The sequence below is a fragment of the Delphinapterus leucas genome, chromosome 1 (genome assembly GCF_059928025.1).
Source record: "Delphinapterus leucas isolate spDelLeu-1000000601 "Yukka" chromosome 1, BTC_Dleu_Yukka2, whole genome shotgun sequence".
Lineage (NCBI taxonomy): Eukaryota > Metazoa > Chordata > Mammalia > Artiodactyla > Monodontidae > Delphinapterus > Delphinapterus leucas.
Window position 1 is genome coordinate 169,998,349 of NC_143129.1, and position 70,644 is coordinate 170,068,992.

Sequence of the window (70,644 nt, forward strand, 5' to 3'; positions counted from 1 at the left end):
AACATTCTTTATTTTAAAGTCTATTTTATCTGATATGAGTATTGCTACTCCAGCTTTCTTTTGATATCCATTTGCATTGAATATCTTTTTCCATCCCCTCACTTTCAGTCTGTATGTGTCCCTAGGTCTGAAGTGGGTCTCTTGTAGACAGCATATATATGGGTCTTGTTTTTGTATCCATTCAGCAAGCCTGTGTCTTTTGTTTGGAACGTTTAATCCATTTACATTTAAGGTAATTATCAATATGTATATACCTATTACCATTTTCTTAATTGTTATGAGTTTATTTTGTAGGTCCTTTTCTTCTCTTGTGTTTCCCGCTTAGAGAAGTTCCTTTAGCATTTGTTGTAGAGCTGGTTTGGTGGTGCTGAATTCTCTTAGCTTTTTCTTGTCTGTAAAGCTTTTGATTTCTCCGTTGAAACTGAATGAGATCCTCGCCCGGTAGAGTAACCTTGGTTCTTCCCTCTCATCACTTTAAGTATATCATGCCACTCCCTTCTGGCTTGTAGAGTTTCTGCTGAGAAATCAGCTGTTAACCTTATGGGAGTTCCCTTGTATGTTATTTGTCATTTTTCCCTTGTTGCTTTCAATAACTTTTCTTTGTCTTTAATTTTTGTCAGTTTGATTACTGTGTGTCTCGGCGTGTTTCTCCTTGGGTTTATCCTGTGTGGGACTGTCTGCGCTTTCTGGACTTGGGTGACTATTTCCTTTCCCCTGTTAGGGAAGTTTTCGACTATAATGTCTTCAAATATTTTCTTGGGTTCTTTCTCTCTCTCTTCGCATTCTGGGACCCCTATAATGCAAATGTTGTTGCGTTTAATGTTGTCCCAGAGGTCTCTTAGGCTGTCTTCATTTCTTTTTATTCTTTTTTCTTTATTCTGTTCTGTGGCAGTGAATTCCACCATTCTGTCTTCCACTTATCTGTTCTTCTGCCTCAGTTATTCTGCTATTGATTCCTTGAAGTGTATTTTTCATTTCAGTTATTGTATTGTTCATCTCTGTTTGTTTGTTCTTTAATTCTTCTAGGTGTTTTTTAAAAATTTATTTATTTATTTTTGGCTGCATTGGGTCTTCGTTCTGTGCATGGGCTTTCTCTAGTTGTGGCAAGTGGGGGCTACTCTTCGTTGTGGCACACGGGCTTCAGTAGTTGTAGCACGTGGGCTCAGTAGTTATGGCTCGCGTGCTCTAGAGCGCAGGCTCAGTAGTTGTGGCACACGGGCTTAGTTGCTCCGCGGCATGTGGGATCTTCCCAGACCAGGGCTCGAACCCGTGTCCCCTGCACTGGCAGGCGGATTCTTAACCACTGTGCCACCAGGGAAGCCCCTAGATGTTTGTTCTTTCATTCTTCTAGATCTTTGTTAAACATTTCTTGCATCTTCTTGATCTTTGCCTCCATTCTTTTTCTGAGGTCCTGGATCATCTTCACTATCATTATTCTGAATTCTTTTTCTGGAAGGTTGCCTGTCTTCACTTCATTTAGTTGTTTTTCTGAGGTTTTATCTTGTTCCTTCATCTGGTACAAAGTCCTCTGCCTTTTCATTTTGTCTATCTTTCTGTGAATGTGGTTTCGTTCCACAGGCTGCAGAACTGTAGTTCTTCTTGCTTCTGCTGTCTGCTCTCTGGTGGATGAGGCTATCTAAGAGGCTTGTGCAGGCTTCCTGATGGGAGGGACTGGTGGTGGGTAGAGCTGGGTGTTGCTCTGTTGTCAGAGCTCAGTAAAACTTTAATCCGCTTGTCTGCTGTTGGGTGGGCCTGGGTTCCCTCCCCTGTTGGTTGTTTGGCCTGAGGCGACCTAGCACTGGAGTCTACCTGGCTCTTTGATGGGGCTAGTGGCAGACTCTGGGAGGGCTCACACCAAGCAGTACTTCCCAGATCTTTTGCTGCGAGTGTCCTTGTCCCCATGGTGAGCCACAGACACCCCCCGCCTCTGCAGGAGACCCTCCAACACTAGCAGGTCGGTCTGGTTCAGCCTCCTATGGGGTCACTGCTCCTTCCCCTGGGTCCCAATGCGCACACTACTTTGTGTGCGCTCTCCAAGAGTGGAATCTCTGTTTCCGCTAGTCCTGTCTAAGTCCTGCAATCAAATCCCGCTAGCCTTCGAAGTATGATGCTCTAGGAATTCCTCCTCCCATTGCCGGACCCCCAGGTTGGGAAGCCTGACGTGGGGCTCAGAACCTTCACTCCAGTGGGTGGACTTCTGTGGTATAATTGTTCTCCAGTTTGTGAGTCACCCACCCAGTGGTTATGGGATTTGATTTTATTGTGATTGCGCCCCTCCTACCGTCTCATTGCGGCTTCTCCTTTGTCTTTGGATGTGGGTATCTTTTTTGGTGAGTTCCGGTGTCTTCCTGTCGATGATTGTTCAGCAGTTAGTTGTGATTCTGGTGCTGTCGCAAGAGGGAGTGAGAGCACGTCTTTCTACTCCGCCATCTTGAACCAGTCTCCTAGTTAATCTTGTTTCGCCATTTCTAGACATTTCAGTTTTAAACACTATCTCTTGACTTTCTACTATGGAAGATAAAGTTTTGTCTTTCCCCATCACCTGCGCCACCATACACATACTCCCCACATCCTCAAATTGCGAACATAATTTTGGTTCGTTCAGTAGTCTTTGTTTACATTATTATATGTAAGCTATGATTACTTTTCCTTTCCTGTACAACTTTTTGTTTTTCCCAGAGTCAACAATTGTCCTGTTGTGTCACTTGCTTAGTTTCTGTGTATTCCACCCTCCACCAGTTATCTAAATCTCTTCTCAAGAGGTTCCTACATATCAGGTGTCTCAGATTGGTGTCTCTGGAAGCAGAGGTGGAGATAAGACAGGTTTACTAGGGATCAACACCTATGAGAGGAAGTGGGCGGAAGCAGGATTGGGCAGAGGCAGAGGAACTGCACTGAGGCCTGGAAAGCCTCCGCCCACCTGGCAGGAAGCCTTGGAGCAAGTATGGCCCATCCTATGAGTGTCCTGAGCCCTGCTGAAATGGCCAGGGCTTTATACCCTGCCTGGCTCAGTCTTGCCTATGGGCTGCCCCAGGAAGGATCTGATCTTCGGCGAGGTAGCTCTCTGCATCGGAGAGCGAACCTGAAGGAGCTGACAGCTGGAGGTGGTCTGCTGGTCGAACTCCCCACAGCTGGGCCACAAGCCCTTCCTTGAAGGGGACTCTGGGAGGCAGACTCCATGACTACCACATCATGTGTTCTGTCAATTCCATCTTTTTTTTTTTTTTTAGTGTGGACCATTTTAAAAGTTTTTATTGAATTTACAATATTGCTTCTGTTTTATGTTTTGGTTTTTTGGCCGTGAGGCATGTGGGATCTTAGCTCCCTCTGCACTGGAAGGCGAAGTCCCAACCACTGGACCACCAGGGAAGACCCTGTCAATTCCATCTTCTTGAAGAAACTTTTCTTCTGCTCCAGTCTGGAGCATTTGCCCTTTATATCTGGTGAACGGCTATTATTCTGGGCAGGGAAAGATCCAGACTTTGTAGGGTTTAAAGTTTATACAATCTGGGGGCCCTTTAAAAAAAGGAATACAAAGTTAGCTGTAATTTATTTGGATTGATAAATCAATAAATTCCTGGAGCTTGAGATCCCTTAGAGACTCAGGACCTTTTCTTCTGAGCTCTCATTGAGCAATCTAGCAACAGTGCTCGCTGATTGGTTTCTCCCACCTGCCTAGAGAACCCTCTACAACTCCCAGCACTCCCAGCGGCCCCCGGAATGTGCAGGAAGCAGAAGCTTAGCCTTCTAGGTGAGTCCGCCTCTGATCCTGGGGTCTTCATGAGCATCTGTCACCTCGCTCCTGTGTTGGATTTCCCTGGGACTGCTGCTTTCTTTACTCTCTCCTTTTGGTGGAGCACCTACTCCAACATTTTCTTGGGAAAGAGGGTGTGTGAGGTGACATTTTTGAGTCCTTGCAAGTCTGCGAATACCTTCATTCTACCTTCCCCTTAATAATGTGTTTCGGTACAGGATATATGAAGACTCTTAGAACGGTGCCTGGCACGTAAGAAGTTCTATAGGTGTTTTGCCATCATTATTATAAAAAACTCTCATTGGAGGGACTTCCCTGGTGGTCCAGTGGGTAAGACTCCGTGCTCCCAATGCAGGTGGCCTGGGTTTGATCCCTGATCAGGGAACTAGATCCTGCACGCATGTCACAACGAAGGATCCCACGTGCCACAACTAAGAGCCAGCACAGCCTAAATTTTAAAAAAGACAAAAAAACAACTGTCTTTGGAGATTATTTTCTTTTAGTGTTACTATTGAGAAGTCCAAAGCATCCTGATTCCTGGTGTTTGGGTGTAGTCCCTTTTCTACTTTGGAAGCTACAGGGTCTTCTCTTTGTGTCCCCCTCCACACCTCCCTGACCACCATGGTTCTGACGTCTCACGATAGTACCTCTGGGACAGGTCTGTTGCTACCCATGGCACTGAGCACTTGGAGGTGCCTTTCAACATGGAACCGTATGTCCTTCAGTTCTGGGAATTTTCTTCCATTTTTAATTGATGACTCCTCTCTGTTCTGCTTTCTCTTTCTGTAATATCTATTATTCAGATGTTGAGTGTCCCGGACCAGTACTCTAATTTTCTTTTTTTCCTCTCTGCTTTTCTATCTCTTTTTCTCTTTGTTTTACTTTCTGGAAGATTTCCTCAAATTTATCTTCCAACCCTTCCATTGAATTTTTAATTGCAAGGGCTTTTTATTGTTGATGTTTTTTTTTTCTTCTTCTTCTTTCTTTTTTTAGCTGTGCTGGGTCTTAGTCGCGGCACACGGGATCTTTCTTGCGGCGTGCGGGATTTTTAGCTGTGGCATGCAGGCTCTTAGTTGTGGCATGCGGGATCCAGTTCCCTGACCAGGGATTGAACCCAGGCCCCCTGCATTTGGAGCGTGGAGTCTTAACCTCTGGACCACCAGGGAAGTCCCTTGTTAGTTTCTTTTTAAAATAACATCCTGTTCTTGCATCCTGGATGCACTATGTTTTCTTATCTCTCTGAAGATGTGACCTTATGTCCTTCCCCTCAGCCTGGTCAGATTAGCTTTCAGAGAAATTTTTCTGATCCTCTTGCCCAGAGAGCAAAGCCATGGGTGCCAGCTTTCTGGGAGGAAACAGGTTGGGGGGTGTCTCAGCCATCACAGTGTATATGGTCACTTCATTGCCTGATTTGGGAAAGATACCTCCGACCTCCACTGTGCCTGCAGTTTCCCATCCCAGTGATTCTGTTTAATTCTTTTTAGAGAATAAACCTCCAGTTTCCTGCCAGGATTGGGGAAGGGACGTAGGGACCTAACAATTCTGATTCCGGAACATCTTCCAACCTCTTCTCCTTATTTAATACTCCCACCCCCATTTAAACAGGTACCTGAGCCTTTTGGGGGAGTCTGTGATCTAAATTGGGTTGGCTCTCCTTCCCCACGTCCAGGTTAGGCAGTAGTTTCCTTGGGTTTGCTGTGTAGTTAGTTACCACCCAACCATCTGTTTTCCAGCTTCCCTCATTCTCCTCATCTCAGTGGGTTTGTGCTTTTTTTAAAATTTTTATTTATTTACTTTTGGCTGCGTTGGGTCTTCATTGCTGCCCGCAGGCTTTCTCTGATTGCGGCGAGCGGGGACTACTCTTCGTTGTGGTGCACAGGCTTCTCATTGTGGTGGCTTCTCTTGTTGCGGAGCACAAGCTCTAGGCGCGTGGGCTTCAGTAGTTGTGGCACATGGGCTCAGTAGTTGTGGCTCGCGGGCTCTAGAGCGCCAGCTCAGTAGTTGTGGTGCACGGGCTTAGTTGCTCCGCGACATGTGGGGTCTTCCCGGACCAGGGCTCGAACACGTGTCCCCTCCATTGGGAGGCGGACTCTTAACCACTGTGCCACCAGGGAAGCCCTCTTTCTGTAGTTTTAGTGGAGTTTGGGGAGGGACTGAAATTAGACACATGTTCAATTTGCCATAATTTTCAGAGCTTCCATTTTTACCTAAACCAGTAAACAGATTAATAATTACAGACTGTGAGAGCTACAGAGGAAACAAACATGAGGCCAAGACAAGAACAATGGCAAGATGACTCAGACTTAAGAAATGCAGAGTTGTATCTTTAAAATATGCACCTTGCCTCAGTGTAGAGGGACTTCCCTGGCAGGCAAGTGGGTAAGACTCCGTGCTCCCACTGCAGGGGGCCCAGGTTCAAACACTGGTCAGGGGACTAGATCTCGCATGCATGCCGCAACTAAGACCCATCGCAGCCAAAATAAATAATTAAATAAATAAATAAATATTAAAAAGAAAACTAAGACATATCTTGCGTCTACTTTAAAAAAATAATAAAATATGCACCTTGCTTCAGTGTAGAGAAGACACGTGAGGAACATTCGTGGAGTCGGAGACAGTGAGGAAGCCACTGGAGATCAAGGTGAATGCTGGCTGGATTGGAAAGGTGATGGCTGTAGAGCTGGAAGCAACCATGTAGAACGTAGACAGACTGTAACCTGCAAAGGGCAGGCACCATGTCCATTTTGTTGCCTGCTGTATATAAACCCAGATATGCGTATTGTATATATATGCCCAGCTGTCTGGTTACCAGAGACATTTGATAAATGTTTGTGAGTGGACATGGGTGGGTGAAGAGGGGAGAGGAAATGAGAATGACCTTTCTCCCTCTAGTGTAGACCTCGGAGGCCAACTAAGTGCCGTGGAGTGTGCGGCCAAAGGGAGCCACAGAAGGTCTGGGAGTAAGGGAATGACCAGCAGGTGAGAGCAGGTCTTCACCTGCACACAGGACCTGTATCACATGACCCCTCACCCTCCAGCCTGTCCTCCATCCATCACACTCCACTCTGGCCCCTCCAGCAGTTTCCTCTGCCTGACATGTCTTCTCCCCAGCCTCAGCCCCTCACATGGCCCCTCCACACTCCCATACTGGCCTCAGGAGGCTACAGTCTGATTCTTTTTTTTTTTGTATTAATCATGCTTTTTTATTCTATTTTTTAAATAATTTTTATTGGAGTATAGTTAATTTACAATGTTGTGTTAATTTCAGGTGTACAGCAAAGTGAATCAGTTATACATATCTCCACTCTTTTTTAGATTCTTTTCCCATACAGGCCATTACAGAGTACTGAGTAGAGTTCCCTGTGCCATACAGTAGGTCCTTATTAGTTATCTATTTTATATACAGTAGTGTGTATATGTCCATCCCAATCTTTCAGTTTATCCCTCCCCCACCCACAGTCTGAGTCTTAAACCATATTCTTTTTCTGCAGGCCTCTTACAACAGTTTGCAATTGTGTGGCCATTGAGGGGCTTCTGGATTTAACGTCAGATTCCCCCATAGAATATGAGCGTTGTGAGGGATGGAACCTGGCTGTTTTATTTGCCATTGTATCCCTAGCACCTGGGACCAAGCCTAGCCTGCAGAAGGGGGCTTGATAAATTTTAAAAAATGATTTATTTTTATTGCGATATAATCAACATATAACCTTGTATTAGTTTTATTTGATTCAATATTTGTATATATTGGCAAATCATTATCACAATAAGTTTAGTTAACATCCATCAGCACACAGTTACAATGATTTTTTTTTCCCTGTGATGGACTTTTACCATCTACCCTCTTGGCAACTTTCAAATATATAATACAGTATTGTTACCTATAGTCATTTACTGTACCAATAATTGTTGAAGGAACCAAATGAAAGTAGGTGTCATCTCGCCGAGATGGTGGGATGGAGAAGAGTTTGAAGGGGAGACCACGGAGGAGGTATGGCAGTGACTTGGGAGGGAGAGGGCACAGCCAGAGCACAGGCAAGGGGCAGAAGTCCTGAGAGAGGAAGTGACAGGTCTCAGTACCTGCTGGGCTCCAGTTGAGTGAAACCAGCCCTGAGCCTTTGTTTGGTGCTGGGCCTGGGCCTGCCCCTGGGCTCTGCAGACTCAGGTGCATGTGAATGTCTGTAACTCCAGGTTTGGTGAGATAGGCTATGAACTATGCTGGTGAGGGCATCAGGGAAGGCTTCCTGGAGGAGGATGCCCTGGAGATGGACTTTGAAAGCTGAGGGAGACATGGCCAGGAGGAGGGAAGTGATTCAAAGGTCTCTAAGGTTCTGAGCCTGGCTAAATGTCTGCAGAGTGGGGCCACAGCCAGAGGCAGGGGACTTGGGCTTTAGATACACTGATCAGTGACCAGGATCTTGCAGGATGGCTAGGGACCTGTGAGGGGGCCCAGGGTGAGGGGCGGAGTACGGCATGCGTCTCAGGCTCACTCCTGCCTCTGCAGAGCCCTCACCCAGCCCTGCCATCCCACCACTGCACACCCTAGCCTGGGTTCTAGGCCACTGAGACCAGGCTGTGCTGGCTCCATGCCTCATCTCACTCCCTGCCTTCATGCAGCCTCTCCCCAGCCGAGCCTGCCCTCCTTTTCCACTCAGGAACCTCTTTTCCTCCCTTCAGCTCCCCCAGGAAGTCCTCTAGGATTTTTTGTGCTGGGTACTTTTACAGACCTCTCCTTTACCACCTTATGTTTGGTCGTGTACCCCATATTTTAAAGATGGGAAACTGAGGCTCACAGAGGCAAAGTGCCCACAGTCATGATGAGGGAATTAAATCTGGGTCTGCCGACTCAAGCCCACTCTCCTCACTGCACCCCAAAGGCTGAGCAGGCAGGCAGAGAGCCTGGGGGATCAAGGCTGCTTCTCTTAGCCAAAGCTCTCTTCTGGGTGCCCTGGGGTTGGTCATATTGTACTAACAGGAGAGGTGCAATAGAGCACAGTGGTTAGAAGCATAGATCTAAGAGTGCTTGGGTTCAAGTCAGCTCTGCTGCCTCCTCCTATACCTAAATTTTCACTTCTGCAAAATGGGATGATAATAGTACTTACCTTATAGGGTTATTGTGCGATTAAATGATGCACATAGAAAACATTGCTACTGTTATTATATATATATCTCACATCTTTATCCATTCATCTGTCGATGGACATCTAGGTTGTTTCCATGGTTTCCATGGTTGAAACCAGCCATGGTTTCTTGGCTGTTGTGAATAGTGCTGCTATGAACATAGGGGTGCATGTATCTTTTTGAATTATAGTTTTGTCTGGATATATGTCCAGGAGTGGGATTGCTGGATCAATCCAGCAACTCTGGCAACTCTATTTTCATTTTTTTGAGGAACCTCCATACTGTTTTCCAAAGTGGCAGCACCAACTTACATTCCCACCAACAGTGTACGAGGGTTCCCTTTTCTTCGCACCCTCTCCAGGATTTGTTGTTTGTAGATTTTTAATGATGGCCATTCTGACCAGTGGGAGGTGATAGCTCATTGTAGTTTTGATTTGCATTTCTCTGATAATTAGTGATGTTGAGCATTTTTCTGAACATGTCCCTCATTGTCTCATCTCTGGCCTTGCTTATGATCTCAGACCTGAAGCTTGTCTCTTTTCAACATCTTATATTTGCCCTCACCCACAGTTTACTTGTTCACATAACATTTATTGTTTCGGTCCTTTATACAGGACAGTAGAGGCCTGGTTGGATAAATTATAATACATTAATACTGTATAATACTGGATATCTATGATTGCACAGCAGTTTCAAAATTAACCTCAATGGACTCAGAATGCTTGAATTCAAATCCCAGCTCAACCATTCATTAACTTTGTGACTTTGGGGAAATTATTTAACTTTTCTGTGCCTCAGTTTCCTCATCTATAAAATGGGCTAACAATAGTATCTACCTGGTACAGTTATTGTAAATAATTTGCAATCTAGAATGGAAGCTCTGTAAGGGCAGGATTTTGGTCTGTTTTATTCATTGCTGTATCCTCAGTGCCTAGCCTAGTGCTGGCACAAAGAAGCTATTCAATAAATATCTGTTGAACAAATCTGTGGAATAATGAGGTAATGTATATAAAGGAGCACTGTCCAACTGAAATATAATACAACCCACATATATAATTTTAAGCTTTCTAGTAGCCATGTTAAAAAAGTAAAAAGAAACAGGTAGAATTAATTTTAATAATATATATTTGAACATAATACTGTATATCCAAAGTATAATTGTAACATGAAATCAATATAAAAATTATTAATGAGATATCTTCCATTCTTTTTCTCCTACTAAGTCTTCGAAATCTGGTATTTTACACCTATAGCACATCTGAGCTATACAACAATATCTCAAGCCATATAATAAAGTAAAACATAGTTCTACCAAAAAATAAAGTTGTATTTAGCAAACAAATATTTTTAAATTTAATTAAAATTAAATAAAAATTTAAACTTAGTTCCTCAGTAGCACCAGCCACATTTCAAGAGCTGAGTAGCCACATGTGGCTAGTGGCTATCAGGTTGGGACAGCAGAGATATAAAGTGCCCAGCACAAGCTAAGTTCTTAAGAAGTTCAGCCATTATTACTGGTGATCTGGAAGATGTCTGTGCTTTAGGTTGAGTGAAACCAGCCAGTCACTGACCACTGGGTACAACATGATTTCACTTGTGCAAACAAAAAAAAAAAACCCACCTCCAAACTATATATGTTAAGTATGTAACCCAGATGTATGCAGAAGCCTCCTTATGAGAGCTCCAATCCCAGTCCACGAGAGCAGCAGGAAAAAATGAAACGTACCACCACAGATGCCTGCTGAGGAGGGTGGGCCCAGGACAATGGAAGGCCTTTGTGTTGGCTCCACGAGGAGCTGGGGAGCTGAACTGCTTGGGTAAGGGAAGGAGGAGAATTTGAATTTCCCGAGTCAGGGAAGAATGGGCGAGGGGCAAGATGGTGGGATGTATGGGGCAAAGGACCAGGCAGGGGGTATTTCTTATCGGCAGGGGTGGCTGAAAGGACTTTGAACCCATCACAGAGATGATGCTTAAAATTGGTTGCTGCATGGGGTACAATGTGAACCCTTCAAGGAACCCCCGAACCCTTTGTGAATTCTAGTTGGCTGACCGACCAATGTCCTGGGTGCATGAGTTTCAGGGTAGAATCCAGAAAGGGGTTGAGCTCCTCATCTGGGTCAGAGAAAAGAGACGGCAAGGGTAGAACCAAGGGCTGGAGACGGAGGAGACAGGAGACTGGACACATTCGGGCCCACCTCTTTCCCCCCATGCCTTTCTTGGGGCTCAAGGGGTCCACACCAACATGGTCGTGGCTGCCTCTGGGAGGACAGTGGGTTTGGGGAGGTGACGGGGATTTTCACGGTTCCTCTATGTTTCTAATCCTTGAATTGTTTCAAAGAATATTTTTATAGTGAGCAGGCAATACATTTATGTTTAGAAGGCAAAGAAAACACTCCCCTCACACCTCCCTCCCAGCCCATTCAAGGAATACACGGGCTGTGTGGAAAATTTAGAACATATGGGCAAGCAGGTAAGAATAAGAAACAAAAGTCATTGTTGACTCCGCTGCCCAGCAGTGACCACTGTGTCCTCAACTGCTAAAACTCTCTGGGGAAGCATCCAGCCTCTGGCTGGTCCCCTGCCACGCAGGCCCTGTCAGGGCCCTACCATTTCCCCCAGCTCCAGAGCAGCCAAAGGTCAGAGTAGCCAAAAAGGTTCCTTTTGGGCCCAGGGACTGAGAGGGATCTGGGCCCCTGTGCTGGGAGTGGAAATGGGGTCCTTGCTTTGGCATGGTGCCTGCTGGGCTCAACTGGGGCTATGCCAGGAGCATGGGAGCAGTGCCCACCTGTGGCACCACGGACACTGCCTTCTCCCAGCACAGAGGTCAGGAGTTTGGACAACTTACTAACTGCTCTGGGCTTCAGTGTTCTTTTTTGTAAAATACTGTTGTGAGGGTTTGAGATAATGTATGTCGTACATTTAGCACAAAGTGATCTTAGTAAGAATAAAAACATTCCGGAAACTAGTCTTTGCTCAGCTAAACCTCCAGCCCTGGTAAAGGAAGTGAGAGGGGGTAAAGTTTTTTTCTGTTAAACATAGTGGGTAAGAGATGGGGTCCCAAGGGCCAGTTTTATCTGATAGCAGCAGAAGGAGACAGAGTTACTGGCGACCCCGTGTCGGGTGGTGGCACCAGCAGGGAAGCTGGATACATTCAGAGGTTCAGTGGTAGAAAAATGGTGGGTGGTGGGGTGGGAGTTGGCAGCTTTAAGGGCTGGGGCATATCATGCAGACTAGACCAGTGAAGGCAGGTGTAGATTCTGGTCTTCACTCTGCCATCAGTGTGGCCCAGGGAGAGCTCCCGGGGACTCAGAATTAGTGTGGAGATCTCTAATGCAGCCTTCTGGCTCAGACCACCCAAGTTCAAGTCAGATTTAGTCACTTGCCAATTATGCAATTTTGGGCAAGTTACTTAACTCTCCTGTGCCTCAATTCTCCCATCCGTAAAATGGGAACAATGATGTTACTAGGTTGTAAGAATTAAATAATTCAAATAAAGAGTTTAGGAGAGTATCAGGCTTATAGAGACCTCAGTAAGGATGCAGAGTTGTTGCTATTTCCTTTATGCATCATTAAGAGTGGAAGGTGATCCTTGGGGTTCTTTCTGATTCTTTCCAGTGTTTGACCCAGACTTCTTAGAAGGTGATTTAAGATCCGTCCCTCCTGTTCAGTTCTACCTGTGGCCCTGAAGAAGATAAAGTTTTTGAATAACTGAGAAAAACGTTCTCTACTCCCTGCATTTTTGTGGGAAAACGAAGAGCACGTTTCTGCTGTGGTCAGTCAATAATGCTTCAGCCTTCCCGTCTAGAGCTCAGTCCAGGCTGACAGTTTACATTCACATTTCCAAGCTCAACTCGTTCATTCACACTGCAGATTAAATGTTGTCTGAGCCAGCTTGCAGGACAGAGCCATGGTTTGGGATACAGGGGCTCTGGAGCCAGATGGGCCTGTGCTGGACTCCTGGCTCTGCCCCTATAGCACGTGTGACCTCGTAAGGCCACAACTTCTCTGAGACCCAGTTTCTTCACCTATAAAGTCGAGAAATTAATTCCCACTTCTCATTAATGTGAGGATAAAATGAAACAATATATGGAATCAGGGCTGTTTTCAGCTGCAAGTAACAGATTACCTGACAAAAATAAAGGCGTCTCATTATCTCACAGAAGTATCTGGAGTTTAGTAGCTCTAAAATGAGCTCACCAGCTCAGTGCTGTCCCAGGCTGTCTGCTCTGTCATCCCCTGTGTATTGGCAACATTTGGCTTTATGGTCACAAACTTGTTGCTGCAACTCCGAGATTCACATGGCCACAGGCCACCACCCAAGCAGGGAGGAAGCAGGGGGAAGACAGCAACAAGTTTTTCTCCTTTAGAAACTTTCTTCCTCAAACTTTAGTGGACACGAGAATCACCTGAAGAGATTTTTAAATCACAGAGTCCTGAGCCCCTTCTCCAGCAATCTGAGTCTGTGGGTCTGGGGTAGGACTCCAGACCTGCACTGCTCACAAGTGCACAGGTATTCTGAGGCACTGCCCCAGAGAGTGTTAATAGTGGCTTGGACTGGGGTTGTGTCTTACCCTGGCATTAACCTTCTTCCTTGAGAAAGAAAAGGCTGAGGAAAGGATTAAAGTGCTGATCCTTTACTTGGGAGATGCAAGCCCAGGGTGACGAGGGTGAGGAAAAGGAAAGATGCAGAGCCATGAAATGGGATGCATTACACACTGGCTACTGCTCCCAACAAGCTGCAGAGACACAGCAGGACATTCAGAGGGTGTATCTGCTTGGCACAAGAGCCTTTCCTGGAAGAGCTTAAAGGAGGAAACTTGGAGGCAGACAGAGGTGTTTACCAGCCCAGTTCCCTCCCCTTTCATCGCCTGTTCGCTATCTTTCAACTTCTGCCTCTGGGGAGCTAATGACTCCACAGTTCTGGACCAAATCAACCAGCCACTTGGCTGCCTTTTAGGAAGCCAGATCTCATGGCCCAGGAGTGGTCTTTCATCCAAGTCTGCAAGTGGAGGGCTGGCTTGGTGCAGGTGGGATCCAAATGAGAGCTGAAGAGGCAGCTGAGGAACCTCACAGAGTCTGCGTCCACTGTAGGTAGGATGATGTAAACTGGTTGGGTCCAAAACAGATTTTAAAAATTGAGCCAACAGAATTTTATCAATGGATTGATCATGAATGGACTGGGAGAGAGAAATTAAGGTTTTGGTGGATGATGGTGCCACTTACTTAGATGGGGAAAGCCTGAGGGAAAGATTCTGTTAGGAAAATTAATAAATTTTTGTTAGACTGGTGAAGTCTGTTAAGTGGTCTAAGTCTGGATCTGAGGGGAGAGGCTCTGTCTGGAGATAAGGATTTGCGCCACTGTCACGTACATGGTACTTAAAATCAGAGCACCGGTTGCGGACACCTAAGAAAAGAGGTTGGTTGAGAGGAAAAAGGAGATAGGGGAGAATTTTTGACTCTGGCAATATGTACACCACTGTGGCCTGTTTAACAGGTGGGGGAGAGGCAAAATCCTCCTTACTGGAGTGGGTTGAGGAGAGACTGCGGGGACAGAAAGTGGTGATGGAGAAAACAGACAACTTCCTTGAGTAGTTTTGCTGTGAAGCGGAGCAGAAAAATGGGGTGGTGGCTCAAGAGGGCCAAGGGAAGATGCTTTTGAGGTTTGGTGTGTTTGCCCACAGGAATGATCCAGTAGAGGAGAAATGGATAAGGAAAGAGAAAAAGGGGACACCTGCATGGGTTTAGTCTTAGAGGAGCTGAGAGGGATGGATCTGGATGACAAGTTGAAGGCTTGGACTTAGAGAAGAGAGGTCTACCCCCATAAGAGGAGGGGATGCAGGTGGTAGGGGAGGAGGTGGGAAGATGAGGGGGCTCCTCTCGACTGCATCTTCCATGACTATGAAACTTGAGGGGAAGTCACCGATGAGGATGGAGATGGGGTGTTGCAGAGGGAAGATGAGGTAAAGGTGTGGAACAGGTTATCTGAGAGAGGAAAGGTGAATCTTTTAGGGAAATGTAACGGGGGGGGTTGGCAGTGTTTGGGGCCCATTTGAAATGTGGTCTTAACTGTGAAGTGAGTCCAGCTGCACAGCAGGGGGTGTTTTCTGCAGCGTTCAGCTGTCTGCATGCACATACTGGCTAAGTGCTGGGTGAGATGACGGAGGTGGGAGAACGCAGCTGAGTGTGGCTTCAATGCTGGGCAATGCAACCTAACTTGGGTGAGAAATGAAATGAAGACATTAAGAGAGGAGGTGACTGGTGGAGAAAAAGTGAAAAAAGTCAGTGAATTGGGAGGTTGGGTTGGAAGAGACTAAGGTTATTATATAAAGGCACCAATATAAAGTTAACCACTGAGCAAAAACACACACCTTTCTCAACAACAAAACCAAACAGCTAAAAAAAAAAACTAAAAGAGAAAAAATATATACTACATAAGAAGAACTATATACAAAAAACTTGAAATACATGTAAATATAACACAAAACAATATGATGAATGCTGCTGTAAAAGGAGTGAGGGATCTGTCACACATCTCCAGATTATACTGTTAAGTGAATAAGCAAGGTGGAGAAATGTATGCTATCTTTATATAAGAAAGGGGGAATATAACATTATTTATCTGTTAGAGGGCATAAGGCAGAGAATGATAAAGGAACAGAAACTAGACTTCTCTGACTACATCTTGTTTTGTAGATTAGACCTGGAACTATATAATTACTTCACATAAGCAAAATTAAACTAGGTAATTCCCTGGCAGTCCAGTGGTTAGGACTCCGTGCTTCCACTGCAGGGGGCATGGGTTCAATCCCTGGTCAAGAAACTGAGATCCTGTAAGCCACACGGTGCAGGAAAAAAAAAAAAAAAAAACTAAAAAATTCTTAAAGAATGTAAAAATAAAACAGGTTAATAATATAAATGTGTATCCAGTTAGGGGCAAGCCACACAGAGAGGAAGTATACTAAGTAAGTTTAAAACCAATTGCAATATGAGACCCTGTTTGGATTCTCAAACAAAAAAATTACTTAAAAAAAAAAAAAAGGGCTTCCCTGGTGGCGCAGTGGTTGAGAATCCGCCTGCCAATGCAGGGGACACAGGTTCGATCCCTGGTCCGGAAGATCCCACATGCCGCGGAGCAACTAAGCCCGTGCGCCACAATACTGAGCCTGTGCTTAGAGCCGTAGCCACAACTACTGAGCCCACATGCCACAACTACCGAAGCCCACGCACCTAGAGTCCGTGCTCCACAATGAGAGAAGCGACTGCAATGAGAAGCCCGCCCACTGCAACAAAGAGTAGCCCCTACTTGCCGCAACAAAGACCCAACACAGCCAAAAATAAATAAGTAAATTTATTTAAAAAAAAAGACACTTAGAAATTTGAGAACTTGAGTATTTCATAATATTAAGGAATTAATGTTTTTGATATGCTACTGGTATAGTATTTTAAAAAGTCCATATCCTTTAAAGATATATACTGAAGTATATATGGATGAAATATGATGTCAGGTTATAGTAAGAGTAAGCAGACAGTGGTATTAAATAAAACAAGACTGGCCACGAGTTGATAATTACTGAAGCTATGTGACAGGTACATGGGGGTTTGTTACATTATTCTAGTTTTGCACATATTTAAAATTTTCCATGACAAAAAAAAATGAAAAAAATTTTTCCCAAAGTTCACCATGATTTAGGCACTCACTGGAAATGAGTGATAATGGGGAGGGAGGTGGGCATCTGGGCTAACTTTCAGGATGATTGCTTGAGGGATGGAATGCTTTTACCAGATGTGGGACCAGCAGGGGACATCAGTTTGTGAAGAACAAGATGAGTTCCATTTTGGTCACGCTGAATTTGGGGTCCTGTGGTATGTCTAGGTGGGATCGCACAGGAAGTTGGTGGAAATACTAAACTCAAGAGATGTGGAGGCTTCCCTGGTGGCGCAGTGGTTAAGAATCCGCCTGCCAATGCAGGGGACACAGGTTCAGGCCCTGGTCGGGGAAGATCCCACATGCTGTGGAGCAACTAAGCCCGTGTGCCCCAACTACTGAGCCTGCGCTCTTAGAGCTTGTGTGTCACAACTACCGAGCCCATGTGCCACAACTACTGAAGCCCGTGCACCTAGAGAGCCCATGCTCTGCAACGAGAAGCCACCACAATGAGAAGCCTGCACAAGACCCAACGCAACCAAAAATAAAAATTAAAAAAATAAATATATATATATTTATAAATTTGGGCTTCCCTGGTGGCGCAGTGGTTGAGAGTCCACCTGCCGATGCAGGGGACACGGGTTCGTGCCCCGGTCTGGGAATATCCCGCACGCCGCGGAGCGGCTGGGCCCGTGACCCATGGCCGCTGAGCCTGCGCGTCCGGAGCCTGTGCTCCGCGAAGGGAGAGGCCACAGCAGTGAGAGGCCCACGTACCGCAAAAGAAAATTTAAAAAAAAAAAAAAGGGAATGCTTGGACCTCACACCATATACAAAAATTAACTCAAAATGGTTCAAAAACCTAAATTTAAGAGCTAAAATTACTTAAAACTCTTAGAAGACATAAGTGTAAATCTTTATGACCTTGGACTAGGCAATGGTGGATTTAGATATGACACCAAAGGACAAGCAACCAAAAATAAAATAGGCTAAGACTCCATGCTCCCAATGCAGGGGGCCCAGGTTCAATCCATGGTCAGGGAACTAGATCCAACATGCTGCAACTAAAGATCCTGCATGTTGCAACTAAGACCCGATGCAATCAAATAAATAAATTTTTTTAAATGGGCAAAGGATTTCAATAAACATTTCTCAAAAAAAAAAAAAAAAAGGAATTCCCTGGTGGTCTGGTGGTTAGGACTCCATGCTTCCACTGCAGGTTCAATCCTTGGTCAGGGAACTAGGATCCCACATGCCATGCGGCAAAAAACCCCCCACAAATAGCCAATAAGCACCTGAAAAGATGCTCAACATCCTAGTCATTAGGGAAATGCAAATCAATACCACAATGAAATATCACTTCATACCCACCAGGATGCCTATAATAAAACAGGGAAGTATGTGTTGACAAGGATGTGGGGAAATTGGAACCCTCATACATCGCTGGTAGGAACGTAAAATGGCACGGCTGCTTTGGAAAACTGTTGGTTCCTCAAAAAGTTAAGAGATGCCATATGGCCCAGCAATTCCACTCCTATGTATATACCCCAAAGAACTGGAAACATGTCCACACAGAAATTTGTACACAATACTCATAGCAGTATTCGTAATAGCCAAAAGGTGGAAACAACCTGAACGTCCAACTCATCAATGGATAAAATATGGTATATCATCCATACAATGGACATTTGGCAATAAAATGAAGTACATACTTCCCTCGTGGCGCAGTGGTTAAGAATCCGCCTGCCAAGGCAAGGGACACGGGTTCAAGCCCTGGTCTGGGAAGATCCCACATGCCGCAACTAAGTCCGTGTGCCACAACTGCTGAGCCTGCACTCTAGAGTCTGTGCTCCGCAACAAGAAGCCACCGAAATGAGAAGCCTGCGCACCGCAGTGAAGAGTAGCCCCCGCTCACCGCAACTAGAGAAAGCCCGTGCGCAGCAACGAAGACCCAACATAGCCAAAAAAAAAAAATTAAAAAAATTAAAAAGTAAAGACAATGTGGATTAGTGGTTGCCTAGGGCTGGGGGGGAGAGGGAATGGGGAACAACTGCTAATAGGTATGAGGTTTCTTTTTGGAGTGCTAAGAATATTCTGGAATTATTGGTAACTGTTGCACAACTTGTGAGTATTCTAAAAACCACTGAACTACAGGCTTTAACATGGTGAATTTCATGGTGTCTGAATTATTTCTCAACTTAAAATAAAGGTGGGAGGCTTGTGCTCAGCAGTGTCAAATACTGCACTCAAGCCACGCAAGGTGAGGCTTGGAGACATCACAGGAACCGAGTGCAGCAGTGATTGTCCACTCAACCCTTCTTCTGTCATCATCTATCCCTTCCCGATTCAATTTCAATAATTCTGGCTGAATCCGAAACAGATTCTGTGGTTTCATCCCTCTTGCCACGATTGGTTTAAGACTGGGCAGGTGACCTACTTCTGCCCAATTAGACACAAGCTACTAAGGCACTTCTGGGAAGTAATTCATTATTCTTTTTTTGACCACACCAAGCAGCATGCGGGATCTCAGTTCCCCGGCCAGGAATCACCAGGGAAGTCCTGCATAATTCACTCTTCTTAAGGAGAAAAAAAGAAACAATCTTCTGCCTCTGGACACTGGCGTCAAGTTGAGGTCTGGAGCAGCTGGCCTGGAGGCTGAGGTGGGTGGACAACATTCTGAGGGCAGCAGAGCAGCAAAGTTGGAAATAACCACCCGGGTCCTTAGACCCACTCTACCTCAGTACTTCTCTTAGGGAATAAATCCTCCTGTTTTAGCCGTTTGATTTTTTTTTAATTTAAAGAGCCAAAGCAGAGTCGCCAGTAACTCTTCCCAAATGGGCTTGGAGACAGGACTAAGGGGAAGGGAATCCATTTTTATATTCTCTGATTATTTTTAGTTCAGGTCAGGACTGCCACTGATCAAACTATTATGGCTGTCGTAAATGTCCTCACCAGGTTTTCACATTTGGTTTCTTGATTTTTAAGCCCAGGCACTCTCATGGTCCACAGCCAGTCAAATCGGCAAATATTTTCTGGGAAGGAAAAAAAAGTTCAAGTTCACTCTCCTCATTCTAATTTCTAGGTAACACAAAAAAATGGTTACTACTGAGTATAACCCAAGCCAGTCACTTCACATCTGAATGTGTTTCTTAGCTATCAAATGGGGGTAATACCTACACAGGATTGACCCTAAGATTAAAGGAGAGCATCTGGCCGAACTTCTAGCATGGTCCATGGCTCAACACGTCTCGACAACCTGAACTCTTAACAAATACTAATGAGATAACCCCAACTGTGGCTTTCCTCAAATCCTGCAACTTCTGTGCAAGTAACAAGTTGCCATACCCCCACTCCTAACAGCTGTATCAGGCTCCACTCTGGAAGATGACACCATCCCCGAATAAAAATTAACAACCTACATCCTAGAACTATTTCAGCAATAATGGAAGCAAATGCCTGGAAATTGCCCAAGTGGGCAAACGTTACTTTATCCAAAAGGCGCCCCTTAAAAGTCGAACTCAGAAACTATTTGTGACTAAAGTTGGGGGTTTGAACCAGGACTCTGCTGCTCATTAGATGTACTCATAACCGCTTCTCTTTAGATGTACACATAACCTTGAACAAGTCTCTTCATGTGAGCCGTTTCCTCATCAGTAAAAAGGGTGTTAAACACTTGCATTACACAACTATCTCAAAACTGAAGATTGCAGATAATACACAGAAAACTTATCAATGAAGAGCTTAACTGATATGAGAGCTCTACCGTTTTGACTAAAGGGATAAACAAAGCAATGTAAGATTTTTTTTTTAAATAGCCTCCAATTTACTTTATTCCTCTCAAACAACAGGTGACCCATGAAAGCAAATTCAAATTGCAAGCATCAATTTATTACAAGTTCTATTTCCTAACATAACTTCTTGCTATTTCCCTAGAGGAAAGGGGTTCTCTGCAGGGTCTCCAGGATAAGGCAATCAGCAAAGTCCCCATTAATGTCTTTGCTTTTGGAGCTAGAGCAGTTTACCAACAAGGACAAGAATTTAATCAATTCACAGAAGATTTGCAGGTCTGCTCAACAGCAGGGTGCCATCTGCCTTACACATCTTATGGCCAACCGTGTAGACACACAGGCATTTTCTTCTCGCACAAGGACTATACAGCCGTTATCTATTAACTTGCTAATTTTATAGAGATCTTAAATGTGAGTGAAGTGGAAAGGCTCCTGTACTATCAGCTGCCAGGCCCAAACCTCAGATCTACCAAACACCTGCATTTAAAAATACACTTCAGGTAGTGCTACATAACCAAGTACAGAAACCACTTCTCTGCTCCCAGCCTCTCACCACCTGTCTACTCCTGGGATCTTTCCCAAGTCCACGCAGCACTGTGTTCTACAGATGGACCACAAAGACTGACTGTACATGGAACCTCTACACCTCACACCAGAATGCATCCTGTCCCAAGAGACTTGGAGAAACCAGGCTCCCCCACTCCTGGGAAAAGATTAGAGGCAGCATTCCAAGTCAAACTGTATCCAGCTTTATTAAAGATACTTTTCATAAACAATCATGGTATTTCAGGCAGGACATGGGCAGACAATCGTTAACAGTATACAACTTTCAAACTCCCTTTTGCAATGGACTACCAAAATCAGAAAGCCACTATAAAACCCCATGAAGTCTTCATGTGATGCTCTGAACAGGGAAAGTTTAGAGTGAGGGTTGACATTTCACATTTAGTATGTTGTTTAACAACTTTTCACAAGCCGACCCTGACTTTCAGGAAATGAAAATGGCAAAAGTATCAATCTGAAGATCCACAATCTAAAAAAGGAACCGCTGCTCTTTTGAGGGACACCATCTCAATGGTGACAATGCAAAGTCCAGATTGCCTGACATACTGGTAACCAATTTTTGGGGGTCAGGTTCCAACAGGTCTCTGGGTTTAAGGGAGTCAAGTCTATGCTGAAGGTGGAGAGGGAGAAGAGGACATAAAAACTAACTTTAGTTTCCACACCACAAGGCATTTGTGCCAAGGTGGCTACTGTGTGTCAGTATCAAGGAACCCCTCCTTCCTGGGAACCAAGAGGAAGTCTCTCAAAACCAGATGGGAAAGGTGTTTTTCTCCCATGTCAATCCAGCTTCAGAGACAATCTATTAGTGACATGTGCTCTTCCCCCAAAAAACAACAATGAAGTGTTCTGTATGCTAACAACATAGCTTAAAAAAAAAAAAGTAAAACAAAATTCTGCATTTTTATAAAACTTGATAAAAAATAGTATTTCAAACTGTACAGTCACCAGAAGTACACAGTTATCAAAAATGCACACTTCACTTGGCATCTCCAGCACCTTCAGCTTTCTGTGCCTAAAGGAAAAACAGACAGATGAATACAGTATGTAGATGTGGAAACTATCTTCATTCATATTTCATTTATAGCATTTCTTTGCTCCCAGGCCAAAGTTCAGGTTTTAGGTACTTTGACACTGAGACTCAGTACTTCTTTTGAAAATGACTTGGCAGGTAACTTTGCTAAGTCACTTCCCCTCTGGACCTTACTGTAAAACTGGGGAAGGGGGCACACCAGTATTACAAGATCTGAGGTTACTTCCAACTTGAAAACCATGGTGTAGCATGAGCGCAACACCTAACGACAGGACAAGGCTCATACCACAGCTCTCTTTACTGGACGGCAGAGCCTTCAAGAATCCAGATGAAACTCACAGAAAAAAACCACAAGCAAACTCCAGACTAAAAGGCACACTTGGAGTGACACAGATGTTAAGAAAAAGGCCATAAAAGCTTTTGGGATCATTAACTGATTGAATGGGCAGACTTAACATAAAGTGAAAATAGTTGTACCTGGTCTGTTTTGGCATCTCCATTTTCTGCAGGATTATTCCCATCCTTGCCAGCATCAGCTTTCCCCTTTTTCCCTTTGGGTACCTTCTCTCCCTTCTAAAATGGGGGGATGGGGGGAAAAAAGCTGTTTCTCCTCATTTCTATCACCAGGATACAAGTCTACAAAGCTCTGCACAAAGTAGGGCTGTTGATCAAATATAAGATACACACATAAACTACATACCCTCCCCCATTCATAAAAACAAGGCCAAACTGTGGTCTTCAATACACGGAATTCTTTATCTGAATGTAAATAATAGAATAAGACAGCTTAAACATTTGCACTTGTTTAATACCCAAGTGTACAGTTTTTTGTAAATTGAAGACAGAGTTCTTGGTTAAGGACCAGTCCTATTAACTCTGTCAAATCTCAACTCTGTGTCAACAGATAAAGTTGTTATATAGCAGGTCTCCCTGTCAGCAACATGGGAAACTGTTCAGGCTTTTATGTAAATCCTAGATGCATGTTTGTCTCACCGTCCTACTCACCTTTGCAGGGGCCTTTTTAGGCTTGGGCTCTGGCTTTGGAGGAACAGGTTTCTTTTATTTGGGGGAGAAAAGCGAAGCAGAGAACATTAGGACAATGGACCAAAGAAAACAACCCACAACCAAACCACAGCACCACTGTCATAGAAGTTTCTCCTACTTTGTAAAGTTTGTGGCGGGCTTTCCATTAGAACTTCATATCTTCAGAAACCCACTCAAGTAACACTCGGAAGTGTCCCACTTTGGCTACAGCCATCACAATTTCAGAACGAGCAAATTCCAAATGGGCAAGAGTCCATAGCAGAGTAAGTCATTCAATACCAGCCACTGACCGTAATTCATGGGAAGCAAAGGGAACCGTTTTTCAATGCTTTTTAGTTTCAGAGAATAATATGAAAATTTAAAAGCAGACACACTTACAGCAGATAACCTTGCAGATCTTCTCTGTGGCTATTTAAAAAAAATAAAGAAAATTACAAATAGGACAGTTGAACCACTTAAATACAAAAAAGTTTTGCAGCTGAATTGTTCTAGACTATAAGAAGTAAAGAGAGCTTACTGAGGCAAATTCAGGACTATGAATATGGTTAATTACCACTAAAGGAACCCAAGGCTTTGTGAGACTCCAAAAGCAGTGAGAATAAGACTTACTTCATCCTTCACCTTGGTTTTATCTCCTTTAGCATCCCCTTCAGCCTATAAAAAACAAGTAAAAGCTAAGAAAGTTGCAGCTTCTGAAGCAGTTCTTAATGATTCAGTAAACTTAACGAAGTCCTAAAGGGGGAAGAAAAAAAATCGAAGGGAATCTTGCACACAACTTTCCTAAGGCATACAAATCCTCAGTTTGTAGCATCCCCAGCTCCTATGCAAATCCCCGAAGTGCTCAGAAAGCGCTAGGAACGCTGTTATGTGTCAGCCTCACACCCGGTCTGGCTCATAACGCGCAGGGACGGCGGGGCCCCGCGAAGCGCGCGCAAAGCTGGAGCGAGGCGCGCGAAGCGCAGCCCGCGCCGCTGCGCCAGGCAGAAGCAACAGCTGTACAAGGAGCAAACAAACCCCTACGGAGGCGGGGCCTGAGCGCCGTTGCCATGGCAGCCGTCGAGGGAGGGAGACGGGAGGAGCACGCAGCCGGGGGAACTCGTGGGCGGCAGCGGCGCGCACCGGGGCGAGTCTCGTGCGCGGGGGCCGTGGGCGGCGCGCGGTGGAGGTGGGGCCACACTGCGAAGTCCCGCCCCCAGGAAAGAAGGCCCCGCCCCCTCACGGCGGCGGTTTTTTGGCGGCAGCGCGTTCCCCCGCCCGCCAACCCCGAATGCCGCCTTCCCGCCCTTTCGGGTTTGAATTGCCCGCCCGCGGGGAAGGAGGGGGGGGGGGGCTAGCGATGGGGGGGGGGGGCGCGGGGCGGGCACGTCGAGCCCAAGGGGAGCGGGATAAACAGCCGCCAACATGGCTCCTCCCGCCGCGGCCGCCGCTCCTCCAATATGGCCTCTGGCGCCCGCGGGCAGCCAAGCCGCGCAGGGTTAGCCCGGGGCGGCCTGACACCGCCTCGAGCTAACGCGCCTGGGGGCTGAGTCTGCTCCAGCTCGCCGCTGATTCGCGCTTCCCAAAGCCGGGGAAGCGGCGGCGGCTGCTGCATTGGTGGTGGTGGTGGCGGTGGTGGCGGCGGCGGCGGCCCAGCGCCTGGGGCCCTCGCGCCACGTACCTTTCTCTTGGGCATGGTGGCGACGGCGGCGGGACGTATGCGCTGGACACGGGGAGGCAGTGGCGCGCGGCTTTGGCCAGTCCAAGGGTCGCTCTCGCCTCTTCTTCACACTGCTCGGGCTCCGGGGGGTTTATAAAGTTTTTATAGCGCTGGGAGCCCCGGACCGGTTAGAACCGGATTTCACCTCCCGCCGCCGTTCATTGGCCCAGCTGGGGTCACGTGGGCGGGGTTTAAACTCACCTCCTCTGGAGGGAGTGAGGAGGGGGGTATGGGGGGGAGGGCGCGCGAGACGGCGGCGCGCCTGGGGGTGGGGGCGCAGTGGGGGAGGCGCGCGTCGAGGGCAATAAATGAGGGAGGGTGGTGCGACTCGGCGGGCTCTGGGTTTCGGCTCCCGCCAAGAGCTGGCTTTTCCAAACTACCAAGTTCCTTCCACCTTATGCAACCGAGCTACCCACTTCTCCAAGCCATGCGACACTTAGGGCGCATCTCAGCCGCTTTCCTTCCTGTTCCCGCTGGGGGCCCCAGAAGAAGGGTTTGCTAGGCCTGGCCGCACTGCCCTTCTCCGCCGGAGGCGGGAGGAAGCGCGCGGCTTGGAGGCACAGGCTGCAGTTCCCAGGGCCAAGGCTGACGCTGAAGTGGGGAAAGAGCGGGGAAGCCAGCTCGGCGCAGCCGGACGTGCATCCTTCCAGGCTGCCACTCGGAGGACGCCTCTCGGGCACCTCACCTGGAAGGCGGTCCACTCGAGGTGGGGTGGGGGTTCCAGGGGGAGACTTTACACGCAGAGGTGCCTTTCGGGTGCAGTGGGGCAGGTAGGAGCTGTCCTTTCAGCACCCGTTGCTCAGCCGCCTCCCCAAACACCAACGAAGCCCCCCCAAAGCCTGTCGGGTGGATGGCTCTCCTAGGTCCTTGTATTCCTGGACCTCAGAACCCCGCCACCGAATGACGGAGAGTGGCCGCCAAGAAGGCCTACTAGCACTCCCCTCCCTCTAACCTTTACCCGCTACGGAGACATGAAGCTCAGCTGCCCCCACCCGATGCAGCCACTAACCCTGGGCGCTGCACACGCAGCTGGCGAAATCCCTCCTTCCACACTGGCAGGCTGGCTGGCTTCCTTTCACTTGCGCGAGGGAAAAGGAGGGTGGAGGAAAGCGTCCGGGCATTAGGAAACAAGTAGAGTTACAGGGGTTGCGATGGAAAAAGGGCTCTTCCAGTGGCTCTCCCACCCCGTCCCCAAAGCTAGGGATCCTAGAGGTAGCCAAGTGCACCTGAGGGAGGTAGCCAAGTGCTGCAGCAAAACATGATCTTCTGTTGCACTGTTCGCAAACAAGTTTTACATCTAAGAATTTTAAAAATTCTATTTGACACCCGAGAGAACGCAACACGATAAATATCCTCAACTGGGGGGGGGGGTTGGCTCACAGGTGGGAGGACATTTAAATAGGTCTCACCTAATTTCCTGAGGCAAGGGTTGAGCTGGTTTGTACAAATCACACCGGTAGAAAGCAATCACTGTGAGTTCATATCAACTATTTGCAGCCCCTGTTCCTGAGCAGCAGCGATCCCTCCGCCTCTTCTCCTTTCCACCCCTTACAGGCAGCCACTCCTCACCCCTCCCCACTGTGTACCTTTCCCAGAATACAGGACCTCAGGCCAAAGATACCAGCCCCATTAATCACCTCTGCTGTACCCCAATCATAGTAGGGAAAGTCAGACCCAGAAAGGAGACAGGACTCAACAACCATGCTCACAGGGCAGATTCCATTTGCTGCCTCCAGCCCCTCATTCCCGCCTTAATTGTAGGGCTCTGCATTATAGCCGCATAATTCATGCCTCCCTAATTAAGGCTGTCAACAGCCCCCTTGTAAAGCTGGAAAATGTACAGCACCTGCTCTCTGGGAACCCCGTGCCAGGGATTGGTAGTGGGGAGTGCCAGGTGTGTGAGGGGGGACTTGCCAAAGGGTGCATTGATTGGCTTCTCAATCGCAGTGCCGGGCATTTATGTTTGATTCTGGGAGCAGGGAAGATGCCCAAAGGGTCTCTTGTGCCAGGTATCCAGGCACAGAAAAGGGAGGAGACTGGACTATAGGGAAGTTATCGGTTTTAAAGAATATGCTCTTAGCACTGCTTGCAAGATCCTACCTCTCCCCTAGAGGGAGGTGCTGGGAAACAGTTTGCAGAAAGTAAAACGGGAAGACTAAACAGAGTAGCCTTTGGTTGGTATTACCCGCTGGTGCTTGCTGCTCTGGGGCACCTGAAGCACAGAGCTGCTCAGACAACTCTTCAAAGGCACTAATCCTCTCAGCAGCTCTGCAGCGAGGCCTGGCAGGGAGAGGTAAGGAAAAGGACACGGCCCTTGACTCGGCCCTCTTCTCCCTGCTGGGCAACCTTGGCCCTCACAAGCTGAGACTCTGCCATGCTGGGAATAAATCATCTCACCGTCTACTTAGGGGGACAGGTCAAAAGCTGAGAAAAGCCTCAAAGGCTGTTGAGGTGGGAAGCAGAGTCCGAGATGCTGAGGGCAGGAGGCAGTCAGTTGGGAGAAGTGCTTGTTTCTGTGCTCTTGGTCCTGATGTCATCCAGGGAAGGTGGCCTGTGCTGGATTAGATTCACCAGGGCCTATAGGTCTTCTGTTACCCTGTAGCCATGGAGGGGACCGGTCTCAATGGGGAGTGGAGCCTGGCCCCATGCCCTGCAAGAGGAGAAAAGCTTGTGTGGGCTGAGTCGACAATAGGTAATTGGATTGTAATCACCCGCCTGGCTTCCGCGCACCATTGGGGGCGCTGCTTTCAGTGAACAGTCAGCACTGTGTGGTGGGAGGGGGTAGAGATTCAATAGCAAATCCCAGGTGGAGAGCCAAGGGGGAGGAGCAGCAGATGGGCAACTTTTCTTTCTGTCTCTCCCTCCCCTTCCTTGCCTAAATAACGCTGGCTGCCTATTAGCTATTTACCAGCAGATCCAAGGTGGGTCCACATCTTTTGTGAAGACTAAGATGGATGGGTAAAGGGCTAAGGTTTTGGGGAGAACTCTTCCCCGAAATTCTTTGTGTTGAAGGATGTGCTGGTGGAAAAAGAAAGTGCACCTAGGAGTACAGGTAGAGGTGGCAAAGATGGAAGAGCTGGGGCCCTCTGCTCTCTGAACCTATTCGTGATCAGAGTTTGACCTGGATCAGAGTTTGGGTTTAGTGTACTTGTGAGAGACTCTCACCCTCAACCCTCCTGTCCCAGGCAGCCCAAAGATGTCTATGGCCAGCAAACCTGGCCTCTGGGGCTCCCTTGCCAAGCAAAGGAAACACAATTCATCATCAGGAGGGAGGTAACTTTCACCAAGAAAAGAAAGGGGAGTGGGGCCCTGGAGGCAGAGGGCAGGGCAAAGTGGCAGGAGGCCAGCCTCACTCAGGCTGATGCAGTGCCCAGACGTGCCAGCCAGTCAGCCCGCTTGAGTTCTAAGGCCTGCAGGAAGCCTTGGACCCGCTCTTCTCGTCTGGCTGAGAGTTTGTGCAAGCGTGTCCGTCGGAGCTGGGCGTCCCCACTGGCCTGGAGCCCCTCTTGCAGCAGCTGTTCTGTCACTGCAGCCTGGTCCCTCTCCAGCTGCTGCCTCTTCCGATCCTCTGCATACATGTCTCGGGCCTTCTGCTAGAGAAAAGTGGGGATTGGGGTGGGGAGATCATTTTTAGGCGTGGGTGGAATTGGGATGGAGGAGGTAAGGGTGGGGCACAGGACGGGCCAAGTTAAGTGGAACAGTGGGAAGTCTGTAGCAGATCTGGAAAGGTTTGGGAGTAGGTGTGCAATGGGTGGTGCCCATGTTGTATAGGCAGGGCAGTGGCAGTTCTGGATCCATCTTGGTTTGTTTTGGGTGGGAGTTTCTATATTTCTTGAAATTCTTCTCAGGTTTGCACTTGGAAGGGAACAAGGCAAATGTGGGTATGACTTCTGGTTCCCCCACCACCTAGCTTTGTGGCTTTGGGCAAATCCTCTCCTAACCTCACTTCTTCATCTGTAAAGCGGGGGTTGTGCCTACCTTGAAGAGTGGTTTTAAGGATTAGAGATAATATATGCAAAACCCCTCCAGCATATTAGCAGGCTCTCAAACAGAAACAGCAATTTTACAAGTTATCACTCTGATGCAAGGAAGGTTCTATTCCTGCCTGGGGCATATGCAGTGGGTCATTTCTTTGGTTTCCCAGGTCACTCTAAGAGTGCCATCCTCCCAACTGCCTAAAGTTATCTTTCAGAGTCTGGATCCAGAACTGCCTCTCACATGGAGACCAGGCTGACTCGCCCAGCAAATGACCCTCCTGTGAACATTATGAGAAGCAGGTTCAGCTTTCTTAAGCCACTTACTTCATCCTGCCTCTAGAATAGGCATTAGTGTCCACAGTCCACATTTTCTGTTAGAAAAATGAACCCTTGAAGGCTCAGTGGAGCCCTCAGGCTCCTGGAACCAGTTCTGACACCAGGTAAGTGATTATATTCCTTGGCAGCACTTCTCATACCCTGTGTGTGTCTTCAGACAAACCCTAAAGTCCTAGAGGACAGAGACTGTGGCTTTTCCTTTCTGGCACTTGGGGCACCCTGTACATGTGAAATGCTCAGTACACTGACTGTATGATCCCAGGAGGACAAGGCGGATGCTCCTGGCACAGAAGGGGAAAACCCTTTCGGAGCAGAACCAAGGCCTTGCTGTGCCTCACTGATGCTCTCTGCTCCTGCCACTCTAACAGGCTGCAGAACCTTAGCACCAGAGTCCCTCCTGCCAAACCTATTCCATGTGTGAGAAACTCCCATTTTGCTGCCGATTTGGTATCCTATACCCTTTGTGACCCTTACCACATTCTACCTTGTACTGTGGTATCTGGGTACCTGTCTGTGTCCTACTCAGCCCGTGAACACCTGGATTGCTTTGTTTTAATCCTTTAAGGAATATCTTACATGTACACAAGCACTTCATCTGTTGTCTCACTTGACCCTCCCAAAAGAGCTACGGAGGTGCTGGAGACAGACATGGAGGTTCAGAGTAGGGAAGTGATTTGCTAGGGTCTCTCAGCAATAAAGACTTACTGCATGAATAAAGATGACAAATGAAAAATCTGGAAAATCCCCCCTCCAGGCTGTTGAATGATCCAAGGCATTCAAGGGTACTCTTCTGCTATGATAACGAACCCCCATGTGGAGGTATGAAGACTAAAACAAGCTTAAAAAGTTGATGTAAGGGTCTTCATCTTGTTAGAAGGGCTTCCTCCTGGCCTTAGTCAGGAGGAACCCTGGGTCCTACATACAAGACTTTATTGGGGGTACGGAAATGCACAGGACGTAGTCACCACGATCCATGTGCTTACAGGCTGAGGACACAGAGATGTACCCAAATACCATAACACAAGGTGGAATGTGGTAAGGATCATCATGGAGGTAAGAGAAAGGGCCATGCAGTTCAGAGGAAAGAAACTGTGGTTGATGAAGGTCAAGGGGGCAGTGAAATCTCATGGTCAGGCAGAATCTGAGCTGAGCTTTAACCAATGGGGAAGATTCAGATAAAGGTAAAGTGTATGGGGGGAGGAGAATATCAGCAGGGGAATAATGGGCTACTATACATCACTCAGGAAATCAAAGAGCGTGATCAGGCCAGTGTGAGTCTGCCTGGAATACTGGGGTTTGAGAAGTTTCTGTCCAGAGGACTCCCTCACCTCTCCAAGCCTATTTCTTCATCTGCAAAATGGGGACAATAGTGTCCATATCACTGGGTGGTTTGAGGAAAAATGAGATAATGAATGCCCAATCTGGTGCCTGGCTATTAACAGTTAGCCCTTCTTCTGTCACCACTGCTTGTGGCTAGGGCTAAGTAGGCTAAGTCCTGGCTGAACAGGAAGGATGAGGGCACCAAGCCACAGGAGGAGGAAATGCGGAGCTGGTTAAAATTGCTCCATGCGGCTCAGGCTTTTTCCAAATGGCAGCCCTAGACTGAGTGCTGAGCAGGGAGGCTGCAGCCAAGCAGACCCTGGCCCCTAATTTGCCAGGAATCAGCGATTCACTGTTAGGATGACAGAGTCAGGGGAGCTCGTAAAGACCATCAGCTCTAGCCTTCTCATTGTACAGACAAGGACACCAAGGCTGAGGTGGGGAGGGGCTTGGCCTAGGTCACAGTGGGTTGAAGTTCCCTTGGTTTCTCCACTAACTTTTTTTTTTTGCGGTACGCGGGCCTCTCACTACTGTGGCCTCTCCCATTGTGGAGCACAGGCTCCGGACGCACAGGCTCAGCGGCCATGGCTCACGGGCCCAGCCGCTCCGCGGCATGTGGGATCTTCCCGGACCGGGGCACGAACCCGCGTCCCCTGCATTGGCAGGCAGACTCTCAACCACTGTGCCACCAGGGAAGCCCTAAGATAACTTCTTGAAAGATCTTTGGGAAATGTGTTTCATGCCTCTGGATAAGCTGTACTTTCTAGGGGTGGAGTGGGGAACCAGTGGCCTGCATCTGGGCACCTCTGTGCAACCTCCACATGGTCTAGATCTACCTCCCTATCTCAAAGGTGTTGTAAGTTCTTCTCAGGTACTCAGCCTCTAAAAATCTAGGCTAATGGAAGTCCTAATAGTCAATTTCTCTCTTCCTGACCATACTGTCTACTCTCCCTGTATAATGACCAATCAGGGGAGAGGGCGTTAATAATTACCTTAGACACTTCTTATGCAGACCTTATATGGTCTTGGTGTAAGGGGTCCAAGGAGCTCCTTTTGAGAAATGGCGCCCTAACCTATTAATATAAATCTCTCCTGGGCATTAAGCCTCTCTGCTCTTGTTCTCTCCTCAGCAGAATTAGGGAACAAGACGTAATAGCCCCTCCAGTATATAAACCCTCAAGTCCTCTGACCTCACTGGGGCATGGAGAGGATGCAGGTCTTGGGTTTCAAAACATTCATTAGCTAATGACAAGTCTTCCCAAAAGTCCCCATTTGCCACAATCAATATGCCCAGGTCAGTAGCATGGGGGGGTGCCTTTCTGAGGGTTGTTAAGAGACAGTACCTCTTGCTGGAAACATGATGTTTTGATGAGCACCCAGAGTCTCCCTGCTAAGGGAACTGTACTGGTGATGGGATGAGCGGGATGCTAAGTGTCTGTGGTTTTTCTGGAGACAGATGAAGTCTGAAGAGCCCAGAGACATACATTGTGAACGATATTGGCCACCAGTCTCTGAAAATGAACTCTGTTCCAGCGCTTTTAGTGTATTAGCTTACTGAAGACTTATCACAAACCTGTGAGGCAGGTATTATTATTATCATTACTCCCCTCATTTTACAGATGAGAAAAATGATTCTCTGCCTTGGGTTAAGTAATTGCCCAGCCAGTCACACAGCTAGAAGGCTGTGCCATGACTCAAAGTCAGGAATGTCTGAGACAAGAGCTGAAGTTTTTAACTTCTCTTGAGAAGATAGTGACTACCTGAAGAACACTAGACATAAAATGGCTGATTGTTCCACCCTGGCGTTTAACCTCTGACAAATGCATTGAAGGAAGTTTAGTGGGAATATGTATATTCCCCCTCTATATCATTACAGATTAAGTGGACCGAACACTTATTCCTCATCTCTGTCAAAGATCCCCCCATGGACCTACCATCCATGCAGCTTGTAACTGAGGATCAGTGGCTCTGTACTGCTGCCCACCCCTTCCTTGCCCTAATTTTCTATCTGTCCTACTGTGTCATAGTTGAGATTTCTTCCATGTGCCAGCCCCCATTCTCTAAGACTGATGGGTGACCACCTGGAAACTGCCATGGTCCCTTCAGATACCAAGGTCTAGCCTCCAACAATTTGTAGCTGAGTCCCTGTTTCCATTAGCATCCATCAGCTGCCCTCATCCCAGTGAGCTACTATAGATCAAGAACCCAACTCCCTGCCCTGGCTTCCTGCAGGGAATGGGGACATACTGGGCTGGGCTTAGAGACAGAGCAGCTCAGAATTTAACAATGGGAATTTGGGAGATGGGTCAAGAACACAGATGTGGAGGCAGAATACCAAAGGGTATGGGAACAAGGAACTGTGAAGAGTCCAGTTTGGTGATGATACAGGATACATACAAGGGAGATATTAGAAAGATCAGCTCTCTCTGGTCTGAGGCCAAACTGGCCAGGATGTTGTCAGTCTGGATTGTACGCTTAGTGCTTCTGCTGAGGTGCTAAGATTTCTAGAAACAGAGTTTGAGGGCTCCTGGGTAGAGGAAACCTGGCCAAAACTTCTATGAGGTCTGCTGAGAAAAGGTTCAGGGCAGTCAGTATCTCTGTTATTACTTTGGTTTCCTCACTCTAAAAATGGGGGCAATTAATAATAGTAACTACCTTACAGAACTACATAGAATATAAGTAAAAGGATGCCTGACATGTAAGAACTCAATAAATGTTTGAAATTATGATTCTTAGGTACCAAATGAAACTCTTAATGGCTGTCCTCAAACACGTTCCACCCCATCCTAGGAAACAGCAGAGCCATCTACCCAGCTGCCCAGGCCAAAACCTAAATGTTTTGGTTCCTAATAACATTAACATTTTACTCATTTGTTTTATCCTACAAGATGAATAAAGGAGTTTCAGAGTTACATCATCAACATTACCACTAATAAACCTCCTAAGTAATGTTTAAGTTAGCTTTCCAGTTTGTATCATCCTTAGAATATATCCCACTAAAAATGTATAGTCAGAGAACTATGTTCAGGTAACTGGAATTAATCCCTTTCTCTGGGGGTTATATTATCAACTTAGTTTCATTTGTTTCTGCTTTAACTTTTGTTTTTCCTCCATCTCAGTCCACTCAGCCCTCCCCTTCTCTACAGCTGCAACCCCACCTTGAGGCACATTCTCCCACCTGGACTACTGTAGGAGTTTGGTCTCTGACTCCTGCCCTCTGAAAATCCTGAGTGATTTTTACAAAATATAAATCAGATCCTGTCACTCCCCTGATCAAAAGTCTTCAGATGTGTCATCATGGCCTACAAGGCCCTCAGTGATCAGAGGCCTGACTCCTACCCAGCCTCATCCCACATCCTTCTCCCTCATGTGTGCTGTCCTCTTTGTTCTTCCAAGACCTAAACTTTATAACTTTAGTATCCTTGCCCTTGCTGCTCCCTCTGCAGAGAATAATTCTTTCCCCCCGGATTTTTACCCATCTGGCTATCTCTCATCTCTAATATAATGGCTTAAAAAAGACCTCCTTAGAGAGGCCTTCCTTGACTGCTTTATTCAGCACCTCCTGCTCTCTTCATTACTTTCTAGCATATCACCCTATTTTCTTCATTGCCTTATTACAATCTGAAATTATTGTATATACTTGTTTACTTATTATCTGTCTCCTCAAGTAAAAATACAAGCTCCACGAAGGTAGGGATCTTGTCTGGCCAACTAACTGCGTGACTCTCTTGTGCCTAATACTAACATAGTGCCTGACTCAGACCAGGTACTCAGTAATAGACATTTATGAAATGAGTGAAACTTGAGGTAATTCCTCCGATAGCCATGTGGGAAAGTATCTGAGAAACCTGAAATTACTAAAAGACTTCTCAGCAGCCAACTTAGAGACAAGAATATCCATACACAAAAGCTCGTGCACCAAGATCCTCTGGGCTTCATGCAAGGCCAGTTTACTCTCACTTTACAGACATAACTCTAACAAGCTTGGTTGCCTGGTTTCCTTGCCTGTAGCTGATTTAAAACTGGAAATAGGAAGAGAAGGGAAGAAGGGATGCTGTCAAAATTAGCCATTGACCATATACAAGAAATCCCAAAGCCAAGTATTTTGGGACAATCTAGCTTAGAGAAAGAGTCCCACCCTTCAAGGCCATCCTGCACAGTGAAGTACTTCAAGAGGGCAGTTACTAACAATATTATCGTTCTCAGCACCATTAGAATGTGATTATTCTAATCATCATTATTAGCAAGTGCCTGGTACACAGAAGGTGTTAATGAATTATGCACAAGACCTGTTTCAGAAAGTTTTCTATCAAAATAGGATTAAAAAAAGTTTTAGTTCTTAAAGGGAGACTTGGTCATGTGGAAAAATCTGATATTCATTCCTCTTTGACAGTGGATAATTGAGACTTTGCTGTTTTTCCTTTTACTTGAACTTTACTTCCTTTTTCAAATTCTGAGACTAAGTGATCAAGCACATGACCAAACCTTCATGATTTGATTGACTTATTCCAGGAGTTCTGGACTTGGGATTCATGGAAAGATTTCAGGAGTTATGTGAACCCCCAGAAGTAGTTTATGTGTTAAAGGGATTAATGTAGTTCTATGCAAAATGCCATGTGTTAGAGTGATCTTTGCAATTTTTCTAGGGAGATGGTCTACGGCTTTCGTTAGCTTCTCCAAGGAGTCTGCGATGCCAAGGGGACCGAAAAGCCCTGACTTAGATCATTATTTCCTCCTGGCCATTATCTCTCCAGACTCAAGAAGCATCACCAGCTTTGGGTTTAAAATTCTGTGACCTTGGGACAGTTTCCCCGCCCCTCTGTTGCCATATCTGAAAAACAAGGACGCCAAGCCTGCTGGATTGCTGGAAGGGTTAAATAAGAAAACTTACATGAAAACACCAAAGTGCCTTAATAGGCCCTCAATACGTTAGCTGCCACCACCACACACACTGCCATTATTATTAAGAGTCCTAATCAGACGTAGGTGACTCTGCCTCCTAATGAAACCTGTTTCAAGATCTGGTGATCAAAACTGAAAGCAGAACTTCAAGTCTTGGTAGAACACAGTTTCATACAAAGACAGTGCTATTTCATTTTTAATCCCTCTGGAAGCGTCTTGGATTTTGTATACTTCCACTTCTACACTCTTTTATTAGGCCAATTCTTTCAGGGAATAATGGCCAGTCTCTCTGAGAAGCCTTTCCTGGGTTTCCATAGTAAAGAGATTAAAGATTTATAACTTGAATCCCAGTTCCATCTTTTATTGGTTATGTGTCCTTAGCTAAATAATTTTGATTTACTCATTTGCACAAATGGGGCTAATAATACCTAGCTCATTGGGTTCTTGGGAACATTGAATGAGATAGTGCATATAAACTGTTCACAGTGCCTGACACATAGTAAATACTCAGTAAGTGGTAGCTACTCATCATTAACATGATTATTAGCAAGTGCCTGACATATATAGCCGTGGGTGGTCATCAATGCTAACCTTTTCTTCCATTCCATCCAGTCAGGCCAGCCCTGAACTCTTACCTGAAGCATGCTATGGTTCATCTGGAACTGCAGGATGGCCTCACAGAGGTTCCAAAACGTGTATTCTGGCCACAGAACAGGCTGGAACACCAAGCAGGAGTGGGAGGTCTGGGAAAGGTGGGGAAGGAAGAGAGTATGGTTTAATAACATGTTACTGGAACACATCCTTGGTCAGGCTCCAAAGAAAGAGCAGGCTGATCACAGCCAGAGATGAGGCTGGACAGGCATCCTGAGCTGCAGCTGCCGCCAGCCCGGATTCCCTCACTAATAGGGGACGGGTCATCTGAGGCAGTAAAATCACCTGCCTGTAGCAAGGCAGAACTAAAGCGAGACTAGATCAACATTTCCACCAGGATTTTTCTAAGCCAATTTTAGGACTATGAAATAACATCTAGATTATGTTACTGGCTCTTGGCCCTTAGAGGTCATCTGGGAGACACAGTGTCTGATAAAAGTTAGCAATGAACAAATGGTAGCTGCCATTGTTATTTTTAAGTAGCAGAGTATAGGACAACGGTTAAGAGCATGGGCTCTGGGGCCTGACTGCCTGGCTTTGAATTCTGGCTCCACCGTTTACCATCTACTTGACCTCAGGCAAGTTACTTAACTTCTCTGGGCCTCAGTGTCCTCAACTGTAAAACTGGGTAATAAGAATAACTAGTTTTTAAGGTACTGTGAAAATTTAACAAGATAACATACATAAAGCAGAGCAAAGAGCTGGGTGAACTTTTAACAATCATCACTGATATAAGACTCCCTTTTGGAACATTCTTGACAGCCACTGCTTGACACCTTTACTGGTGAGGAATTCAGTGCCTCAAGGGGGATAACTTTAGCTGTCAGATAGCTCATTAAGTTAAACCAATGTCACCTACCAAGGTCTCAGGTCGTTTCTCTGGAACAACTTTATTTCTTCTTCAAAGTGACATTCTTTCAAATATTTGAAGGCTAGCTTAGAACTGCCTGTTATCTGTTCCCAAGGTTGTAATGACTTGTTCACTTGTCTTTTCCAACAAACTGTAAGTTTTAAGATAGTAGGGATTGGGCTTCCCTGGTGGCACAGTGGTTAAGAATCCGCCTGCCAATGCAGGAGACACGGGTTCGGGCCCTGGTCCGGGAAGATCCCACATGCTTCGGAGCAACTAAGCCCGTGCGCCACAACTACCGAGCCTGCGCTCTAGAGTTTTCGAGCCACAGCTACTGAAGCCCACGCGCCTAGAGCCCGTGCTCCACAACAAGAGAAGCCACCACAATGAGAAGCCCACGCACTGCAACAAAGAGTATCCCCCGCTCACGGCAACTAGAGAAAGCCCACGCACAGCAATGAAGACCCAACGCAGCCATAAATAAGTAAGTAAATAAATAAATAAATAAATGATAGTAGGGGTTATTTCTAACTTGGTTACTGCCGTATTTCCAGCACAAAGGAGGAACTCAATATTTTTTTCCCAAGAGAATAAACGATCACCATTCTTCTCTTTTCCAGACCATTATTCTTCACCCATTCCTTATAGCAGCGGTCCCCAACCTTTCTGGTGCCAGTGACCGGTTTCATGGAAGACAATTTTTCCATGGACAGGGTGGGGTGGGGGAATGGATGGATGGTTCAGGCAGGAGTGCGAGCGATGGGGAGTGGCAGATGAAGCTTTGCTTGCTCGCCCGCTGCTCACCTCCTGCTGTGCGGCCCAGTTCCTAACAGGCCGCAGGCTGGTAGTGGTCCGCAGCCCAGGGGTTGGGGACCCCTGCCTTATAGGACATGAGCTACAGACTCCTTGCCATCCAGGCTGGCCTCTTCTGTTAAGTCCTCTAGTTTACCAGTGCAATCTCGTAAAACCCAGTGCCCAGAAGTAAACTCTCTAGACATAATCTGACCAGCAGAATGGGCCATAAAACCACAAGCTGCACATTATACTGCTTTCAATATAGCCAAAGACTAAAGTATCTTCAGTAGCTAAATCTTGTTAGCTCACTCTTAAGACTATGGTCCATTAAAATTTCCAGAACTTTACCATGTGAATTGCTTCCAAGCTGAGTGTCTCCCTTCAGCCTCTCCTTGAACAAGATTTCCCCCAGCCAAGTGCTACCCAGGGGCCAACTTAACAGATAATGGAGATTTTCAAGCAAAGACAAACTTATTTGGATATGGGATTTTAGAGAACTACGTACACTGGGATAACTGAGCTGATAGGCAATGGCAGGCCCTGAAGAAGTCTGCATACAGTTTATATCTCCTGTGGCCTGTGCTTGTGTAGATGCAGCCCTTTATTCTAAAGGCGAGAAATCAGTAAATGCAAGGCGAGGTTCTAGCCCAGAGGTGCTGGGTGACATGGCAGGTTACCAGGGCAGAAGCTTATGCTCAGGGACCTAAGGCAGAAGTCCAGTTCCTTGAAGAGAGGTACAAGTAAAGCTTTCACCACAGCCGGATAGCCTTGATTCTTCCCCTGGGCACTTTAGACAGCAAGAACTACACAGGCTCACAAAGCCAGGGACAGATGAGGAAGGGATAGCAAAAGTTACCAGGCACAGCCTGGAGACATTTCTCTGGATTTTAGCTGACCCTCCAATCTGTTTTGTGGGTGCAGTCACAGTTTTCAGTTTCGACACAAACAGAACAATGGTTGGAAACGACCTACCTGCCAGAGGAGGAAGTCACTGAGCCTCACTTCCCCAGAAGTCCGTATCAAGATGTCAGGATGAGGAGAGTGGTTGGTATAAAGGCACTTATCCAGCAGAGACTCAGAGACATCGCTAAGGTGAGTGGGGAAGAGACAAAGATAAGTCCACATCTCTTTTTGGATTATTCTCATGGTGAACTTCCTTATATAAAGCTTCCCAGTTTACAGAATAACATCAAATACATTAGCCAATACTACCTAGTATGTAGAAGGCCCTCAGCAAATGCTTGATAAATTAATGAATGGTTTCAATCCTCACAACTACATTAGGTACTTCTATCCTCACTTTATAGATAAGGAAACTGAGGCTCAGAGAAGATGAAATGTTTGCCCAAAGCCATTTAGTTGCAGCCTAAAACCAGATGCACCCACCAGAATATGTGTTGTCCTTCACTTAAAACACTTGTTTTTAAAATGGATACACCCTATGACTCTGCAATTTGATGAAATACTATGCAACTGTTTTTTTTTTTTTTTAATAATTTATTTTTGGCTGCATTGGGTCTTCGTTGCTGCACATGGGCTTTTCTCTAGTTGCGCTGCACAGGCCTCTCATTGCGGTGGCTTCTCTTGTTGCGGAGCACAGGCTGTAGGCGCGCGGGCTTCAGTAGCTGTGGCACATGGGCTCAGTAGTTGTGGCTCGCGGGCTCTAGAATGCAGGCTCAGTAGTTGTGGCACACAGGCTTAGTTGCTCCACGGCATGTAGGATCTTCCTGGCCCAGGGCTCGAACCCTTGTCCCCTGTGTTGGCAGGCGGATTCCTAACCACTGCGCCACCAGGGAAGCCCCCTATGCAACTGTTTTTAATGGAGGTAAATCTAAATGCATGGACTTGGAAAGATGTCTAAGATGTAATATTAAATGAAAAAAAGCACATTTCAGAAAAAATACAGTGTGGAAAATACACACACACACTTACTCACACATGTGAATACATGTATATATAAACAAAGAACAAAATCTAGAAAGGCATACACCATTCTATTAATGGTGATTACCTCTGGAAGGTTGGATAAGAAGGAAATACTATCTCTTTTTACTTTATATACTTCTGTTATTGTTTGAATTTATGATAGAGAACATTTTTAAAACCTTAAATTTGGGCTTCCTTGGTGGTGCAGTGGTTGGGAGTCTGCCTGCCGATGCAGGGGACACCGGTTCGCGCCCCAGTCCAGGAAGATCCCACATGCTGCGGAGTGGCTGGGCCCGTGGGCCATGGCCACTGAGCCTGCGCGTCCGGAGCCTGTGCTCCGCAACAGGAGAGGCCACAACAGTGAGAGGCCCGCGTACCGCAAAACAAACAAAAAAACAAAAAAACTTAAATTTAAGTCATATGGACCGTGAAACACTGCAAAACATCCACTTTACTTAGGATTTGAGAAAACAGCAAAATGATGAGCCCTCTTGTGTTTGATAAGAGCTACTTTCCCAAGCAGACAGACACTCAGAAAGGAGACGGAATGAAGGAAGAATGGGGACTGGCAGCACTCATCTTAAGTTAAACTCTCCAGTCCATGGAAAGAGGGTATTTGCAAGACTGGTGTGTGGTGGTTCCAAGAATACTGTTTACCTATCCTGCCAAGTACCCAGAGGCAGGATTCAGAATCTCCAGGTGGTAACAGCTGCATCTTAGGAAGGGTCTAGAAGACAAAATTTCTGTGTAGGAACATTTTTCTGGGAGCATAGTCAAAAAAAAGCAGAGATCTGGGCTGAGTGTTCAGAACAAGGATCTACACTTACTAGCTGTGTGCCTTTGGGTAAGTTACTCCATCTCTCAGTCATCATTTTGCAAACCACAGAGGGAGCTTTATTTTCTGTACCGTCATATGGTAAATAATATTCACTTATGACTGGGCAATAGGAAGGGCTCTGGTTCAGATTTCCCCGATAATTTCCCTGAGTCTTGTCTTGACAGCATGATCTTAATTCTTTAATTAAGAATGTGAAACCTGGGAGTTCCCTGGTGGTCTAGTGGTTAGGATTTGGCACTTTCACTGCCATGGCCTGGGTTCAATCCCTGGTCGGGGAATTGAGATCCTATAGGCCACATGGAGCAGCCCGAAAAAAAAAAAAAAAAGTGAAACCCTGTGCAATCAACAATTTCTCAGCTCTCTTATTTTTGAAATGGCACATTTGTCCTATCTACTTATAGGTTATTGTGAGAGTCAAATCAGATGAAATAACAGATTTGAGTGTACCTTGGGAACTATAAAGCACTACATAAATAAGAGGAATAAAGGTTATTTCCAGACCCACTACCTTGCTGTGGGACTTTGGATCCCCACATAACTCCTCTGAATTTCAAATGTGTCTGCATTTTTTTTTTGGCCGTGCCGCGCAGCATCAGAATGACATGCAGATTTCAATTCCCCAACCAGAGATCGAACCCGCAGCCCCTGCAGTGGAAGTGTGGAGTCTTAACCACTGGAGCACCAGGGAAGCCCGTCAATGAAACTTTTTAAACCTTCGTTAACTGGTCTTATAAAATAAGACAAATAATAGTCACTACCTTATACGAAAATTAGATGAGAATATGCATGATAAACTCCTACTAGTCTCATGCCTGCCTCATAATAAGATCTGATGACTATTGTTTATTTATTTTTAGTGTATATATATATATATATACACACACACACACACACACACACACACACATATATATATATATATTTTTTTTTTTTTTTGCGGTACACGGGCCTCTCACTGTTGTGGCCTCTCCCGTTGCGGAGCACAGGCTCTGGACGTGCAGGCTCAGCAGCCATGGCTCACGGGCCTAGCCGCTCCACGGCATGTGGGATCTTCCCGGACCGGGGCACGAACCCGTGTCCCCTGCATCAGCAGGCAGACTCTCAACCACTGCGCCACCAGGGAAGTCCCTTTAGTATATTTTTTTGATGTGGACCATTTTTTTTTTAAAGTCTTTATTGAATTTGTTATAATATTGCTTCTGTTTTATGTTTTGGTTTTTTGGCCACGGGGCATGTGGGATCTTAGCTCGTGACTAGGGATCAAACCCACATCCTGTGCATTGGAAGGCGAAATCTTACCCACTGGACAGTCACGGAAGTCCCTGATAACTATTAGTTATTAATTTTTATTTTTATACTGTGTTTTTGTTTGTTTCAACCTTCCTATAAGGCAGTCAGTATGCCATAGTGAAAGAGAACACAGGCTCTGGAGCCAGGTTGGAAATCCTGGTCAACTGTGTGAACTTGGACAAGTTATTTAACCTCACAGCAAGGTTCAATTTATAAAAACAGTATCTACTTCAAAGGGTCTAAGGATTAAATGAAATAACATACGTGGAATACTTAGCAAGTGCTGGGCACAGAGTAAATGCTTAGTAAACATTAGCAATTATTATTTATTTATTTATTTATTTTGCGGTACTCGGGCCTCTCACTGCTGTGGCCTCTCCCGTTGCGGAGCACAGGCTCCGGACGCGCAGGCTCAGCGGCCATGGCTCACGGGCCCAGCTGCTCCGCGGCATGTGGATCCTCCCAGACCGGGGCACGAACCCACATCCCCTGCATCAGCAGGCGGACTCTCAACCACTGCACCACCAGGGAAGCCCGGCAATTATTATTAACACTATTGTTTTAAGAGGAAGACAGAGGCCTACAGATGGTCAAGACCTGCTCAAGAGAGTTTATTAACTATCATTTATGCTAAACCTAATTCCTTCTTTTATAATTTGAGATTCAAAAAACAATCTATTAAAATGACTGGTAGAAAAAAATATATTACCCTGGAAGAAAGGAAAATGAGGAGTTGGATGGTGGTGATGAGAGAATAGAAAAATTCCAGTTATGGGAAGGGTAGAGCCTGACTGTAATTAACTCATCGACTCTGTTATAAATATGGATTTGTCTAAAGCTGAATAATGTAAAAACCACTGCCTCAGGCCCTGATCAGTCCCGTCTGAGTTGAACACCAAGCTTCCTGAGCTGACGGGTTGAGACATCAGCCTCCTTACCCTAGTAACCCGCCCAGCCCACGCCATGTCTGCATGACTAACCCACACAGGCAAGTTACTAAACCATGCAGGGCAGAGAAAACGGATATGAGAAAACTAGCTGGGCAAGAAGCAGGGGGTCAGTGGCTACTGCAATGTGGTATCAGTATAAATCACACTGCACTAGGAGGCAAGATCAGAGTTCTAGTTCCAGGCATGAATGCATATTAAATCTGCTTGCTAAATAGCTTTTTTTCTTTTTAGCATAAACATTTGTCCCTTATTTTTTTAAATATGTTATTTAATTTATACAAAAAATTATATAAAACATTAATCGTAAAGCACTAAGAATAAAATGAACTATGAAATCATTCCCCAAGCCAAGAATCAGAAAATTATCAATAACTTTCATCTACTTATATATCCCTCATCTACTTATATCTCATCTTCCTGCCCAGACCCCATACTGCCAACTTAACCAGTATCTTAATGTTTCTCCCCCAATGGCTAATTTTCAATCCACATATTAATTGACCTCTCTACAGCATTTAACACTGTTGCTCCCACCAATGCACACCCGCCACCCCACCTGCGCTAACAAACACCCTCTTTTCTTGGCTTCTGTAATACTGGCAGCCCTTTTGTTTCTACCTTTCTGGTTGTTGATTCTTTTTTCCTTAAGGCTCATTTTCCTCTACCCAGCCAGTAAAACTTATGAGTTTCTCAAAACTCCATCCTAGGCCCTCTCTTCTCACTCTAGACTCTCCTTAGATTCCTCATGCTCTCTCTTTGCTTCAGTTACCAGACTGCTATCTCCAGTCCCCACTTCTCTCTACTGTCAACCTGATATCTGTGTTCAACATCTATAATATATCCCAAACCAAACTCCTGACTTTCTTCCTCAAACTGCAGCCTCTCAGGGTTCTCAGCACAGCGAAGGGCACCACTGTCCACTCTTTTATAAGTCAAAAACCCTGGAGTCACCCATAACACATCCTTATCCCAGAGTCAATCCATCAAGTCCTCTCGATTTTTTTTCTCTCTCACTAATATTTTTTCTTTTTTGAATTTTATTTTTTTAATACAGCAGGTTCTTCTTAGTTATCTATTTTATACATATTAGTGTATATATGTCAATCCCAATCTCCCAATTCATCCCACCACCACCCCGCAAGTCCTCTCTATTTGATCTGCTTCATAGCTCTTAATGCAGTCTGTTTGGTCTATTCCACCATCACCACCATAATCCAAGCTCCCTTCCAAGTACTCTCTACTTGAATTATTCCAACAGTATTTGTGCAACCAAAAAGCTCCTCATAATACTGCTTCTCTCCCCAGTTACTGCTTATCCTCTCACCCCCTTCTTATGTCATTTATCATTTCCTTTGGGGAGCCTTCCCTACCAGGTCCATTCCTCTTATTATAAATTCTTGTTGAACCATGCATCAAGGCCTTTATCATGCTTATCATCATTATAAATTTATGCTAATTTGTATAATATTGATAATGTTAATTTCATTCTCACTGAGAAACTTCTTCATTTTTAATTTAGTTTCCCAGGAAAATCGAATTATACCCAAGAAGGGAGTCAGAAAACCTCCTGGGTCCCACAATCCCATATATAATAAAGGTAAGGACAAAAGCTCTGGAATCAGACAGTTTTTGATAGAAGTCCCAGCTCTGGCACTTACTAGCAGAATGACCTTGGGACAGTCATTTCAATGTGAGCTCAGTTTTCTCATCTATAAAATGGAGGAAAGACTCAAATCTCTTAAACATGAGAATATTAACTTAATCAAATAAACACAGCATAACACATTGCCTGGCTTGTTTTTTGCTACTATTATTTTACTACTGCTGTTGTTAGTTTACTAATATTATTACCAAGGGTTACACTAATAATAACAGGAGAGGGACTGAGCAGATAGATGGCTTCTAAAGTCTCTCCCAGCTCTAATAATTCTACCGTGTTGCTAATGATGAACAACTTTCTTTTTGAAAAATACCTGGATCTTGCATGAAACTGTAACATGAGAGGCCTAAAGGCCAATACCCCCAACAAGCTGCATTCCTGAAAAATCATTCTTAGAAAAACTCTGCCAAAGGGCCAGCAGGGCATCATGTTTTATTGAATGCCACGGTGTTGCTACAAGCCATGCCATTTTTTCTGGAGCTTCTTGGTTTGTGTTGAACACAGAAATTCTGAAGCAGGCTATAATAAGTCATACCAAAGCTCTAAGTGCAGGGACCACCCCTCTCAAATCTTTCCACATACATTCCCGATTTGACTTCTGGCTCAAGTACATGACTTAGGAGGGATTTTATGGTTCAGTGTATGCCTGTTTTCCCTATCATGCTGAACAACTGCAATACCTGGGATCCAGCAGGCCTTGCTCCACTCCCCAGGCCATCTCTCTCACAGCATTGCTGATCTCATGACGGGATGTGTAAGCAAAACAGACGTTCAGGAAACACCTGAGAAGGGAAGAACAGAATAATTTACCAAAGGGGGACAGGGACTAAGGAGTGGAGTCACTTATTACAGAGCACCCCTTCTGTGGTAGAACAAACACACACCAAATGTTAACCATGGACACCTCTGAAAAGCGAGATTATTAATTTTTTGAGTTTTCCAAGTTTTCTTGGGAAAAAAACACATTAGTTTTGTAGTAAGAAAAATACTAACTGACCCTTATTATTCTCCTAATCTTATTCCCTTCTGTTAACCCCCAGCTTTCAGAGGATGTGAATTCACTGTGATATTAGAACAAGCAAAGAATAGGAAGGAAGTCTGATGTGAAACGAATCCACTGCCAAATATGCATTATATTCCAAAGCCACACATAATGACGTCTGGGTTATTAAACTGTTCCCCTCTGCATCTACCTGCCCTTCCAAGGTCATCCCCTCTATCGGTTAAAGCAGTGGGACAGAAAGAGAATTTCTTGAAGGATCTGTCTTCAGAGACAGGGATAAGGCCTGCTGCATTCCCACCCCATTCCCTGTCAATTAAACACACACACACACACACACACACACATATATATATAAAAATACATATGTACATGGGGGCAAGGCACATGAAGGAGGAAGATAAGAAACTGTATGTGTGAGTATACACACATAAAACAAGGTGCTGCAGAGCCACCTCTGGTCTGCCCTGCAGATGGAGGAAGAAGTCTCAAGCATCCAAAACCAACTCCTCATTACCTCTTGTACCAAATGCAGACCAAGGAAGGGCCAGGACGTCTCCCTAAAGTTAGCAGGGAGTCATAGATTAATACAGGTCCCTAAGGGGAAATCTGAAAACTTACTTGTTGTAGTTCTTGGTGGCCTGCACAGCCTGTGCAATCAGCTCCTGGAGATCCAAGGGCAACAAATGCAGATCACCCAGGACCCGGATACATACCCCATGCTTCTGCAGTTTCTCCCTGATCAGGGGGGAAAGGAGGCAGGTTTGGGAGGTGGGACAGAGCACCTGCTGAGCTGGAGAAAGCAAAGTGCTTAGCTGATACTCAATTACCAGTTTTTGAGTGCCTTCCTGTGTGTCAGGCACTGATCTACAAGTATTATTTCACTGAATGCCCTCAACAACTCTGAAGGGAGTTTACTACATTTCCTGTTCTACAGCGGGAAGCTGAGGCTCAGATAGAATAGTTAGATAGGGATTGCCCAAGGTCATACAGCCATCAGGTGTTGTGCTGGGACCGAATCCCAGGTTTGCCTGATTTGAGAACCCAAACCTCTTTACCACACATTACACCGCCTTGTGTGTCCTTGTCGACAAGTTGCATCTCACATGTTCTGTGCTGTTTGTCCCATTTTGATGGGTGAATAAACTCCTCAACAGCAGGAGTTGTATTATTGGTTACTTTTGTAACATCTAACATTAATTATATGTTTACTAAGTGCCAGACATTGGTCTAAGTGTTTTACATGCATTCCATCCTTACGTCAACCTTTGAGGCAGACACCATTATCATTCCCCTTTTACAGACGAAGAAACTGAGGCACAGGGAGGTTAAGTAATTTGTTCAAGATCAGACATATATATATGGAGGCAGTGTAATGTTGTGATTAAAAAGACAGGCTCTGGAACCAAACTCCCTAAGTTCGATTTCTGGCTTTCTACTCACCAGCTGTCTGATCTTGAACAAATTAACTTTGTTCAAATGTTGCTTTGAATAAGAACACCTAGATTCAGGAATTCCACGGTTCCTCCGTGGTTCTACTGCAGGGGACACGGGTTTCATCCCTGGTCGGGGAACTAAGACCTTGCATGCTGTGTGGTGTAGCCAAAAAAAAAAAGAATACCTAGATTCAAGCCCTAGTGCCTAGTGCCACCGATTACTATCTGACCTTGCATAACCACCCCTGTCATACTGTGAAAGTGCTTATTCTCAGACATCAGGCACATGACCTGAGTAAGGAGGTGTAAAAGCCCTGGCAAGGAGCCAGGAGATCTGGGCTCCCAGCCTGGCTCTGCCACTAGCTAGCTGCGTGACCATGGGCAAACCTTTCTCTTCTCTTCACCAGGATTAGTTTCCCAACTGATGAAACTGAACTAGGCCAGTGGTTTTCCAAACTTCTTTTAGCCAAACAAGTCTTTCTTCAAATCAAATCTTAAACAGAAGCCCAACATATAAAATAGATAAATGCAAACAAGCACTGTATACCCCATTCCCTCTGGGTCCTTGCATGCCCACTCCTCACAACTACGGGGTTCTGTGGCACATTGCTGGAAAACCACCACTAAGGTTTCTTCTTGCTCTGTCTAGGACTTAATAACCTAAGACCATCTTCTCTACTCGTAACTGATTAGAACAATCTCAGGAGCACCTCTACTGCCATGCATTTTGATCTTTCAAGAAGTGTTAAGACTGCTTCTTGTCTCTACAGCAGACAACAGCTCAGCTCTAGAGTCAGAAAGACCCTGTGTGTTTTGGCTCTGCCTGTCTGATAGCTGTGTGACCCAGGATACACCCCTAAACTTCTCTGGTTTTTACTTTCTTCCTCTCTACAAATGGGATAATAATATCTTTCTCACAGGATAATGTGAATTTTAAATGAGAGTACATGTTAGGCTCAGGGCCTGACACATAGTATAAACACTTAAAAAAGGTAAGATTAGTGTGAAGTACAGAAGAATTTGAACACCTGGAATGTGTCCCCGTTACCTCTGTCCCCAGCCCCTTGGGTGTGAATTCTGAGCCACAAGGGAAGGAGTAATGTCTGTGGCCCAGAGACTAATATGGATAGAGAGAAGGCTGGCTATGCTCCCCGCACCCTGACCCACACAGGGATGGAAATGACAGACCTGTCCCAGGCCCAGCTCCACTAGAGCTCTAAGCTCTCTGTTCTCTCATCTTCCTGGTCCTGGTGTGGGGAGGAGCTGGGCAGAGAATGGTTGTAATGAACACTTTGGGGCAGTCCTGGCTGAAGAGGGTTCCACACTGTGAAACAAATAATCTCCACCAAACTTCCATTTTGCCCCATTCTGGCTTTGCTCCCTAAGTTAAGCTTAAACTTAGTGATAGCAAGAACAGTACTGACTCATCCCCATAAAGGGCTTTTATGCATCATCCTGTCCCGTCCAAGGGTATATGCAGGAAAGTACAGTAACTTTTTAGGGATGACTGCACAGCAGAAAATGGCTTTTTCAAAGTCTCTCTCACTCTACTTCCCTGGTCACAGTTCACTGGTCCTGGGGTAGAAATTTGAACTAAGGTGGACCAATTAAGGGTTTTAATTCATTCTGAGCAGCTCTCTTGAAGAAGACAAAGTTAGCCTGTGGAGCAAAGGAAATAAATGTCCGAGGAGGCTCTACCCAATTGATTTCAATTCCTGGCTTCGGTTTTGCCTGAGGTTGGCTATCCGTATCCTTGAATTCTGTGAAATACCTCTATATCCTCAAATAAATGTCCAAGAAAGAAAGAAGAAAGGAATGAAGGAAGGAAGGAAGGAAAGGAAGGAAGGAAGGAAGGAAGGAAGGAAGGAAGGAAGGAAGGAAGGAAGGAAGGAAGGAAGGAAGGAAGAAAGAAAGAAAGAAAGAAAGAAAGAAAGAAAGAAAGAAAGAAAGGAAAACTAGCTTGCCATATTTGCCACTGAAGAGGTCTAACTAACAGTAGAAGGGTTTAGAGTTCCTTAACTAGCCTCAGAAAAGACAGTTGAGGGTTAGGTAAGGCTGGAGGTGGTATAAGTACACAGGCTCCCCCTCTGACAGCATCTTACTTTTCTTCCATCAAGCGGCTGAACTTCTGCCGGGCCAGATCCATTAGCCCATCTACCTCACTCTTGGAGCGTTTGAAGTTCTCAATGCTGAATGCGTAGACCGTCACCTCTAGGACGCCCAGGTTCAAACACCAACGCAGAGTCTGAGAGGGGAGAAGGCAAGGAGCTAGGGTACAAGGAAAGAGCAGGAAGGGAAACAGGAGATGCCTCAGCCCCGACTCAGTGAGAGACAGACTTTTCTCCTCCCCAAACTGGGTAAAGCTAGGATAATACCAATGCTTCTCTCAGAATAATGAACCAAATAAGCAGAAAGCCACCACCTGAGAGACTGAAAAATGTGAACTTAATGAGTACTATTATGCTGATGCTATTGTGGTTTACTGGAAAGAGCTCTTAACTGAGAGAATAAAGATCCAGGTTCTAGTCTCTCACTCCATCAAGCACTTGCTATGTGACTGCAGGCATATCATTTAACCTCTCAGGGCCTAAGTCTCCTAATCTGTAAAATAGGATCACAATCCATCCCTCACAAGGTGGCTAAAGATACATAAAAACACAAGGTATTATTACTCACAGCATAACATCATTATTCCAATAGACTGAGAGGCTGATGAGTTATAAGAATAAAAGCAACAACTGCACAGCTGTGTATCATTTAAGTCTGCAAAGGGTTTTCACATACATTATTTCATTTGATTCTTCAAGCTACCCCTTGAGAAAGGAATTATTGTTTTCATGCCTACTTTAGAGATGATAAAATTGAGGCTCAGAAAGTTGAAGACGAGTCAAAAGTCCACAGCTCTACCATATGAATCCATTATATGAGGTTCTAGAACAGCAAAAACTCATCTAGAGTGATAGAAATCAGAATGTGAGGGGGAAGGGGAGGAGAAGAGGAGGGAGGACAGGGTTTGACTGGGAAGGGGCACAAAGGAACTTGCTAGAGAGATGGAAATGTTCTATATCTTGACAGGGGTGTGGATTAGACAGATGAATGCAACTGTCAAAACCCCAAATCTGTGCATTTCCCTGTATGAAATTATACCTCAGCGAAAAAAGAAGTGAAACTCAAATTTAAACTCAGTCCTTTGGTACGGTACTGCTCTAACCCAGTGCCACTAAAGGTGGAGAACAAACTGGAGATGAGAATAACAGTGTTGAGATGGGGAGCCTGGAGGTTAAAGGTAAGGGACAGAAGACATTCAAACAGAACTGAAGAAATAAAGCTGAAGAGCTACCTTTCTAATCCCTTATCAGACATACAAACCCATTCACTGCCACCTCAGGAAAATTACCAGCACAAACCTGACACTTGAATAGGCTTGGGACCTGAAGATCTTACCAGACAGCAAACTTGGTGGGTACACCTGGGTCGGAGCCCACCACTGACCTCAGTTAATATAGGCTAATAACAACAGCTTCAATTTTTTGAGCACATCCTTTATGCCAGGTCTTGTGCCACATGCTTTTCATTGTGCCATCTTGTTTAATCCTCATGTAATCTCCCCATTTTACAGATGAAGGAACTGAGGCAAAGGGAAGCTATGTAACTTGTAGCAGGTACACAGAGCCAGGAAGTGGCAGAGCAGGGGTGCCAATGAGTTCTGAGTGACTACAGAGCTTAAGCTCCTAAGCACTAGGCAAAACCTGCCTCTTAGTCACAAAAAAGAAACTGAGGTCAACAAACCTCAAGACCTCAGTGTTGGAGAGAACCCCACAACCACTCATTCAAGGCAAAAAATATCACTGCCCTGGCTTCAGGACGTGTTCTTGTGCCAAGAAGCTGGGATCCGTGGGCTACAGAGTTTCACAAAGATCGACATATTCCATTCTTATTGATAAATTTACTGTTTCCCAATTTGCAGTGGGCATTAAAACCATAAAATGTTGATGACGTTTGGTTGGAGTGATGTCCTGGTTTGTCTGGCACTCTTCCTAGTTTAAGCACTTAAAGGCCTGTGTCCTGAGAAACACCTCAACCTCAGGATGGGTAGTCACCCTCTACCTTTGCTCTGGAAATGTCACTTCTAAGAATTTATTCTAAACTAGTACCATTTATAATGTCCAATAATAGTGGAGCAGCTAAACAAACTATGTCAGATCCTCAGGAAAAATGTTCCACAGCCATTAAAACATATAGGTAGAAAGCCATAGATCAACCTAGAAAAATACTTGCCAAAATGTCAAGAAAAGAATAAGGTTATCAAAGCTATAGATGTAATTTTATAAATGTTAAGTCATGTTGAACATATTACAAGGATTGGGATGAGGCACAGAAAAACATAAATTGTTGATTAAGGTGGTAAGAGGAGACAATTTTGTTCTTATTTCTAATATTTTGCGATGATTCACTGGATGACTTAATTTTCTGTTAATGTTGATATGAGATCTATGGCTAGCAAGCAAGCAATAAAACAGACAAACAGCTATAAAAAAGCACTCTCAAACCACAGCAAACTCAGGGCCTGGTTTTCTAGCTATAATCCAATTCTCCACAGACCATTCACCTTGGGTTCTGCAACGTGTACCCACCTCAGCCAGTTTGTTGAAGCCCTGTGAGTGACCCTCTTGCCTCTCCACTTGGCACTTCTTGGCATAGCGACGGTTCCCATCCATTATAAACGCAATGTGTTTGGGCATTGGGCCTGCCTGTGAAGTAAGAAGACAAATGAACACATCACATACTCCTCAGAGATAAAGGGAGACAATATTCCAAGCTGACAGGCTTGAGCTATATGATAAAAGCCCTGAGGAAGGGAACTGGGTATTCTGTACTTTTAGCTCAATACATAAGCATTAAGCACTTTTATTCATTTTTATTTATATGTTTATTGAGCCCTTACCACATGCCAAGTACTATGCTGAGCTTTTCACATTTCATCTTAATTTTTTGTCATACAAACATATGAAGTAAATAGTGTTATCTTCATTTTATAGGTGAAAAAACTGAGGCTCAGGGAGGTCAAGTGACTTGCATAAGTCACACAGCCAAGAAGAGACAAAGTGGGGATTCAAATTTAGGTCTATGTGCTTTCAGAGTTCATCTCCTAACCATATGCCTTTAACCACCACCTCGGTTTCGTTAGCCTTCAAGTGGAAGGTACAGCAAGGATATTGATGGGTATGGCCAAATGTAAAGGGCATCCTCCACATAAAAGAGGCATACACTTCTCAGTTGTATCCGAGTCCTGTCACACAGGAATGGGGGCCCCATATTGTTGGATCTTCTTATTTTACAAGAGAAACTAATCAAGATTTTTATAAAAATTTAAATGTCAGGAGCTATTTGAAAACAAACAAAAAAGATATTTTGGGGGCAAACAAAACTTCTTACCTGGCCTAGAGCAGACTTTTGTTGTCTATCATAGCAAAAATTCACTCCTTGGGCGATTTTTCCTCACTGGAGGGGCTCTTCATAGACCACTTCCCCTGCATCTCCCAACATATTCTACTTTTGTCCCCCATATATAGCCATAAAAAAAAAATTCCAGTAAAGTCATGCAGCTTGTTCTTCCCAACATGTGACCACAGTGTTTCCTTGAGGAGATGCTTTTCTATTTCCTGGACTGCCTGAGATCACCTGGCATTTGTGTGTGAGTGTATGTGTGGGTACAAGGCTTACTTACTCATAAATTCACTGCTACTTGCTGCTTGACAGCCTGTGGCTGAAAAATAAAACCAAGCTGACTGGCTCCAATAACAAACCTTTCATGTGAGGAGGATGTAACTGTGATTCCTAGAGAAAAAGCTGAGGGAAGATCTAGGGAGTGGAGTGTAGGAAACAGAGTGATTGTAGTCTTGAAATGATTGAAAGACAGCCCCAATAATAGTAATTAAAAACTGCTAGACACAGTGCTGAGTGTTTTCTATGTAGTTTCATTTAATCCTCAAAATCACCATATAAAGTCACATGGTTAATAAACGATAGAAGAGAACTTTCATTCATGTTTGCCTCCAGAACCCTCTTAACCATTATGCTCTACTATCACATCAAAGAACGATTAGTTATTTTATCTAAACCCAGAGGTCAGGGACTTCCCTGGTGGCGCAGTGGTTAAGAATCTGCCTGCCAATGCAAGGGACACGGGTTCAATCCCTGGTCTGGGAAGATCCCACATGCCGCGGAGCAACTAAGCCCGTGGGCCACAACTACTGAGCCTGAGCTCTAGAGCCCGCAAGCCACAACTACTGAGCCCGCGTGCCACAGCTACTGAAGCCAGCACGCCTAGAGCCCGTGTTCCACAACAAAGAGAAGCCAGCACAGTGAGAAGCCCATGCACTGCAACGAAGAGTAGCCCCCACTCACCGCAACTAGAGAAAGCCCGCACACAACAATGAAGACCCAACGCAGCCAAAAATAAATTAAAAAAACAAAACAAAAAAAGCCCAGAGGACAGTACTAGGAATAATAGATCAAAGTTCTAGGGAAACAAATTTCAGGAAGATCTAACAGTGTATGCTGCCCAATGATATTGGGAGGTCTCAGGCTTCCTGAAAATGTGAGAGTTAGGACAATAATCTGCCAGAAATGTAGACCTGGAAGTTACCTGCAGTTCTAAGGCTCTTTGATACCATTGCTAAATTCTACTACAAATCCATAAATATCATGGGTTACCCAGTTTTTATAACAGGTTTTAATATAAGATTACCCAACGAACCAAAAGGCCAACTGGTGCATTGGGCCACTGCTCACCTTTATGATGTTGGCACAGAACCGCTCCCAAAACGACAGCTCTCCTTCCTTGATCCATGACATAGTTCTTGCCTCAGCAGAAGCACAGAACAATTAGTCACCAACCAGGTAACCTTGTATAAACAAGACAGAGAATTAGAAGTCACCACACCTGCAAACAACTATGGCTGACTTGCAGGGATTCACCAAAACGGTAGAGATCAGCCAGCATTAGAATCCAAAAACACTGACCCTGGACTTCCCTGGTGGTCCAGTGGCTAAGACTCTGCGCTCCCAATGCATGGGTCCCGGGTTTGATCTCTGGTTAGGGAACTAGATCCCACATGCCATAACTAAGAGTTCGCATGCTACAACTTAAGATCCCGTGTGCCACAACTAAGACCCGGCAGAGCCAAAAAAAGAAAAAAGAAAAAGAAAAAGACACTGTCCTAAGCCTCTAGTCTTTCACTACCCAGAATTTATAAGCCAATAGGACCTTTGGGCGCAGAGGCCTTTCCTTGGGTCTATGGGCTTGGTGGACCTTGCTCCCTCCCATCCCCTTTTTTCTCAGAGTCTGCACTGCCTTTTTCTGAACATGTAAGTCTGCTTCCTGTCACATCGTAGTGCCTACATCCTGATCCTTCCCCCTTCTTCCTTCTCCATCTTCCACCAGGCTGTTTCCCACTCTCCGGGCTCCGGGTCACTATCCCCTTCAGTTGTTGCACCCGTTACCTCCTACCCCAGAGATTTCCCAATTATTTACTCCTTCACTTGTATCTTCCACTGTCCCCTTTGTCTCTCCCACAGCTGCCTCCCGCTCAGTCATCTCTCTCCTCTTCTCCTCTAATCCACCCCCTGAATCCAGCACCTTGACAGGCTCTGCCGGCACCTTTCAACAGCTCGAGGGGACCGACACTTCCTCACGACGTGGCGCTGGAAGAACACGTCATCGTTGGGCGCTGGGACACGCTTCTGCCGTCACCTAATGGGCGGGGCCCTGGCCTGCGCCTGCGCGCTCGGAGGAGGAGCGGAGCTGAGCTGGAGTTCTCGGCTGTTCGCATTCCTGGGGCGGGGCAGGTTGGGGTGAAGGGGATAACCGCGCGGGCTACCCGGCTCCGGGCCACGTGCGAGGGACCAGGCTGGGGAAGGCGGGGTTCAGACCACCTGGGAGAGCCGAGAAGTCTGTAGACAGGCGGGCTAGGTTACGGGGCAAGAATTAGGGGAGCCCCACCTCAGAAATGCTGGGACTTCTTAGCCACTGGTGGCAGTTTGGACTTTTGAGAAAAGGGGTAAGGCGGCGTCCTGCTAGCTGGAAGGCCGCTACACTGGCTTTAAAGCTCTGGTACAAGTGTTTTTTGTTTGGTTTTTTTTTGGTAGAAGTCTTAAATATCCTGTTTTTATACCGTTTTGTCTTATTTAGTGAATTTAATCGACTACCCAAAGAACTCAAAAAAGGGTTAAGGCCAGAAAGAACTCTAAGAATGACTTCTAAAGTTTAAGAAAGGCCATCAACTAACCCTGACAGAAAAATCAAGGGCATTCATTCTGTACCAAACCTTTAAAGAAAAGGGTTGCAGGAATTTGAGGCACTAACTCACAAAAGATATTGGGAGTTTAGTTTTCTTAAAATGAGAGAAGGGGAAAAAAAAACACTTTACCATTTTCAGAGAACCTTCTTGTAGTTTCTTACTTTGGGTTGCAGTGTCAAGGAAACAAGGCAAGAGATACTGTAGTCATGACTCCCGATTCATTACTTTTGTCTTCCACTCTTTCTGATGAAAGGGTTATTTTTAACAGAGTGAAATGATCAAAGAATGGCCTCCAGAGATGAGTAACCCACCCATGAATGGTCTCTTAAGCTTTTCCATCCTTCCTGCTTTGCATGTAGGTTAGTAAGTTTCTGCCTAGCTGATTACTTCAGTTTTGCAGGAAAACCATTTAGTGAAGTCCAGTAGTAGCTTGCTACTTTTATCTTCCAAGGTCAGCTTTGACTATTGGTAGGAAGTCCCTAGAGGGATATATGAAACTTCTTACCCTTGTTCTGTTAACGTTTCCGTGCACCTTGGGTGATAGTTGGTATGCCTCCAATCAAGTCTTTCTTTTCTAAACCCTCCTTCCCTTAGGGGGAGCTAGATGTTTAAAAATAGTGTTCATCAGAAGGCTAGTGAACTTGTTAACGTGTGTTTATAGCTGGTCAGTGTATCTCCTCTGGCCTCAATTTCAACAGTTTCCCCTGTATTTCCATCCCTGGGTTGCTGCAGGGGGTTAATTAATTAAGATTTGTAAAGGGCTTTAAGGAGCAAGGGACAAAGTATTATTAGGGTCTCATGCCCCAAGCCATGGCCCCATCCTTTCATCCCAGTCAGTGGCACAGTCAACCCCATTCTTATGCATGCCAAGCCCTTAATCCCCTCTTGAATGTGGCAGCTTCCAAGGAAAGGACAAGAGGCCTTAACTAGAAACAAAAATCCACTGTAATGAGGTGCTAAAAAGACTGAACTTTCAAGATTCACTCCTAACAAAATGGCTGAACAGAAAACTTAATGGTTCTTGTGACTTGAGTCCCAATCCAAGAAAGTGGAAATAATGGTAGGAAGAAAGCACTTTAAATATCAACCAAGGAGATGACAGTTTCGGTACCAATAAGTCTTTATTCATTGTATTTTCCCAAGGAAAAGAAGGGGAAGGGAAAGGGGTCAGCATGTGTGTTACAAAATGATAGCAAATGGGAAAGGAAGTACCTGGCACAGCAAAGTCAACCAACAAATAAACACTGCCCAGATGGGGTCGCCAAAGCCCAAGGGGGCTCAGTCTCCTGCAGTTCAGTAATGAGGGGAAGGGATGAAGAACAGGTACATGCTTTTCTACCCTCCCTCCCTCCCCATAAATTCAAGATTTCACACAAAGCTTTGGTTTCTAGCAGTAAACATGGAGTTACATTCGTCCGTCTCCTATTAAACAATTTTGTGGCCACTTTGACATAAGTTTCTTGCACCTGCATAAAAGTTCCTGAGTGACTTGACTATACATTCATCTTTCCTTTCGTGGTCTCCCAACCCCACTTTCTACATGGAAGGTCCCCTCGTTGCTCCTCTCTACCCTAGGATTAGAGATTAAAGTAGGTTTTAATCCATGCAAAGACAGCAGTCTGTTTGGAATGAATCAAATCAAGGAATGGTCATGACTCAGGAGATTGAGAACAAGGGATGGTGAGTTCTTAGCTTCTTCAGGATTTTTGCACAAATCATTTAATCACAGACACCCCACAAATTAAACGTATAGGTGTATGGACTATTTTGGGGGAGGGCACGAAGGGGGAAAGAAGAGGGGGTAGGAATACAGTGTTTAGGACAGAAGATCTTGTTCGAAATAGGAAACAGGGGAAGGGGAACACAAAAGAAAGTGTAGTTCAAGACCTCCCACTTCAAGAAGAGGGGCCCCCAAGTTTATGTTTCAGATATTTTTGGCTGGTGCAGACCTTTTGTCAAAGATGCTTTGGCTATTTTTCTCAATATAAAAAGAAGTTTGTAAACAATAAAACCCCAAAAGGACATGGAGAAGACCAACACATTATATTTACACAAACTAGGCCACCTAGCAATCACCAAATCAGCTACTTGTGAAGTCCTACGAAGTCCAGACAAATACAATAACTAGAGGGGGGCAGCAATTGGGGGAGACAAGAACCCAGGATCAGACACACATCACCCAATGCGTTCTATTGCATTTGCCCCGTTACAACACAGTGAGGTAGGTTTGCAGTGATCTCACAGCATGTAAACGAAACCCCCTTTTCTCCTTTAGCTACCATGACACTAATTACTGTGGCAGCAGGGCAGGACACTGGCTCTGGGAACCACCAAGAAGCCATCGCTGATGGTCTCTCTGGAAACCAAGGAGGAAAAGTCCAGAATTGTTAAAGATTAAGGATCTTTTTCTTGCTTCATATATCCATCCCTCGGCAGCTCAAGATGGGTACAGAGGTATCATTCTTAAAACCTGTCCTTACCAACTCACAGTTTTTACAAAAACACATACAATACACCCTGTTGTGTATGTTAGGCCTAGCCCAATCCACTGAAGAATGGACCTGGTATGTAAAGCGAGTCCTATGCCCTGGGATTACAGGTCTGGAACAGGTATCCTTTATCACACATACAGATGACCTCTGCCTAATCTTGGCTTCCCCTCTCTGCACCTTTTACCTGGCCCAGCCTCTCCTAACCTCTCTGTACCACCTTTTCCTGTTCAGACCAATTTCCAATCTTTCAGTAGAAGGAGACCAAGCCATGGGGCAACCCAGTTAAAACCTAGTCTCCCATGAAACATTGAAGATGGAGGGGTTTCAAGAGGACACTGTGGCAGAAAAGCCAGCTCTAATTGGCAAAAATGAGGTAGTTCAATAGGCTATACGCTCCAAATAGTTGTTCTCTCTGGTGATAGAGCAACAAAAAGTATTCCTGCTGTGCAGACCCGGAGCTGTCGCCGACTTATCCCTGAGATTGCTCACGTACCTGAGAACACAGTGCAGGAATGAGGGCCTTAGATTAAAATACACAAAAATACAAAACCAGAATATTTATATTATGAAAAAAAAAAGTTAAAATGCACAAGATACGTCATTCGCACACAGCTAGTGCAGTTGGCATCCTGAAGAAAGTGGGACCCAAGGTACAGTCATCCAAGGGAGCAAATAAATAAAATTGTATTGGCCCAGAATGGGGTGGGAGTGAGCTTAGAAGCAGCAGGTCTGCAGCTGTTCCCTCAACCCCCCTTTTGCCTGTCATCACAACCCACTGCTTGGGACAGTTCTCTCAGCACTCTCTCCCAGGAGGAGGTTGTGAGCAGACAAGATGTGGAAAGCCCTGCCTTACCCCTGAGATATTTCCTCCCACAGAATGTAGCGGCTTGTGGGTTGGGTCCATCAATCTGGTCTCATGCTTAATCTTTTCACTCTGGCACGGGAAATATTATTCCATATCCTTCTTGAAGAGTAAAACAACTTCCCTATCCAGGCCACTTTCAAAAGCTGGAGATTCTGGGGGTGGAGACTCAGATAAAGCATGCAGGAAGGGTTACCCCCCAAAGCCCTCACGTGCATTTGGATAGAGCATGATTGGAATTTCTTTGCCTCACCCCTTCCCCCCCGACCAAGAGGGAAGAGGAGGTGACGCTTTGGCCCCCGGCCTGAGATATATGGCAGTGCCAGCTGCCCCCTACCCACCCTGTCCCCACTTTCTCCACTCTGCCGATTGATGCCTGTTCCTCAAAACTTTCTGATCACAAACGGATAGCCCCCACCCACTGTGGCTCAATTCTGGGCCTCTGGGAGCATGGCAGGGCTATGGATCTCTTCTTCCTCCTCCCGAAAGTAGGCTGGCTTTCCCTGGGAGCTGGGAGCTTGCTGGGCCTTCAGTGGACACGAGGCTACCATATGGTTGATGCTCTGGCAGAAGTGGCACTTCTTGGGCTGGGGTGGCAGTTTGCATTCCTTGGCATGATGGTCTAGACCTCCACAGTTGTAGCACCTAGCACCAAGCAACATGGTAAAGTTGAGAGAAAGGAGTGAGAAGAGACTACAAGCCTTCCTCTGAGAGAGGACACCTGGGCTCTGGTTCAAGTTGTTACTATACCCACTTCCCTTCCTAGAGACCAATTTCCCCACTTACAAAAGGAGGAATATGACTAGATGACTCTGAGTCCTTTCCAGATACGTAATTGTCTAGATGATATCTTCAGATTCATGTCAACTTGAAAATACCAAGAACAGAAATTCTGGACCCCAATTGGGAACTACTATACCTTTAAAAAGAGTACCTGTCATTCATTAAAAATATAGAAATTAAAGGAGCCAGACTATGTGATCTGTTTGAGCACAGAACTAAGATGGAAGAAACCAGCCATTCGGAGACGTGGTGAAGAAACAACAGGTACAGATACACCATCTTGTCCTGACCACATACACTTTCACATACACGGTCTCTTTTAGTTCTAAAATAATCATGTGAGGTTAGTATCGTGATCCCCGTTTAGCAATCGAGGCTAGTGCTAACAGAACGTAATTACTTGTCAAGTAGAAGAGCTAGGTCATGAAGTACCCTCCTCACATACTGCCCTCTCTTCACCTCCCACATCCAGGGGCCGCAAGCTTCCTTTTACCTTTGGCAATCTGGTCCAAGAAAGGGGCAAAATGAGGAGAGTTTTCCTCGTCCTCAGCATGTCCCTCCCAACCCACACAAGCTGCCTTGCAATCCATACCTGTCTCCCTTTGATCTGCGTTTCTGCATGTTCTTCCCTTTGGGCCGCCTCTCACTCCCAATACAGAACACCCCACCAGGGCCGGTGACTCGGATAGATTCCAGGCCCTTGGCAGACTTCTTAAAGGTGAACTCTACGGCCTCACCCTCCTTCAGGCTCCGGAATCCCTCCATGTGCAGCTTACTCTGGGGGAGGGAAGCATGGTAGATTTTAATGTTAGTCTCCATTATTACACCAAAACCAAAAAAACCTGCATGCACATGTTCCTCTAAGGTTGGAAGAACACTTCCATTTTATCGGTAAAGAAACTGTGACTCAAAGAGTCATCACAATTAAGAACAAAATATCTACATCACATTAGGAACAATCATTAGATAAACAGATGCCATAGCATTTTTTGCAGCTAGTCTCAAAGTTCTAAGAAAAATAAAACAGAAGAAAAATTCTTAAACATAGCATTTATAAGAAATCAACCAATGTAAAATTGTAAAATATAAAGTAACAGACGCGGGGCTTCCCTGGTGGCGAAGTGGTTAAGAATCCGCCTGCCAATGCAGGGGACACGGGTTCAAGCCCTGGTCCGGGAAGATCCCACATGCCGCAGAGCAACTAAGCCCCTGCGCCACAACTACTGAGCCAGTGCTCTAGAGCCGGTGAGTCACAACTACTGAGCCCACATGCATAGAACCCATACTCCGCAACATGAGAAGCCACCGCAATGAGAAGCCCGAGCAACACAAGGAAGAGTAGGCCTGCTCGCTGCAACTAGAGAAAGCCCGCGTGCAGCAGTGAAGACCCAAATGCAGCCAAAATTAAATATAAATAAATAAACATAAATAAAAATAAAAAACAAAGTAACAGGCCTATACACTTAAAAAAGGTCAGTCATGAAAGACAAACCCCAGAGAAGTAAAGAAACTGAATGCAACACATGACTCTGGATTGGATCTTAGAACAAGAAAAAATATTAGAACAACTGACAAAATTTGCATATGGTAGATAAATGTTTCAGTGTTAAGTTCCCTAATTTTGATCATTGTACTGAGATTAGGTAAGAGAATGGCCCTATTTTAGAAAAAACACTGAAATATTTAAAGATGCTTGATATCTGTCTATCTGTACAAAGAAAAAGAATAAAAAAGCAAATGGGACAAAATATTAAGGACCGATAAATCTGGGTAAAGGTTATATGGGAGTTTTTAGTACTATTCTTGCAACCTTCTCCCAAGCTTGAAATTATATCAAAACAATGTTTCTGAAAGTTGAAGGGAAAAGACAGTATGACCCAAGCAGACAGATCAGTGGATTAGAAGGGAAAGTCTACTGGGAGATCCAAGATTAAGTGGAGAAATCAACAGGTGAGGAAAACAATTCCATAAATACCATTGAGAAAACAGTTATCCATTTGAAAATGAAGCCAGAAATCTACACTTTGCATCATATGTATGCAAAACATATTTCGGAAGAATTAAATATCTCAGTGTTAAGAGGAAAAAACTTTGAGACAGTTTTTTTAAAAATCAAGACAGATAACTAAACTGATAAAACTACAAAAAGCTACTGTAAGTCAGTAAGAAAAAAGAATCACAGAGCTTCTCTGGTGGCGCAGTGGTTGAAGAGTCCGCTTGCCAATGCAGGGGACACGGGTTCCTGCCCCGGTCCAGGAAGGTCCCACATGCCGCGGAGCGGCTGGGCCCGTGAGCCGTGGCCGCTGAGCCTGCGCGTCCGGAGCTTGTGCTCCGCAACGGGAGAGGCCAAACAGCGAGAGGCCCGCGTACAGCAAAAGAAAAAAAAAAAAAAAGAATGAAAAGAATCACAGAACAGAATATAAGCAGGTAATTTGCAGGAGGATTTAGCATGACACATATGTTCAGTATCTCACTCGTTCAAAAAAAACAACAGAAAACAAAAATACCATGAAGCCATTAAAAAGAATGTAAACTTGTAAATAAAGTCCCTGTTTTGTTCACTGCTGCATTTTGACACCTAAATAATGCCTAGCACATTTTGGATGAATGAACAAGGAGGTAGGTTTTAATTATTTAACTTGGGAAGATGAGCAAATTGTTAAAGGAAAGGACTTCGAATAATGTGTGGAATGATCTCACTAAAACACTGCATGTTTGAACCAAAAAAAAAAGGAGTTATTCACACAGCTAGTTGAATGGCAAAACCAGGGTCAGAAGAACCCAGGGTTTCCGATTTGAAGCTCAGTCCATTTCACCTTGCCACTTACTGTGTCAACAACACATCAGTGGAGTGACAGCCTCTCCCAGACCCTGCCCAGAATAGGCTTCATTATAGATAGCTTCCAAAACATCCAAAGAGCACGTCCAATATGTCAACAAGGTGCAGTCCTCATTGAAAATGCGGTTCAGAAGCAAAAGGGATCATCGTGCACCCGGTCCTGGCTTGAGGCATGTCATGCTGCTGGTGGTACTGATGGGGCAGGGTGGATATTTCAAACTGGGACTTAGGTGAAACATGCTCTTTGCCAGATGCAATCCCCAATTCCTCAGTCATTTACATTTTTGTTTTAATTTAGATGGTACTGCTTAAGACAAAACTTCCGTTGAGGTAATTGGTTAAGAGCATAGGCTCAGGTGCCAGACACAACCTGGTTCATGAAATGCTGTTTCTACCAATTTCCAGCATCATGTGTGACTTTGGTCAGTCACTCACCTCTGGGCCTCAGAGAACAGGATAAAAACCTACCTTAGGGGTTTTTTTTGTTTTTTTTGGTGGCACTGGGTCCTAGTTGTGGCAGGCGGGCTCCTCAGTTGTGGCCCGCCGGCTTCCCAGTTGCAGCATCGCGTGGGCTCTCCAGTCGCAGCAGGCAGGCCCCCTTAGCTACGGCTCCAGGGTTCCTTAGCTGTGGCATGCGAACTCGCAGTTGCAGCATGCATGTGGGATCTAGTTCTGAGACCAGGGATCGTCGCTGGTCCCACTGCACTGGGAGCGCAGAGTCCCATCCACTGCGCCACCAGGGAAGTCCCTACCTAAGATTTTTGGGTTTTGTTTGGTTTTTTTTTGCGGTATGCGGGCCTCTCACTGTTGTGGCCTCTCCTGTTGCGGAGCACAGGCTCCGGACGCGCAGCCTCAGCGGCCATGGCTCACGGGCCCAGCCGCTCCGTGGCATGTGGGATCTTCCCGGACCGGGGCACGAACCCGTGTACCCTGCATCGGCAGGCGGACTCTCAGCCACTGCGCCACCAGGGAAGCCCCTAAGATTTTAATGAAGATTACGCGGGCAGGGAAACATCAAGAATATATGCTCAATAAATATCAATGAAATATTCCAAAGGTTGGGGATACTTTCTTCTTTTTCCCACAGGAACAGCCAGAATTGTGATGACTCCCCCCACCAATCTTGATGTGGAGCATTAAAGCAGAAAATAAAAACATTTCAGAAAGGTGAAATCTCTTTCCCCCCTCCCCGTTGTGTAACAACCACACTGAATTTGATGTTAAATCTGACTTGTCTCTTATTGAGCTGGGACAAGCCAGTGAGTCAGGAGGTGCTGGAGGAGCCAGACCAAGAGCATTCTTGACCCAGGCAAACCCAGCTTTTCCCATTTGCCTAGTGGGCTCTTAGGCTGGAACACTCCCAGTCCTTGCTGTGATTCAGCGATAGATAAGTGACTAAGAGCCAGGGTTTAGAGTCTGACAGCCTGTCCCCGCTTTCTGTGCTACCCTACAAAATGGAGTAAATAATTTTATGGTGGTGCTGTGAGGGTTTATGCATGAAAAGTAGTTAACACATAAATCCTGAGTGGCAATTATCAACCTCTTCAGACTGGATGAGGGCGGGGTAACAGTGAGAAAGAAGTGTCAAGAGACTGGGAATTTTAACTCTAGTTTTTATCACTAACTGGCAGTGAAAACTCAGAAAAACATCCCCTCTCTGAGCTCCAGTCTACTGAGGACAACACTCTCCTCCATCCACACCTCCCAGGCTTACTATGAGAACCAGAGGATAATATAAATGGGGACATATGAAATTGACCAGCCCTCTCAGCTCACCCACTCCATCACTGGAGGATTTGAGGCCTGCTTAAGACTTTAAAAGGGTGAAAAAAAACAAAAACAAAACCAAAAAACCCCCAACCCTGCAGGCACCTCACCATAACCGGTCAAGATTTAGACTGGTGGTCTCCAAGGGTGGCTCCCGGGGGTGGGGGTGGGGGCCTACCCCGCCCCTTTCTAAAACACATAGTTTGAATTCCTCTCTTATCAGGTAGGTAATCGGCGTGCAGCCCCACGGAGCCTGCCTCACAGGGCCTGATCGGAAAGGAGCCTGAAATTCTTGCTATCACCCCACCCCACCCCCAGCCACACACAAAGCGGGGCCTGGGCCCCGCCCCTCTCTCCATCCCCTCCAAAAAGAAAAGACCTGGGGGGGAGGGGCAAGGCTTGAGCTCCCCCAATAGAGCCCAGCTCCGGGGAAACAAAGAGTTGACACTGGCTGGTTCTGGTGGTCAGATTCCTGGAGTTCCAGAGGCTGCAGATTCCCCCGACTCCCCCCACCCCACATTCACCACATTCATCAGTTCCTTCCTTCCTCTCCCCATAGGGGTTATGGTCACGGTGAGAGAAACGGATACAGAGACACCTTTCTTCCCCAGTCAAGCTTGCTGGTCTGCCAAAGTCACCATCGCCAACAGCCATCTTTCCTTCTGACCTGCCCTCCCACCCTTCCAGGGCTTTCAGTCAAACCTTTTACTCAGGGACCTAATTAGGGTTATTTATTCAGATAAATTATATTAAAGGTGGGAGGGAGGCAGGCCTCCCATCTTCCTTTCCCAATTTGTTTGAGGTAGGAGGGTGGGCAGCCTATAGTGGGGAGAGGGGAAGATGGCATTTAATCGGACAGAAAACAGTTACAGGAGGCATTTCTCTTTTTTTGGATGGCAGGGAAGGACTTGGGCCAGTTACAGTACTTAGTCTTTCCGCTCCCCTAATACCTCATCACTGCCTACTCTAAGCTTCCCCCACATCAAGTATTATGCCTTTATACGTTAGAGATAGAAGGGACCTTAGGGGTCACTCAGGACACGTGGAGTGAAAAGCTCACAGGAACCCGAGTTTCCCTCAACTTGCTCTATGAAATTTGGATAAGTAAGTTCTGGTTTCTATAATCATCTAAAAGCAGGGGATCAGACTTGATCAAAGCTTGGGTTTCTGGCTTTTCTGCAAGACCCGGGGCCCTTCCAGCTCAAGACTACCTAGTGCATGTTTATATCCTCAGTTCTAGGTGCCTAGCAGTGCACAAACATTTGTAGAAGAAACTAAGTTCTCTACTATCTAAAATGACTAAGATTTAATTTTATTACTAATATTTACTATAGGCTAAGCAGTGTTTTAAGCACCTTACATGTTGTAACACATGTGACCCTCACACCACGCCTGTGAGGTAGACCTTATCATGCCCCCTGTGTTACAGGTGAGGTCACAGAGGCAGAGGGGTGAAGCATCTTGACCAAATTTATAGTGTGAGAGCCCCGAGCTGATTGCAACTAGCCGGACTCTATACCCAGCACTATGCAATATAATGCAAGACGCACAGCCTTTTAAAAACTTTCTAACAGCCACAATGAAAAAGTAAAAAGCCGCAGGTGAAAGTAATTTTAATGACTTGATTCCAAGGTGTCCTCGCAGTTCAACCCAAGCGTCATTCCTGAAGGTAGGGTTTGGTAGGAGCTAGGAAACCAATGGGTTCTATTAGAAGCAGTTTATTTTGATGTGTGTCAGGGAGGGTGGGGGAAAGAGATCTGTCCAGAACCAAAGGCTGTGAGCATACAACCCTACACACATCGCCTCTGCTCAGACACACAGCCAGGACCACGAGCTCCAGCCTGGAGTTCTCCACCAGATGGTGGTGCTCATCAGCCAGGCGGCACAAAGGCAGCCAGAGGGCGACTGGAGCAGAAGAGAGGAAGGAGACGCGGTTCTCAACTCTGCACACAAGTGTTCACCTAGATCGATCTTCCCAGCTCCTTAGGGTGGGTGTCTTCTCCTTGGTCCTTAGGAAAATGGAGTCACAAGGAGACTGAACTCTGATGAGGACCCAACCCAGGGTGGTTCCCCAACCCCGCCCCCCCACCTACCCATGGAGTGAAGAAAGGGTCCGGGAGTTTTAAACCAGTAACCCAGTTGTTGTTCTGCTCTGTTGACAAAAGCCATTTACTCTCCTTTCCAGTCTGAATTAAGTAACTCCAAGCTGCCTCTGTACTAAGTGCGTACTATTCTTGAAAGTTTTCTCCCCCCGGCCCACCTCCTTTGACCTCCCAGATTTAACACTGATAGTAATTGCTATTCTTGCCTGCAGGAAGAAAGGAGGGGTGATTTGCCTAGGGCTGTTTCTCAAAAAAAAAAAAAAAAAAAAGCACCAGCAAATTCCAATAGGTAGTTTTGATTAGGAATGTTCCAGAAACAACCTTGCCCTGGAGAAAATCACTGACAACCACTTGTATGGCAAGCTTGTGGTGTCACCAACCACAAACTTTGCTCATGATGGTGGCACAGCCTTTACTTGGGACACTGTCTAGAAAGCAGGTCTCTTCAGAAAGAGAAGGACCCAAGAAGATCCCATAATGCTCAAACCAACTCATGTGCTTCTCTGCCAACTTCCTGAAAAAATCCACTCATTTAAAAAATAGTTTCCTATTAAGATGGAAATGAAATAACTAATGAATGACCCATCAAACCCGTGCCTCCAGTATCCTATCGGGAGCTCAACTGCAATCCACTGACATTCACTCTACAAGCTTTCATGGTGTTTCTACTGAGTGCCAGGCCCTATTCCAGGCCCTAGTCCAGAAAGAGACAGCAATTATCAGTTAACATTCCCTCCCTACCTCCAGCCTTTTGTGTCTGGAGGAAGACTTCTGCTGACAAGGATCCCCAACTGTTAGTGTACTCCTGATTCCTCAGGGGACCCATATTCATTTCTTCAGCCCACCAGGTGCGTACTAGAAAACTAACCAGACTGCTAGTCTCTCTCTTCAAAGAGTTTACAGGTTAGAAGAGGGGTTAAGACAAGTACATCAAAAAATGAAACATAAGTGGGTAATCAGAGCCACTAGTGAGGTTATAAACCAGGTGGGAAAGATCCCTTTACATTCTCCCTGCCCCCAAACCCAAGAGCCCTACTCTAGATGGGTCTGAGTTGCTCTCACTACCCCCCACTCATCCTTTTCAGAAAAAGCAGGCCACGTGGCTTCAGCAGTTTCTCGGTATTGGAAATTTCTTCTCCTAACCCAAACTTGGTCCCTAGGTCAAATTTGGGCTCTTCTTTTGCCTCCAAGCCTTGTAATACAGCATTTTAGCCAGAAAGCCATTTTAAACAGACTTGGGTTCCAAAGAGCTGTGGGAGAAAGCAGGGGACCTTTTCCTCATTTTCAAATTTCTACAAATCTAAGCGGTTTGGGAGTTGAGCCCCAGGAAAACATGAGGTAAGCCAAAACTCTTAAAATGGCCATAGAGAATTGAGAATCCTTGGTGAACACCTCAGGAAACCAGGAGACAGTAGTTAGGTCTTTCTTGTTCCACCTTGCGATGTATAACTGTTTTTCAACTGGGGGTGAGTTTGCCTCCCAGGGGGCATTTGGCAATGTCTGGAGACATTTTTGGTTGTCGCAACTGAGGGATGCCCAGCATGAGAAATTATCCTGCTCAAAACACGTCAATAGTGCTGAGGTTGAGAAACCTTGATTTAAGGGCTGGCCACCTGCCATTATTATGATTCGTAAATTCCCCCAAATTCAGGGACAGGAAGAGAGTTCTAGCATAAGACCTGTGGCTGAGTAAAAGGGTTGTTACAGAAGTCTCTTTGCTTTATGGGTTTTATTTACTCATTTTTTTAAAAAGCTAAAGGTAGGTTTTCTTTCCCACTCATCCACCCCTGTGGGGCACTGCGTGTTTGACAGGGAGTGTAAAAATAGTGAACAGCGTGTTGGGAACCAAATAGGCCCAACCTTGGAAGGGAAAAGAAAATGTTTAATTGCTCCCCCCTCCTCTTTCCTTAGGAAAGGGGCTCCCTGACCCCCTCCCTTAGCAGATGTTATCTTAGGACAATTATCCTGCTCACCACCCACCCTGCAATTCTAAGGTACCCACCACCAGCAGCCAAAGGAGAGGTTTTCAAATGTCTTACTCTCTCTCTCCACTTTGGGAACACTCCCCTCCCCGCAGGAGGATTTTTAAGGATTGTCCTGCATCTACCTAACTCCTCTATATTAGATCCCCAGGGAGAGATTTCAAATTTCTCAAGTGCGGGACTGGAATCACTAGTCTAACCGCTATGGTAGGGTTTGAGGATCAACCTAAGCCCCAGCAGTGCACAATCGAACGACAGAGCTACCAGGTAAGGCTCAGGGAATTTCCACCATTGTCCTCTGTGACTGTTAGTAGGGGGTGTTCGGGAGACAAATTCTTGATTCCTTATCCCAGCTCAACTCCTCCTGATAACTTATTCAACTGTGGAATGTCCCTGGACATTCCAAGACCCCAAAGTCCAGTTATCTCCCAGCAAACCCATCTGAAATAATGTGGTACGGGCTCCACTCCCCAAACCAGAAGGTCCCTGCTTTCCTTTATGCCCTCCAATATTTCCCAACTGCTTTCGATCCTAAGGGTAAGTGGGGCTGAGGCACAGATCCATTTGCTCAGGAAAACCTTCCTTGGGAGTTGGATATCACCAAAGAACCTCAGAGGGGCTACATTCCCCTCAGTCGTTCCCTATTCAACAGCCTTTGGAAGGGAGGCAAGAAAACGTTGGGTTTGACTCTTTATTCCAAGCCTTCCAAAATTGGGGAAGCTGTCCAGTCATCTCCAGACCAGGAGAGATTTTAATCTCTTTGTGATCAGATAAATGGGAGAGTGGGGGAGCTGGCCACCCCGCTGAGGAGGGCCATTCAAAGCTGGTTCCTGTAATAAAGTGATTTAATAGATCTAAAGAGGCCAATTCCCTTCTTTTTCCCACAATTACTTCCTGTGGGTTATCATTCACATATGTAAATGAGACAGGGAAGGGGGCAAAGCCACCAGCCAGAATTAGTTGTCTGATGGGGAGGGGGTAAAGTTGGGGGTGGAGGAACTGGGTGAAGCAAGGGGATAGCCAAGCATTCTGCTGCCGACCCTTCTGGAAAGATGTTCTAGTAGCCCAGTGACCCCAACATTAACTGGTGGGGCCCCTGTCTCCCCATATCCTCTACCTCCCCTGTTCCCCCCATTCTGTGTCCTCGCTGAGGGCCATGCTCAGAGACTTCCCCGCTGCCTCCAACTTCTCCACCCAGCATCTCCACCCCTCCCCCTCCAGAATCCCATCCCTCAGGCTCCAACCCTTAATCCCCACATCCTCCTTTCCCCTCCCCCACTGCTCCTAAAGCCAACCTCTCCGAAGTAACCCCTCCATGCCCGGCCTGGGTGTCAACCTGCTGTGCCTGGGATTAGCAATTTCTTCTCAGGTCCAGCCCCAAACCTCCAAAGGTGGAGGGAACACAAGCAGCAGCTTCCTTTACGTGGTTGTTATGTGTGGCTTGTGCCCAGGACCACAGAAATGCTTCTAAGATATTCAGGAAGGGGTGGCCAGGGAGAGGAGGGAAACCTGAAGTCTCTGGTTCCTTGTTTGAGGCTGGGAATGTTGGGACAGCAATCAATGGCTGTCTGAGGCCATAAATGCCAAGCTGAGGAGAATAGGTCCAGAGGCTAGCCTCCCTCCACCCTCTGCCCTGCGACACTGAATTTCACCCCCACTGTGCTGCCTTGCTTCAACTGAGAACTTGGGGTTGCAACCGAACTCCCTCCGAGCCTGGCCCAGGAATCTAAGGCCTGGGCTCCTTGGGTTTTCTTTCCTGATAGGAAATGAACAGTAAAAGCCCAGCAAGTGAACCGTGTGCCTGAGACTGTGTTCTCGAGGAACTTTCAAGCCCCCAGAGAGATCCTTCAAGGATCTGCCAAACCGACCCAGGCCCCAGAGCTTGAGTTTTGGGTGACCACCTGGGTGAGGAGACCCCACTGACTTCTCAGCTTTACCCCGTTGGGTCCCGAAGTGGTTTCCCTCCCTCTTTCCAGGCCGGGAGCTCCATTCACACCATAGTGAAAGGCGCGGGCGCTCAGGGCTCTGCTCTGACCTGGCATGTGCTTCCCTGGCCGGCCTGCTCGCCCTCCCCCCACTGGCAAGCACAATACAACCTTAGTTCTGCCACATGGGGTCATCTCCCTGCCCCCTGCCCCCTGCCCCCCGCCCAGGGGAAAGAGGTAACAGACACGTGGTAAACCAGAGGGGTTCCCGGAGGGGGGTAAGGGTGCTGATACTCGGCTCTGCCCCCAGCTCTCGTCCCGCTGGAGTTAAAGGGGACTCAGAACTGGGGTGCCACGGCAAAGATGGGAGCGCACAATGAGGGCCCTTGATCTCCCTCTACCCAACAGCCGAGGGCCGTCTGCCCACCCTTGGATCCGCGCGCCAACATCCCCTTCCCGCGGCAAAGTTAGAGGGATCGGTCTCACCTGGTGCACAAAGACATCCACCGGGGGGTCGAGTGCGACCCCGGCGCGGGCAGTCATGGACAGGAAGCCGAATCCCATGCGCACGTTGAACCACTTACAGATGCCGGCTCCGTGCAGCAGCTGCGGCTCCTCGGCCGCCCGGGCCGCGTCCTCCTGCGCCTCCTCCGGCGCCTTGGCGCCGCCACCTGGAGATTGGGAGGGCGCTCAGCTGGGGGGCCACGGAATTGGAGGACCCCACCAGAGACCCCGGCAAGAAGACCTGAGCGTGCAGCCCGCGGGTGGACACCCAGGGCGCTGCAGCTACCAAGATGCCGACGAGAAAATACCTGTCCCGGCTGCCTCCCGCGCTCCCCAAGCTTAAACTGAGGCCAGTGGTGCCCCGAAAGTTTTGCTCATCTTCCCACAACACGTTGCCCGGGGACAGACGGCCAGACAGGCCCCTCCTCTTCTCTCCCCCCGCCCCCGTAGCTTCAGCTTGCACGGCACTGGGACACCAGGGTTCCTTGCTCCAGAGATCGCCCCCTGAAACAGGAGGC

General features: G+C 46.0%; 3 protein-coding genes across 7 annotated transcripts in view; all 3 read right to left on the minus strand.

Moving 5' to 3' along the window:
- Window positions 1-21,035: 21,035 nt before the first annotated feature.
- Window positions 21,036-24,727, minus strand: HMGN2 (high mobility group nucleosomal binding domain 2). Its single transcript, XM_022552009.2, has 6 exons — window positions 24,598-24,727; window positions 23,550-23,594; window positions 23,319-23,348; window positions 22,902-22,952; window positions 22,374-22,469; window positions 21,036-21,878 (listed from the first exon to the last, which is right to left on the minus strand). Exons 1-6 carry the CDS (start codon window positions 24,610-24,612, stop codon window positions 21,843-21,845), a joined length of 273 nt encoding a protein of 90 aa, XP_022407717.1. The 5' UTR covers window positions 24,613-24,727; the 3' UTR covers window positions 21,036-21,842.
- A 218-nt stretch (window positions 24,728-24,945) lies between these two features.
- On the minus strand, window positions 24,946-54,318 carry DHDDS (dehydrodolichyl diphosphate synthase subunit). 5 transcript variants are annotated; one of them, XM_022551966.2, is made up of 10 exons: window positions 54,210-54,303; window positions 53,363-53,475; window positions 51,202-51,318; window positions 48,670-48,812; window positions 45,753-45,869; window positions 44,812-44,913; window positions 38,440-38,554; window positions 35,807-35,914; window positions 27,990-28,229; window positions 24,946-27,286 (listed from the first exon to the last, which is right to left on the minus strand). In XM_022551966.2, the coding sequence occupies exons 2-9, from the start codon at window positions 53,423-53,425 to the stop codon at window positions 27,990-27,992; spliced, it is 1,005 nt and encodes a 334-aa protein (XP_022407674.1). In that variant the 5' UTR covers window positions 53,426-53,475; window positions 54,210-54,303; the 3' UTR covers window positions 24,946-27,286. The 5 variants fall into 5 exon arrangements, with proteins under 5 accessions (XP_022407674.1, XP_089754591.1, XP_022407675.1 ...); XM_089898465.1 differs by having other exon boundaries at window positions 24,946-28,229; window positions 54,231-54,318; XM_022551967.2 differs by having other exon boundaries at window positions 24,946-28,226.
- Window positions 54,319-57,865: 3,547 nt separating this feature from the next.
- Window positions 57,866-70,644, minus strand: part of LIN28A (lin-28 RNA binding posttranscriptional regulator A) — a 23,194-nt gene continuing 10,415 nt past the window's right edge. The window contains exons 2-4 of the mRNA XM_022551799.3: window positions 70,109-70,293; window positions 59,600-59,784; window positions 57,866-58,869 (exon numbers count right to left, since the gene is read on the minus strand). Of these exons, the coding sequence (XP_022407507.1) occupies window positions 58,653-58,869; window positions 59,600-59,784; window positions 70,109-70,293 (587 nt within the window). The 3' untranslated portion in view covers window positions 57,866-58,652. The remainder of the gene's footprint in view (window positions 58,870-59,599; window positions 59,785-70,108; window positions 70,294-70,644) is intronic.

What these genes read in the sequence shown, in the direction of transcription:
- HMGN2 (XM_022552009.2), bottom strand. An exon ending in AAACCAAGGTGAAGGATGAA is followed by an intron (nt 23,349 to 23,549) that starts GTAAGTCTTATT and finishes TTTTTTAAATAG; the next exon opens with CCACAGAGAAGATCTGCAAG. An exon ending in GAGATGCCAAAACAGACCAG is followed by an intron (nt 21,879 to 22,373) that starts GTACAACTATTT and finishes TTTTTCCTTTAG; the next exon opens with GCACAGAAAGCTGAAGGTGC.
- DHDDS (XM_089898465.1), bottom strand. Translation starts at nt 53,425, where the DNA reads ATGTCATGGATCAAGGAAGGAGAGCTGTCGTTTTGGGAGCGGTTCTGT. An exon ending in TCTGTGCCAACATCATAAAG is followed by an intron (nt 51,319 to 53,362) that starts GTGAGCAGTGGC and finishes CTTACTTCACAG; the next exon opens with GCAGGCCCAATGCCCAAACA. An exon ending in TGAACCATAGCATGCTTCAG is followed by an intron (nt 28,230 to 35,806) that starts GTAAGAGTTCAG and finishes ACTTTTCTCTAG; the next exon opens with CAGAAGGCCCGAGACATGTA.